Genomic DNA, 72089 nt, shown 5'->3' with positions numbered 1-72089 from the left:
GAGTAATAAAACAACTACACGAGTCTGAAACCTATTGACTGGCTCAAAGATCATTGATTAATGAAAGAGGGAGTGTCAAGCTGGAGAAGGAGGTTTGTAGTAGAGCTCTGGCAGGGATATGACTTTGTCCTATTTCTTCGCCCCAGCCCCCAACATTGTTATCAATGTCTTAGATGAAATCTGAATATTTTCAAGTGACAGGCAGTTGAGAGGGATAATTAATATCTTAGATGATATAACTGGAATCCAAAGGAAGCCTGATAGGTTAGAAGGATGGGCTTGAGGCTAAGATGAAAATTAATAGAGATAAATGTAAAAACAAACCCAACTATAGAAGTACAAAATGAAGAAGTGACTAGATAGCAGTTAATGTAAAAAAATGGTAAAGTCATAGGCGTTTTGTGGATGGAAAGATGAATTCCAATTAATGGTATGATGCAGCAAACAAAAAATCTAATGTTAATAAATAATAAATCATTTAAAAAGCTTACACTGAATTATTGGAGTTTGGAGCTAAGGAGATGATAGTCTTATTGTACTCAGCCCTTTGTCAGAGCCCACAGCAATAATGATAATAATAGCTGACCATTTATATAATATTGATTTTGTGCCAGACACAGTGCTAAACACTTTATAAATATTATCTCATTTGATTCTTGTAACAACACCGGGTGGCAGGTACTATTATAATTTTCCTTTTACAGGCAAGAAAACTGAGACAAACAGAAAGTTAGGTGACTTGGATAATATACTAAATGTGTTTATGTATGTATGTATATATATATATATATATATATATATATATATATATATATATATATATATATGTGTGTGTGTGTGTGTGTGTGTGTGTGTGTGTGTGTGTGCATTTAAAATAACGGGATGACTGGGCTATTATTTAGAAGACCATTTCCTTTCCACTTATACAAAAAGTTGCTCAAAAGACTCAAAACCATGGGTTTTTACCCTTTGAAAAAATTTGTTATTGATTCCTTTGATTTGTATATCACTATGATTTCCCAATATATATTTCCTCCTTCCTATCCTTCCCTTGTGACAAAGAAAATCAATAAAGGAAAATCAATCAAAAGTGAGCTTATGTGACCAATATGGTATAGAATATTGCATATATTTTCCTCTGCTCCAGTGAAAGGAGAGAGGTGCATTTTCTCATCTCTTCTCCAAGGTCAACACTGGTGATTACGATTATATAAAATTTAACTTCATTTTAGTGTTCATTTATATTACTATAGTCATTGTATGTATTATTTCCATGATTTTGTTTACTCTGTATCGGTCCGTCCAAGTATCTGTGAATTTTTCATGTGCATTATTTATGCTACAACAATAAACTGCTATATTCATGTACCATAGGTTGTTCAGCCATTTCTCCATCAGTATACCTGCTTTGTTTGTAGTTCTTATCTACCACGAAAAAAGTGCTGCCATGAATATTTTGGTTTACATGAGACTTTTAGTTTAAATCATAATAGCTAACATTTATATAGCTCTTTGAGGTTTGCAAAGTGCTTGATATATGTTAATTCATTTTATCCACACAGCTCTGAGAAGTAGATGCTATTATTATCCTTGTTTTACATGTAAAGTAATTGAGTCAGGTTAAGTGACTTGTCTAGGGTCACACAGCAAGTAAATGTCTGAAGCCATTTTTGAACTCAGGTCTTCCTGATTTCAAATTTAACACTCTATCTGCTGTGCCACCTAGCTTTCTTCTGTCTTTTGCATCCATGGAGTACCTACCTAGAAATGGAATCTCTGGGTCAAAGGATACAAAAACTTTAGTCACTTTCTTGAAAAATTCCAAATGGTTTTTTTCCAAAATGGGCAGACCACACATCCACAAACAGCAAATTAGTGTGCCCCTTTCCCCAAACCCCATCCTGTACTGTTTCCATATTTTATCAACTATGCCAATTTCCTGGGCATGAAGTAAAATCTAAGAATGATTTTAATTTTACTTAAATGTATTATTATTGATTTGGAGCATGTTTTCCATATCAAGATCATTTGAAGGAACTTTGGGTCATTTAGGCTGTTGAAGAAAATACTTATGGAACATTTTTTATGTTTTTTTTTGGGGGGGGGCCATGGTTAAGTGACTTGCCCAGGGTCACACAACCTAGTAAGTGTCAAGTATCTGAAGGCAGATTTGAACTCAGGTCCTCCTGAATCCAGGGCCAGTGCTTTATCCACTGCACCACTGAGCTGCCCCAACATTTTTCAGTGGTTTGGACCTGTGATTTCATCAATATGGGGAATTCCTAGTATGGAAGCTTACTGGGCTTGAATGTTATCTCCAACACTTAATAGCTATGTGATCATAAGCTAGTCATTTAACCTGAGTCTCAGTTTCCTAATCTTAAAATGGAGATAAAATCTGTAGTCTCTACCTCATAGGGTTATGAGGTTAATGTTGAGTCATGTATGTAAAATATTTTGCAAGTCTAAAAGGGCTGTACTGAATTTCAACCATTATTATTATTGTTGTTAATTAATCTTTGATGTTCTGTTCACCAGCCAATCAGCTAGCATTGATTAAGCCCTCATAATGTGCTGGGCACTGTTCTAGATGTTTTGATACAAAGGAAGACAAATACATGGAAAAGCTACTGCTTTTGTAACTGAGTAAAAGTGTTGGATTGTAAGCTCAGATCCTTAAGACGATTCTAGTATCAGGCAGTATATGATTTTGATTTCTTCTGCTAGATGTCTATATTTAGAAAGTTTTTTTATTTGGAGATTATGAATACCTGGTACGCCAATATGTATTGAAATGTTATTATTAATTTTTTATGGTTCAATGTTATATTGCAACAATTGTGGTAACAATTTTATCTATGAAAATGGTTTATCTAGCTAGGTATTCAGTAGATACTAAATCTTTGCAGCCTGCAGATGTTTTACAATTTCTACCATTTCCTTGAAGAATCTGCATTGAATATTAAATCCGGGCTCATTAAGGACAGAATCTATAATTTCTGGTGGTCCTCACATGGCATCATAAATTCTTCCATTTCTGTAAACAAATCTGCGTGACTCAGTCATTTGTTAGATGCTTCTTTGTCAACATATTATTGGTTGGCTTCACCCATAAAGAGCCTTTTGATCCCACTCTTAGATTCTATCTTTTTCATGGCTTTTCAGATAAAACAATTTTGGTTACATGTGACAAATCCAATGGCATATACATCTTGTCAGCGCTTTGACATGTACTCTGAGAAAGTCTATCGATTCTCTTCCTTCCTTTTAATGAAAAAGTATTAGTCTATTTATAAGCTGTCTTAGGGCTATGGGCCCTGAATTTCATTAGTAATGTGCAAGTTGTTGTTAAGGTACTTTGTTGATCTGTCACAGTCCATTTTATAGTCAACAGTGGAATTACATAGTTAGCATTTACATGGTATTTTAAAATTTGCAAAGCACTTACAAACATCTATTTTATACTCACAATAATGCTGGGATGTAGGTGCTATTAGTATAATTCTCATTTTACAGATAAGAAAACTGAGGGAGGCAGAAATTGGGTGACTTGCCCAGAGACACACAACTAGTGTCTGATGCTGGATTCCTGACTCCATATCTAGTACTCTATCCATTGCTTTGAATATGTTCTTCCTATTGACCTTTCATTTCAGGATGGAGACCAATGAAGGTATTTATAAAGTGTTGCTTTCATTCATTGGTTCAATTTGACTTCCAGATTTAAGTTTAAATCTTTAGTCTCTACCTTTTCTTGACATTAAGAACTTTATTATTTTTAACTTCAATAATAAACAATTTTATTTAAAATTTGGAATTCCAAATTTTATCCCTCCTTTTCTCCCTCCTCTCCACCCTCCTGAGGCAGTAAGCAATGAGATATAGGTGATACATGTACAATTATGTAAATCATTACCATTTTAGTAATTTTGTATAAGAAAACTTGAATAAAAGAAAAAAATGAAAGAAAGTGAAAATAGCATGCTTCAGTCTGTTCAGTCAATATCAGTTGGATAGTATGTTTCATCATTAGTCCTTTGGGATTGTCTTGGATCATTGTGTTTTTGAGGATAGTTAAGTCATCATTAAGAACTTTATACTAATAGAATTCAAATGATATTTTGATATCATTAAAGGAATTCATGAGACAGAAAAGCTGTTTAGTGTTTTCATTTGACCATATAACCTGTCATCCATACATAATAAAGGATGTACAACATGCCTTGATAAAATTAACTTTTAAAATTGGAAGCCACACCCTGTTCAATTTAGGAGACATGATTAATGAGTTTAAGACTAGGCAAAGCCATAAGGTGCTTACATGGTCTTCCTGAAAAATGTCATGTTTTTTATCACTTATTCTTGATATGATTGTGTTGGTGGTAGGTCAAATAGAGAAGAGTTTTCTATGAGGCCAACATGTCCTCTAACATTTTCATTATGTACAATCTATTTTATATGTTTGCAGTATGTGAACAATTGGAGAATAGAAATTAGTCAAAAGTTTTGCAATAACCAATAAAGTCAGTATAAATATTATGGCATTTTCAGTTGACTTGTTCAATAATTACTTAATAAAAAATAATTGGCTCCTTATATCCCTGGAACTTTTTTTGGGACAAACCCCACATCTTAATTTTTCTAAGCTAAGATACTGTTTTCTTTTTGATACTTTTAAATATTTTACCAATACAAGCTATGAATTATTTGTATAAATCATATAAACACTGGGCCTGTGTTTGGAGGGATCACTAGTATTCTCATCTTCTAGATGCCTTCTTGTGTCTGAGAGGAGGTAGATAAAGTACTTTGCTAGTAACTCATGTGCCAATGGAAGGGTTTAAACTCAGAATGATGGGTCTTATCCAGACCTGCTACTTGCCAGTTGTGAAGACAAACTTGAGTTTTCCATATCTCTTAATATAGCTGTTCTGTTGTTCATAATATTATTTACAAAGGCTATCTTGCATTTGATTCAACTTACTTTTTTTTTCATTGTGTTTAACTCCTTGCCACCATTTAGATCTTAAATCCCTGGGACCTTTTTTGGGGGGAAAAAACCACCACATATTTATTTTGCTAAGCTAACATATTGTTTTCTTTTTGATACTTTTAGATATTTTACTAAGACAAGCTATGAATTATTTTTATAAAACATATAAACATTCCTTGCTCTTCAAGGGCTTACCATTGGAAAAAGATGGAAATTGACATATAGGATATATAGTTAGTGGGATAAAGACTTTAGATAACTACATAAATGGATATCAAGTATTTACATCCTAAACTTGATCCTATATATAAGAGGAAAATGCATTTGAGAGTTGAAAGGGCAGGATAAGCACATACTGAAAAATATATAAAAGTAGGATTTTTTAGAATTAGAACAGACCTAAAGATCAGCAAGTCCAATCTCCTTATTGTGGAACTAAGAAAACTGAGACTCTGAGTTGTGAAGTGACTTTCCTAAAATAAGATAGCCAATGAATGACAGAAGAACTTGACCTCTCAGGTGCTCTTGTCAGAGTGCTGCTACATTGAGCTACTAACACTAGATAAAGTGATTTTTAAGCAATAAAGCACCAAGTGGTCAATACAGATGTACTCAGTAAGAACAGAGTGGACAAACAGTTATAGGCACTACCAGGAAAAAAATGAGCTGGAGTTATTGTTAATGGTCCTCTCAACTCCAGGACACACAATCACATGGTGCAGACCAATGCAAGGTAATCATAAGAAATAAGAACCAAGAGAACATTGTGCACAGAGACAGCAATATCGTTTGATGAAGAACTGTGAATGACTTGACTATTCTCAACAATCCAATAATCCAAGACAATCCCAAAGGACTATTGATGAAACATACTCTCCACCTCCAAAGAAAGGACTGATACTGATGGAACAGACTGAAGCATGCTATTTTCTACTTTCTTTCATTTTTTTCTTTTAATCAAGTTTTCTTGTACAAAATAACAAATATGGTAATGTTTTACATAATCATACATGTATAACCCATATCTGATTGTTTACCACCTTAGGGAGGGGACAGGGGAGGGAGTGAAAGAGGGATAAAAATTGGAACCCAAAACTATAAATAAAAATGTTCATTACCAATAAAAAAGAAATAATTTCATCCATTAGCCCAGATTAGTTGAAATAACAGCTGAAACTGAGGAGCAACTAAAATTGAAAGATAGAAAAATTAGTGGAAAGGATGTCAGATGAGAGGATCTGAATTTAAATCCTGCTTTTACTACTTACTAGCTATGTGAATTTGGATAAATAACTCATGTTCCTCAGGATTCAGTTTCTTTGATTGTAAAACAAGGGATTTGGGCTATGTCTCTAAGGTCCCTTAAAGGGCTATGGTTTTATGCATCTTCCACCTAATTTTGTAGTAACCATGTGGCATTTTAATCTTATTTTAGTTTTTTCAATTAACAAAAGTTTACTTTTTGCTACCTTCTACATTTCCTCCAATTGAAGAAGAAAAAAAATCCTTGTAACAAATATGCATAATAATTAAGCAAAACAAATTCTGGCACTGTTAAAATGTCTCATCCTGAATCTTGGGCCCAAAGTTTATATAATGTTTCATTATTTCTTGTAGGTCTTAAGTAGCTTTTGTTACTTCTGTCATGGTGGTATATGATGCCCATCCCTAACAAAGTTCCACTTTTTCTCCCATGATTCTTATTGTGGCAGAGGTCATCCCATTATACTGTTATGAGAAGGTCCTAAAACAGTTTTTTTTTAAAACATTCTTGTCAAATGTTGTGAGAAAATGCATGCATTTATGATGGTTATAATAGCTAGTAGCATTTCTACAGCATTTTACATGCGTTATTTCATTTGATTCTCATTACAGCCCCTGTGAGTTGGTTTCTAATCTAGCAAATGTCAGTTTTTCATAATTACCCTTTTCTGTATAATTGGTCTGCCAGTTGGATCTGTGCCCTCAAATTCAAAAAGAGTGCTTCAAAAATTCGGTGTAAAGTATGACCGTGTCCTCTTCAAAAAATCATTTGAGACACTGGTATAATTTTTAGCATACATTTCATTATCATATAGCATTTCATAATCAGGTAGAATAAACAATATGCATCAGTTGCCTTCTTACCCTGAAACTTCTATCAGTGCCTGTGGTCTTCTCTCCTTGGAACATCTTTCTTCCATTCTCTCATTGGTAAATTCTTCTGGGGGCCTCCAATTTGGGGAGGGGTCCAGGCTAGCCATCCTTCAGTCCTCTCCTAGCTTTGCTTCTGATACTCCATATTTCACCAACATGCTTCGGCATTCTTACCCTGGAATTTCCTTCATCCCCTGTGGCCTTCTCACCCTCGAAGACCTATCCTCTGAATGGAACACCATGGCCCTGCATAGTAACTTCCTTATCCCTCTTCACTTTCAGCTCCTTTTTATGTGTTGTCTTTCCCATTACAATGTAACCTCCTTGAGGACAAGCACACGTGCGCTCTCTCTAGCCTCATATTTGTATCTTCAGGACTTAGCACACTTCCTGACATAGTAAGCATTTAATAAATGTTTTCCCCCAAGTTTCTGGTGCTTTTGTTAAGTGAAGATTTTCAATGACCTGAGGTTCTTTAATTTTTGCATCTTCAGATTTTAGCAGCTCCTCAGTTTTAGCTGTCATTTCATATAATCTGGGCTAAGTCAGGAAAGTATTTAGTATGATTTCCCTGTATTGGTCTGCAATATGTTGTTATGTGATTTAGAGTCAAGAGTACTGTTAGCAAAAAACAAACAAACCCAAAAAACAGTATGAAGCCTTTGTCTATAACTGGTAAGATGTTTCCAGTTTTGTGATGATGTAGGACTGGTACAAAAGGAAGGTATTCATATCTTCAACCTATTTTTTTTTTTTAGTGAAGCAATTGGGGTTAAGTGACTTGCCCAGGGTCATACAGCTAGTAAGTGTTAAGTGTCTGAGGCTGGATTTGAACTCAGGAACTCCTGCTCTATCCACTGTGCCATCTAGCTGCCTCCTCTTCAGCCTATTTTATGAGAACTTGTGGCTTGCTCATTTTTATGGTCAGCACCATTTCGACTAAAGCATTTCCAGTGGGTAGGGTATGGTTATTTCTGATTTAGTCCAGGTTATTTTGCCTTCTTGTAGCACCAGAATATGAAAGAGCATCACTTACTCCACTGTCTTCCTGTTTAACAGGATAGTTTTGAGTTGGTTGGTTGTTGTCCTTCATTCTCGAAGAGGACTATAATGACATCACTACATTAGAGACAAGTTACGGTGTGTCTGACTGTGCTTGACCAGACTGATACGAGCTCAGAATGCTCTAATATGGGTTAGGCACAAATAGTCCATGTGAAAATGTGGGATGGAGTCTCTAAATTTGCGCATTTCATATTTTTTTTGAACTACATCAATTCTGCTTTGCTCATAGAGCACAGCGCCTTCCCTGATGAGGGCACGCCATGCTGGGTGATCCTGTACCAGTGTCTCCCATGTCATATAATCTATTCCAAGTTCTTAAGAGAGACATTGAGAATGTCCTTGTATTGCTTTTTCTGACCACCAAGTGAGTATTTGCCTTCTGTGAGTTATCCATAAAATAGTCTTTTAGGCAAGCATAAATTTGGCATTTGAACAATGTGGCCAGCTCATCAGAGTTGTGTGCTCTGCAATAGAGTTTGAATGCTTGGCAATTTAGTCAGAGAAAGGACCTCAGTGTTCAGTACCTCATCCTGTCAGTTAATCTTCCTAATTTTCCCAAGACAATTCTAATGGAAGTGATTCAGTTTCCTGGCATGTTGCTAGTATACTGTCCAGGTTTCACAACATTCACCAATGAAGTCAGCACAATGGCTCTGTAGACCTTCAGTTTGGTAGTCCAATACCTCTTCTCTTCCACACTTTCCTTCAGAGCCTCCCAAACACTGAGATATCTCTGGCAATGTGTGTATCAACCACATTATCAATGTTTACATCCCTGGGAAGTATACTACCAGGGTAAATTAACTTATCCCCAGTATTCAAAACTTCTCCATTTGCTGTAGCCTAACTTTCTACAGATGGATGGTATGGTGGTAGCTAGCTAGTGGAGCACCTGAGTTTCCTTGGTGCTAGTTATTAGGCCAAAATTAGCACAAGAAGCAGAGAATTGATCCATCTCAGCTTCAGAGTTTGCACTGAGTGTATAATCATCTGTAAACAAAAAATCACCCACCAACACTCCCTCCACTTTAGTCTTAGTATAGTATAGGATAGTTTTGAGTTGGGTAAGCTTGAAACCATGTGTTCTGTGTCTCTTTCTTTGATTTCAAAAGTTAAAAAAAAACACCATTATTTATTTATTTAAAAACATACTTTTCTTTTTAAATTTTGAGTTCCAAATTCTTTCTTCCTCCCTCCCACTCTCCCCCAACCACTGAGAAGGCAAGCAAAATGTTATCAATTATTCATGTGAAATCATGCAAAATCTATTTCCTTGTTAGCCAGTCATATTTCCAAAAAAAAAAGGCAAGAAAAATAAAGTGAGAAAAGTTTACTTCAATTTGCATTCAGGGTTCATCACTTCTATCTCTGGAGGTAGACAACATTTTTTCATCATGAGTCCTTTGGGAATTGTCTTGGATCATTGTATTGATCAGAGTAGCCAAGTGTAAGGGCCTAAAATTCTAGCTATGATGTCTAAAATCTAATGAGTGGACGCCTTAAATTATAAGCTTTAGCAAGAGTTTAGACTTTTAAATATTTATTAAAGTGCATAGGAAGTTAGTGGAGAGAGAGAGAGAGGTAAAAAGAAAACTTCATCTAACTATCTAAGAGAGCCCCAAATCTGTCCTTCTGCCAAGCCGAGGTCCCAAAGTGAACAGCTTTGCTCCTCCCAGAAGCCTCCTGTGAAACAGGAAACAGGGCTGTCCACACACACACAGCTCCAAGTTAATTGGTTGGTAGCTCTGTGTCTTTATTGGCGACCACTCATTAGATATTTTACACAGTTTAGCTAGAATTTTAGCCCTTAACACTAGAATGGTTGAACCAGTTCCCTACTTGATCAGTAGTTCATTAATGTACCTATTTTTCCTTCATTTCCTCCAGAATTTATCATTTCTGATAGGCATGAGCTGGTACCTGTGGTAAAAAAAAATTAGACTCTCCATAGGCAGTTTTTGAAGGACCACCCCTTTTGGGGAAGGAAAGATTGAATGCTCCCTGAAGGGGGGGGGCTTCTTCCGGAATGTGAGCTCGCTCTCAGGTCTCTCTGTCTGGCGACTCCCCTTGAGGTGGCGAGTGTTTGTTCTGTCTCGATGTGGTGTGAGCAACTATAGACTGTCCGGGTTGGTGAGTTAATTACAGAAAACCCTAAATTCCTTTGAACTAACTTAATTGGAAATGGTCTGGGGTTGCATAGGTTAAGTTTAGAGTTAAGAGCATTTATCTGTATTTCTATTTTCCTATTTCCTTATCTTTGATTTTTATTAGTTTCACCATTGTTGTTTAATTAATTCCCAAGTAATAAAATCTGACCCTTTTGTGAACTAAAGCTTAGAGGCTCCTTTCTTATTGGCCTGGGAGAAATATCTAAAAGGGCAGTTCAGAGGGGAGGGTAAACCTAAAAGGTCCCTCATATTTCCAGGACTCCAATATTAAGATGAGTCACCCAAATAACGCTCCGTATATTAAATTTTGGCCCTCACATACCTCAGAGTTATTTTAATTTGCCTTTCCTTAATAAATTGTGATTTAGAGCATTTTTTTTTCATATGACTGTAGATAGTTTTGATTTCTTCTTCTCAAAACTGCCTGTTTTTATCTTTTGACTATTTATAAATTGGGGACTGGCTCTTGTCTTTATAAATGTGACAGTTCTATACTCAGTAAGTATTTGAGAAATGAGGCCTTCACTGCTAGGTTTATATCCCAAAGACAACCCCAAAAAGAGAAAAAGACCTATTTGTACAAAAATATTTATAGCAGCTCTTTTTGAGGTGGCTAAGAATTGGAAATTAAAGGAATGCCCATTAATTGGGGAATGGCTAAACAAACTGTGGTATATGATGGTAATGGAATATTATTGTGCTATAAGAAATGACAAGAAAGATGACTTCAGAAAGGTCTGAAAAGACATGTATGAAATGATGTATAATGAAGTGAGCAGAGCCAAGAGAACATTGTGCACAGAGACAGCAATATTGTCTGATGAAGAACTGTGAATGACTTGACTATTCTCAAAAATACAATGATCCAAGATAATCCCAAAGGATTATTGATGAAACATACTATACACCTCCAAAGAAAGAACTGATATTGATGGAACAGACTGAAGCATGCTATTTTTCACTTTCTTTCATTTTTTTCTTTTATTCAAGTTTTCTTATACAAAATGACAAATATGGTAATGTTTTGCATACTCATACATGTATAATCCATATTTGATTGTTTGCTGCCTCAGGGAGGGGACGGGGGAGGGAGTGAAAGAGGGATAAAAAGTGGAACCCCAAACTATGAATAAAAATGTTTATTTAAAAAAATAAAGAAATGAGGCCTTTATAAGAGAAACTTGCTGTAAAAAATGTTTTATATCACTTCATTGTCTATGGTACATTTTAGCAAAATGTAGTCTTCCTGATTATTTCTTTTAATTAGGTCTATTTTTGCTTTTGCTTTGTCTGACATAATGATTTTAACCCCCCCCCCCCTTTCTCCAAGTGCATCCCTCTTTCTCACTTCATTTTTTTTGGAGATGATTCCAACATAATTAACGCACATATGCCCACTGTCTATGTAAACTCCTTTTAACTGCTCTAAAAATTATAAAATTCTTAGGAGTTATAAGTATTTACAAGTATCATCTTCCCATGTAGAAAAGTAAACAGTTCAACCTTATTGAATCCCTTGTGATTTCTCTTTCCATTCCCCTTTTTATACTTCTCTTGAGTCTTGTATTTGAAAACCAAATTTTCTATTCAGCTCTTGTCTTTTCATTTCATCAGGAATTCTTTAAAATCCTCTATTTCATGAAATATCCATTTTGCCCCTAAAGGATTATACTCAATTTTGCTGGATAAGTGATCCTTGGTTGTAATTATAGCTCCTTTGCCTTCCAGAGCATTATGTAACAAGCTTTTCACTTATCTGATGTGGAAGCTGCTAAATCTTGTGTTATCCTGACTCCTTGATATTTTAATTGTTTCTTTCTGGCTGCTTGAAATATTTTCTCTTTGACCTGGGAGTTCTGGAATTTGGCTATAATATTCCTGGAGTTTCATTTTAGTATCTCTTTCAGGAGGTGATCAGTGTACACCTTCAGGATTTCTGTTTTACCCTCTGGATCTAAGGTATCTGGGCAATTTTCCTCGATAATTTCTTTCTTTTTTTTTGTGGGGCAATGGGGGTGAAGTGACTTGCCCAGAGTCACACAGCTAGTAAGTGTCAAGTGTCTGAGGCTGGATTTGAACTCAGGTTCTCCTGAATCTATGGCTTGTGCTTTATCCACTGCACCATCTAGCTGCCCCCTGATAATTTCTTGAAATATGATATCTAGTCTCTTTCCAGGTCAACTTTTTTTTTCAAAGAGATATTTCATATTTTCTTCTATTTTTCATTCTTTTGACTTTGTTTTATTGTTTCTTGATGTCTTATGGAAGTATTAGCTTCCACTTGCCCAATTCAAATCTTTAAGGAATTATTTTCTTTAGTGAGCTTTTGTATCTCTTTTTCCCATTTGGCCAATTCTGCTTTTTAAGGAGTTCTTTTCTTTTGTCAATTTTTTACCTCCTTTTCCAATTGGCCAATTCTGCTTTTTAAGGAATTGTTTTCTTCTGTCTTAATCAGTCTCATTTCTTTACCCCATCTTTCCTCTACCACTTTTATCTCTTTCTTTCAGGAATTCTTGTTGAGCTTGGGTCTGATTAGCATTTTTATTTGAGGCTTTTTTGGGTAGCTGTTTTCACATTGTTGTCTTCTTCCCTCTTTATGTCTTGGTTTTTCCTGCTATCAGTAGCTTTTTATGATTAATTTTTTTGTTTTTGTCTACTCATTTTTTTCAGCATATTTCTTGACTCTGAACTTTGTTAAAGTTGGGCTCTGCTCACCTGGGGTGGGGGAGGGGGAAGCCCTGTGTTAAGCTTCAGACTTTTTTGTACTGCTGTTTTTCAGAACTAGTTCTGAAGGTCTGCAAGTTTGGGTATTTCCAATATGGCATGATCCTGGGAGAGGTTTGGTCACTACTCTTCTGGTCTGCTCTCTGGTCTTTGCCAAGAAAGAGCTCCTGGAGCTCTTGTATAGCTGGACATGTTAATACTCCTCTTTCCCTTGGAATTGTAATCACAGCCCCTGCTCCCTTGGGACTAACCACCAATACTCCTCTCCAACATAAAACTGCCCTGGAACTGTGACCCAGAACTACATTGGGGCAATAGAGTTGCCAATCAGTGCCAGCTGCACTTAGAGCCAGCAAAGGGTCCCCTGTAATCTCTTTCTGAACAGTTGTCTGACCCCCTTACTGTCTCTGGGCTGAAAGATTCTGAAACTGCTTTTGCCCCTGTTGTTGCCACCAAGTTCTATGTGGGCTCAGGATAAATCCTGCTCTGGTATTGCAGAATTCTCCTTCCAAACTCTTAAGTTTCCTTATGCCAAAAAAAATGTCTCACTTCAACTTTTTATTGGCTCTGCCACTCCAAAATTTGACTTGAGATATTATTTTAAAATTGCTTGGAGGGGGGCAGCTAGGTGGCACAGTGGATAAAGCACCAGCCCTGGATTCAGGAGGACCTGAGTTCAAATCTGGCCCCAGATACTTGATACTCACTAGCTGTGTGACCTTGGGCAAGTCACTTAACCCCTATTGCCCTGCCAAAATTTTTTTAAAAATTGCTTAGAGGAGAATGTTGGGAGAGTTCAACTGTGTTGCTGCCCCTAATCTTGGCTCTGTCTCTCTTTGACTCTTTTTTTTTTTTTTTAGTGAGGCAATTGGGGTTAAGTGACTTGCACAGGGTCACACAGCTAGTAAGTGTTAAGTGAGGCCGGATTTGAACTCAGGTACCCCTGACTCCAGGACCAGTGCTCTATCCACTGTGCCACCTAGCTGCCCCTCTCTTTGACTCTTAATAGCAATTAAATCACATTGTCCAGGGTGCAAATCCAATCAATGGTATTTCCAGAGCCTAATTTACCAGCATTATAAGGTTTATGCAATGTCTTCATAGCTACTCTTTCCGCCTCAAGACACTTCAATACCTGTCTGGTATTCCCTTACTTTGTAATTGCTCACTCCTTACTGCATGGTTGGTGGGTTGGTCCCTGAAGGGTTTATTGTTGTTATTATCTTCTTATCTTTCTTTAAAATCAAGTTTAGTTAGAAATGGTTCAGAGACAAGTCTTTATTCTACTATTATTCTTTTATGTTTAATGGTCTGTAGACTATTATATAGATGGATAAAACAACTACTTTGTAATTGAATAAAATTCTTGGATATAAACTTATTTTGTGCAGATTAACTGAAAGTATACCTAGGACAACTCTAGTAGCAGTCAAGACAACAACTAGTCAATAAATAAACATTTATTAAGTGATCATTATATGCCAGGCACTGTACTAAGTACTGGGGATACAAAAAGAGGTAAAAAAGACAGTCCCTGCCCTCAAGGAACTTACAGTCTAATGAGGGAAACATCATGCAAATAAACAAGTACAAAACAAGCTATAGTTTTTTTACAGGATAAATAGGAAATAATTAAAAGGTGGAAAGCATTGGAATTTAGAAGTGTTAGAGAAAGCCTCCTATAAAAGGTAGGATTTTAGTTGGGACTTAGAGGAAATCAGGGAGGTCAGTAGTCTGAACAGAAAAGGGAGAATATTCCAGGCATGGGGGACAGCCAGAGAAAATGCCTGGAGCCAAGAGTTGGATTGTCTTGTTTGTAGAACAGCCAGGAGGCCAGTGTCACTGGACAAAAGAGTATGTGGTAGGAAACGATGTGTGAGAAGACTTGAATGACATATACTTTGTTTTATTTCCACTTAGTTTTAATATCTCCTTCTAGGCTTCTACATTTTGAAAGCTTTTCACTCCATGTAGTTTGGGGTTATGGGTATTTAGTATAGCAACATCTATTTAGAATATTGTTCTAAAATTATTATAGATGACTGCTGAGCAGATGATTGTGGGTAGCAGTCAGTTCTGTCTGTAATGATGCTCCCGTCCCAGTACAGTCTGTTGAATTCTCAAGGATATTTTGGGATTTGTATTTGTAGTATGAATATCTGTTACCTAAAGCAGAGTAAGGTTCTGGTGTATAATTCTAACTGTCTGAAGTGTTGTGCTGTATTTTTGCAACTTGCAAAAATGAGTTATTGAGGATTGAGTTATTGGAGATGTCACCTAAGGAGGGTTTTGATTCTACTCTGAGATCTTAGCCATTTCATAGGCTCTATCTGGAGTTAAATTACATTCAGTTTTATTCAACAAATCCAATGGTAAATACCTGTTGTCAGCCTTTATGAAGTAAGATTTGTTCCCAAGGTATTTCTATAAATTTTTAACTGGTATATTGTGTATCCTGGGGTTATCTATTAATTCTCTTTTTCCTTCTCGACAAGGAAGTATTCCTCTTTCTTTAGATGCCTATGTTTCTTTAACATTGTATGATTTTTGTCTGAATACCTTCTTAATCTGTTATATTTTACCAAGCCAAGAGTACACATTAACAGGCATTACATAGGTGTCAATTTCCCTAAAAGTGTTCAGGTGTTAAGGTTTGACTTCAGGATGCCAATCAGTCCTTTCAAATGCACAGCCCCAGCTTTCTCCTTGAGTTTTGCCTAGAGAAAATAATGGTATTTGTTCATATTACCTTTATCTATTGACTACTTTGACCTACAGTTTCTAGCTCAACATTCAATTCTATTCTTCCTTGGCTCACATGAAAGATTTTACATTTGTGAAGTGTAAATATAATGTCACTTTTACTGAGTAACAAGTCCACTAAAATACCCAGATTTTAAAGAACAAAACCTGGTGGGGGTGGGGGGTTGAGGGGTATCAGAGGGTGTGGCACTCTACTATCAACCTCCCTGAATGTCCATTGACACAATTCTTTAGATCCAGTTACTAGAACCAAAGCCACCAAACCATATTATTTTTCTCCATTTTTATCACAAAGATAGAATGAGAGACTTTGTCAGATGCCATGCTGAAATCTGGGTATAGATTTGCCTGTAACATTTTCCTTATCTACCAGTTTATTTCTTTGGTTTGGTTCTATAAAGAAATTAGGTTAGTCTGACATAACCAGATTCTGATTAAGCCAAACTCTTATTGACCACCACATCCCTTCCCTAAATGCCCACAAACCATCCCTTTATTAATATATTCTAGGACTTTGCCTGGAATTGAAATTAAAAATCAGTAGCTTATAGCTTCAAGACAACAGTCTCTTCCATTTTTTTGAATATGTTGATTGCGCTCATTTATATGGTGCTTTAAGATTTGTAAATCATTTTACATAAATTCACATTTGAACATCCTAACAACCTTGTGAATAAGTAGCAAAATACTCAAATGGATCTGAGTCCGCTGATGTGAATCTTACTTCTAATGATTCAGATAGCAATCTACCCCTATCTACCTACCTACCTAATCCTATAAAACTTTTGTCTATGTGGCCCAAATAATTTCACTCATAGTGGGCACACCCAACATCCTTGATTCCTCTTGAATTATGAGGTTACCATATAAGGCATGTGGGCTATCCACTGGTTTTCTCTTGATCTTGCCACATGACCAGCCATGATCTTTTGATCCTATCTTTCTTTGACATCTTTTACTCTGATTCCTTCTCCCTAGCTCCTAATTGTCCACTGATAATTGCTCCTATGCACCATGTGCCTTTCCACTGCCCTGAGGGATAGTGATACCAAGTCTTAATTCCATAGAGACTGCAGTATTCCATAATTGGGTCATAAACATCATCTGTAAAATATTGTTACTAAGACAGATAGGGCTTGATTTCAGGGAGAAGTTCAGGGTCACTGAAATAGCTCCTTCCCTCTGGTGCTCATGCTCATTCTCTTCCTCTTGTTCAATTCTGTACTCAATTAATGGTCCATTCATGATGTCTCTCCAGGGTTTATATACTGATGTGTGAATTATATGTCATTTAGCTAACTGTAGGTCATAGCATGGACAATAGGCATTTTTCATCCACTTATTTTTTTTCCTGTGAGAAGAGTTAAGCCAAACTCTTTTGAATGATATTACAGGTACCAGAAATGAGTAAGGGAGGGGGAGGAAAGGGAATGAGCACTTATATATCACTTACTATGTGCCAGGCATTTTACAGATATTATCTCATTTGATCAACATAATAGCCCTGAGAAGAAGGTATTATATTATCCCCATTTTACAGTTGAGGAAACTGAGACAGGTGAAATGACTTACCCAGGGTCACAACGCTAGTAAGTGTCTGAGGTCAGATTTGAACTCAGGTCTTCTTGACTCCAGGCCCAGAAATTTACTACTGTATCACCCAGCAGCCTCAGATAATAAATAATACAGGTAGTATTTTAAAAATTTTTTTTGAATAGAATTTTATTTTCTAAAATATATGTAAAAACAAATTTTAACATCAATTTTTAAAAAAAATTGTTCCAACTTCTCTTCCTCCTCCATTCCCACCCCCCACCCACTAGAACTCAAGCATTTCAAAATAAGTTATACATGAGTAGTCATGGAAAACATTCCCACATTAGCTAGGTTGTGAGAGAAAACAGTCAAAAAACTTATTCTCATTTTATAGACAAAGATAACATTTTATAGATAAAGAAAGAGAAGTTTAGGGAGGTTTGATGATTTGCTCATGGTCCTACACCTAATTAATCAGAAAAAGAATTTGAGCCTTTATCTTTTTCAATTTAAAATCCAGCACTTTCCACTACAGCTGCTACTTCAGTACACTTGGCCATCATTATTCCTTGTGGTGACATCTCCCTTATCCATTTTTTGTTCTCCCCCTTCCCCCCCACCATGGTTTTTCAAAGATAATTGACATAGCTAAGAAATTATATATGTATATGTATATGTGTATGTATATATATACACATATACATATATAAAATATTCTTTTTTATTTTGTTTTTTTCTTCTATTAGGATTTGTAAATTAATGTTTTCAATGAACAAGAATCAATTTTCCCATCTTCTTTCTTCCCCATCACACTGGGAAAAAGGGAAAAAATCCTTATAACAAATATGTATTTTCAAGCAAAACTACATTATTTTAGTACCCTGACATGTAGGTCTGGTGACCTGAACTAGCTGAGGGAAGTTTGGTGCTTTCTTACTTTCTAACTTATGATGGATTTCAACTCCCTGATAACTATTTATTTTATCCTCCCAAAGCTATAGATCTTTCTCTTTGGCAAAGAAAGCAGAAGTGAAATAAGAATTCAGTAGTCCTCCCTTCTCCCCATCATTGACTACAATCAATTTAGTGATCTACTCTCAAACAGTATATCTGTCACTTTAAAAAAAAGTTAAAATCTTAAGATAAAAAATCAAACTTGCTCTGAAACAATTTACATTTAAATAAAATGTTTTTAATTGTTATGTTACTATATTTTTATAACATTTTATTTCTTAGTATAAATTATAGGTTCATAGTCTTAGAACTGGAGTCTGGTTCATAGATCTTGGCAATCAATTGTTGTCTTTTTTTACTCTATTTCTTCAATGGCTCTCACATCTATCCATCCATCCATCCATCCATCCATCCATCCATCCATCCATCCATCCATCCATCCATCCATCCATCCATCCATCCATCCATCTATCCCTCCCTCCTTCCCTCCATCCATACATCCCTGTCTCTCAACCACCAACCTATTTCAGGTCCTCTTTTCTTCTCACAAGGACTACTAAAATATAGCCCTTGGCCCAGGTAAGTACAATTCCATTGCATGGATATTGACTGAGACTGAACCAGTTTTCTCAAATGGCAAGTTTGAAAGGAAACTTTCAATAAACTCCCAATTTTGTTTGTTTTAGAAAGGGCACACTTGGGGTTAAGTGACTTGCCTTGGGTCTCACAGGTAGTAAGTTTCTGAGGTCACATTTGAACTCAGAGCCTTCTGACTTCAGGGGTGGTGCTCTGTTCACTGTGCCCCCTAACCGCCCCTGAAATTTTTAGAAAGGGAAGAGTGAAGATGGTCCTTTTAAGACAATGCCAAGGCAAGCTTGGTTTTGAGAGATGAGTTTTATACCTACAGGGCCTCATTTCTCAGGATAAGGAGTTTGCCCTGAAATACTTTGGATAAGTAGGTGTTCAAAGTGCTTCATACTCAAGGGCTGAGGGATAGTCTCAGAATGCTGTCCTATTGGTTTGTAGAAAACATTGTCCTGGGCATCAGAGCCACCAGAAATGATAGGGTGGTAATGAATCAGAGACCAGATAAGCAATAGACTTCTAAAATACATAAAAAGCAGACATGGAAGCCAGACGATGTGTACAAATCAAAGCAAACAATTCGGAACTTTGCGACCAGGGTGGGGCTGGTAATCATATGCAAAAAAAAAAAAATCATAGGCAAAAGGTCAGCAACCAAAGGAACTGAGGGAGCATGATCAGGGCACAAAAAAATATAGCTCTAGTGGGGCGGCTAGGTGGTGCAGTGGATAAAGCACCCACCCTGGATTCAGGAGTACCTGAGTTCAAATACGGCCTCAGACACTTGACACTTACTAGCTGTGTGACCCTGGGCAAGTCACTTAACGCCCCCCCCCCCCACTAATATACATATACACACATATATGCATATATACACACACATATATATACATACACACACATATATATGTAACCACAGTAGCAAAGAGAAGACTTTGAGACTGAGTTAACTTGTTATCTAAGCACCTCACCAAGGCAAAGGATGAGCCTGAAAGGACTGTGCAAGTGATGATGACTATATAATACTTGGCTGGCTGAGGTAGTGGAAAATTGAGCAGACCAATCACAAATGAAACACCATTTTCTGAAAGTTATTTTTTGTTCTTCAAAATGCATTTTGTACAGATTTCTTTGAATTATGAAAAGAATTTCTGGTTTCTGTTCACTTTTCAAAATGCAAGGTACAATCTAGGCAAGCACTTCTTTCATTTTTTTAAAAGTTTCTTTATCTAAATGTAATGCCAACCATCATGCTCACAGTTAAGCATCAATTTGAATGACAGTTTAAATATTTCCTTTGGTCCTGGTGGGTGATCACACAATTATCTTCCCTACTTCCACCAAGAAGCTATTTGTGCCCATCCACCCCCCTGCTCTTAAAATCGCTTCTTCTTTCCCACAAGCTTTTAATCTGCCTCATCTTGAAGATTTAGCTCCCATAAAATGTGAAACTATTACTTTGCTCTAAATACCGTCTGCTCTTTTCTAAGGTGGAACTCCTGAAACAAGCACTTCTGTTCCCTAGAGCCACTGGCACAAGAGTGACCGACCAGATTGGGAAGCCGGAACCTTTTGCAAGATCGGTGATTTCTCAAGCCGGGTAAGAAAAGCAGCCTCATCAGTCGATGTTCTATAAATCTTCCCCTGCGTGCTGCCTGATATTTTTCTCCTCGGGATTGTAGGACAGGAAAGTGATTAAGACCACAATCAAGTGCCCTTGACAGTGAGTTGTCAACACAGACACGTGGTCATGAGTTCCCGATTCAACTGGACTAAACCTGGAAGGAACTATTAACTAAGATTCAGTCTGGCATGAGTGACATGCCCAAGGTCATAGGGCTAGTTAAGTGGACAGGTCTTGCTTTTGGTCTCTGTCCAGTTTTCTTACAAACAAAACTAATTGATCTCCTGCATTGCTTTATTCACAGAGTTTGTTTCTTTGGTCAGCTCCCACGCAGTGGGAAAGAGCTCCTAGCGAATGAAGCGGGGTCTCCAAAGACCCCAGCGCCGTTCCCTCTAGACTGGCTCTGCAGCAGAGCGTGCAATTCTTAAGAAAGGGAAGGTACACTTTGCACTAAGTAGGCGAGGATCTGGCGCCCGCGCTCTCCACTTTCACTCCCCGCCCCGCCCCCGAGTCCCTCCAGCTTCTCAGCTCCCCGCGCCTGCGCGCCGCGAGAGCTTCTCGCCCCCAGACACCGCCCTTCCCCGCCCCTCTCGCTGTCTACCTAGCGCGGCCCTCACTGCGCGTGCTCCCAGGACTGAAGTCCCGGAGAAAAGGCGGGGAGGAGAGGAAGCCGATGGGAAGAGAGCCCCCGGCAGCAAAGAAGGGGAGGGAGGCAGGGTGCATTGTGGGAAGGAGGCGGCAGCGTCTCGGGCGGACGGGCGGGCTAGAGCCGTCGGCGGCGGCGGTAAATCCTCCCGGCCGCTCACAGCACTGTGGAGCTGCGTCCCCAGCCCGGCCTCGGCCCACGGTGCCCCTCCTCCTCCTCCACCTCCTCTCGTCCTCCCTTCCTTCCTCTCTTCCCCTCCCCTCCTCCTCCTTCCCCCTGAGCCCAGCCGGGCCGGCCTCCCCGGGGGCCGGGGGGCGGCCGGCGGGGGGCAGGGGGAGGAGGCCCGGCCGGCTAGACGGGAGACGATGCCGAACTTCTGCGCGGCCCCGAACTGCACGCGGAAGAGCACGCAATCGGACCTGGCCTTCTTCAGGTTCCCGCGGGACCCGGCCCGGTGAGTGCCCCCGGCGCGGCCGCTCTGCGCCCCTCGCTCCGGGCTCCGGAGCCGGCGGGCGGACGCACCTTCCAGCCGCGAGCCCGGGCCCCCTCCTGGCGCGAGCCGTCCCCCGCCCCGAGAATGAGCAAGGAGGGGAAATGCGCAGGCGCCGACCCTGGACGGTCCGAACAAGCCCGGGAGGAAAGAAGTGGGAAAGGCGGTATTCCCCGTAGGCGTCCCAGGATGGGCACGTGCGGCCCGGGGGAGGCACTGCGAGTCCCCAGCCCCACTCTTGTCTAGCCTTTGGGGAGGGCCCAGGCGCCCGAGGCCGGCCAGGCTGCGTCCCTCGGGTAGAGCCCCGAGAGACAGGCTTCATTCAGTGGCCATTCATCGCGCCCCCGCTCCGTGCCGGCCGCGGAGAACATTAGGCGCCTACTGTGTGCCAGGCCCTGGGCTTGTCAAGCGCCGGGGGATTTTTAAAAAAGAAAGAATAGAATTCAAAAAAGAAACAGCCTCTGCTCCCCGGGAGCTCGAGGTCCGATGGGGGAGACCACGTGCCAACAGCCGGGGCCAGGCGAGAGCTAGGCGGGATCGGGCAGCCCTGTCCTCGAGGAGCTCTTATTCTATGGGACACAAGCACCGGAGACACAGTGCAGCTCGGGGAGATGGAAAGTGCACATAAGATGGGCTCCCTGCATAATAGAGCATGCTAATTGTACGAGGGGCCAGAAGTGCAGTACTAAGGACTTGCAGGGGTCACCGATCCAAATGAAACACCGCCTCAAGGGTTATGGGGGAAGCAGGCACAATAGAGGGCCTGGGCTGGAATCGACGATTTATTCCCCCGTTAAGCTTCTCTACTTCTCTTGAGAGGGTTGGACGAGATAATTTCCCAGGCTGCTAGGTGTCGCAGTGGATTGAGCCCTGGGCCTGGAGTCAGAAAGAGTGAATTCAAATTCCGGGTTTTTTTTGGGGGGGGGGGGGCGGCGTCGGGGCAATGAGGGTTAAGTGACTTGCCCAGGGTCACACAGCTAGTAAATGTCAAGTGTCTGAGGCCCGATTTGAACCCAGGTCCTCCTGAATCCAGGGCTGGTGCTTTATCCACTTCGCCACCTAGCCAACCCTTCGAGTTCAAGTTCTACCGTAGGCACTTAGTAGCTTCGTGACCCTGAGCAAGTTCCTTCACCTCGGATTACTTCAGTTTCCTCTAATGTAAAATGAGGATAACAGGTGTCTCTTAGAATTATTGTGAGGATTAAATGAGATAATTCTTGTCCAACCTATCTACCCTGTTCTTTGTGGTAATCTGTATGTATATACACACATATGTAATATATAGTACATATAAGGACTTATTTATTATCCTATTTATTTATTTGTTTTATTTTTCTATTCACCCCCTCCTTCAAATGTGAGCTTCTTAAATACAGGAACTGTCATTGGAAAAAATTTTGTATTCTCCATTGCCTAGCACAGTGCTTTGCTCATTGTAGGCACTTAATAGATGGTTATTCAATGAATAGATTTGTCCAACTCCTCCAGGAATTCTTCTCTGATCTCTTTTCCCCTCTACACAAACCTTTGCACCTTCCAATTCATGCAAGGCTTTGCAATGGACCTCTCTAACACATTTATAGTAGTATACCATTTATAGTTAATAGCTACTTCTCTCTGTGTTTTTTAACCTTTTAGACCATATTCTTTGAGGTCTTATACCAAATCTTGCTTTGTATCTTCCCCAGTATCTGGACCTGGACTCTGCAAATGATAGGCTCTTAATGTATTTACTGAATGAAATTAATTAAAAAACTAGGCTACAAGAACTTGAAAGGGAATAGAGTTGAACCCATCATTTTACAGAGGAGACTGAAGCTTGGAACAGGCAGGCTATTTGTCATATGTCTGAGATTACACAGAGTAGGGTTTAAAAGGCAAGTCTTCCGGGAAGCTAGGTGGCGCAGTGGATAGAGCACCGGCCCTGGAGTCAGGAGTACCTGGGTTCAAATCCGGCCTCAGACACTTAACACTTACTAGCTATGTGACCCTGGGCAAGTCACTTAACCCCAATTGCCTCACTTAAAAAAAAAAAAAGGCAAGTCTTCTGCCTCCTAATTTAGTCCCCTTTCTACTTCCCCACATTGTGAAGGATACCATTACCCTGTTTTCTTACTTCCCAGCTTTTCATTGCCTATGGGATGAAAGATACCAGAGTTGGTCTGCTAGTCATGCTCTTCTGCAGTCTGGCTCCAGTCAGTCAAGAAGCACTTACTAGGGGTAGTATGCCAAGTAATGATGATGCATAGAAAGGCAAAAATAGTCTCTGTCTTCAAGGCATGTACACTCTAATGGGTGGGACAAAATGTAAATAGGTGTACAGAGTAAATGGAAGGCACTGGCAGTTGGGGGGACCAGGAAAGATCTACAGGAGGTGGGATTTGAGCTGAGTCTTGAAGGAAGCCAGGGAAGCTAAGGGAGAAGGGAGAAGGGAGAACATTTAACCTAGGACTCTTTATTTCAGTCAGTAAACATCCATTAAGTTCCCGCTGTGTCAGGCACTGTGCTAAGCACTAAGGTTACAAAAAGAGGCAAAAGACAGCCCCTGCCCTCAAGGAGCTCACAATCTAACGGGGCCAACCAATATGTACAAACAAGCTGTATACAGGATAGATGGTAATTAAGAGAGAGAAGGAGCTAGAATTACGAGGGTTGGGAAAGACTCCCTATACAAGTTGGAATTTTAGTTGGAACTTGAAGGAGGCTGGGAAGCTGAGATGAGGAGGGAGAATGTTCCAGGCCAGAGAAAGTACTTGGAGTGAGAGATGGGGTGTCTCAGCAAGGAGGCCAGTGTCACTGCATTGAAGAGTTTGTGGCAGGGAGTGAAGTGTAAGAAGACTGTAAGGCTGGAGGGTGTTAGTTGATGAAGGATCCTGAAAGTCATAGGGAGCCGCTGGAATTGGAGTAGGGGAGTGGCAGTCACGAGCTTTAGGAAAACGACTTGGGCAGTTGAATGTGGATGGATTGAACTGGGGCATTAAGAACAATTAGAAAGCTGTTGCCGTAGGCTGGGAGGATGTGATGAAGGCCTGGAATACCCTGGTGGAGGTGGGAGTGGAGAGACTTGGACAGAAACAATTTCCCAGGCTTCCTTCAAATCTCAGCTAAAGACCCAAAGAGCCTGTCCAGTCCTCAGTCTTGTGGTCTTCTCACTGAGATTTCCCCTGGTTTATCCTGTCTCTTGTTTGGACATAGTTCTTTTCAAGTTGTCTGCTCTGTTAGACTGTAAGCTCCTTGAGAGCAGGGGCTGTTTTTGGTCTTTCTTCATATCCCTAGAGCTTAGTACCATAATTGGCTTTTCCAGACCTTTTTATCCCTCCTCAACCTCTCATGGCTCCCATCTCCCTACTCTCTCAACCATTCATTAAGAAGGCTCTCTTCTCCCCTCCTCATCTCACATCTCACATCATTCACCTTCTTCCATTATCGCCTTCACCCACCTCAAACAAGGAAGTGACCTCTTCTCATGACCAGGGCACACCCCTCTAACATGCCTGAGGTCCCACTCCATCTCTTCTCCCCTAGATTGTCCCTTCTCTCATCACTACTTTCTTACTGATTTCAGTTTCTCCCTACTATTGGCTTCCTTACTGCCAATAAAGACACTCAGGTGTCCCCCCCTCCTTAAAGAACCCTCTCTTGACCCATCTATCTCTGGTCCTTCTCATCCTGTATCTCTTCTCATTCTATATCTCTCCTCCCATTTGTCGCTAAATTTGAAAAGATTGGCTGTAGTCAGTGCTTCTACTCCCCTTTCTCTCAATGTCTTCCTCATTGGCTGTCGTCTCATTTTCAGTCTCATCATTTAACATGAAACTGCTCTTGCCAAAGTTACTAATGATCTTTTAATTGCTCTCTTTCCAACTTTAGACATGGTCAGTCACTCTTTTCCCTTTCACTGTATTCTCTCTAGGTTTCCAAGGCACTGCTCTTGTTAACTACTCCTCAGTGTCCTTTGCTAGGTCTTCATGCAGGCCATTCCCACTATTCTTGGGTCTTCCTTAAGGCTGTGTCTGGAGCCCTTTCTCTTTTCCCTCTGTGTTATTTTGCTTGGTGATTTTCCTTATTTTGAATGGTCTTATCTTTCCCTACTAGATTATAAACTTCTTGTGGGCAGTCAGTTGTACCCCCAGTTCTTTGCACAGTTAGTACATAATACAATTGTTGAATTTAATCAAACTGAATTATCTCCCTACTTATCTCTTTCCACTTCCCATCTGTGCTCCCAGTGGGGTAAGATATACTTGTATACCGTTCTTTATTGTTTGCTTCTCCCTAACTGAGGATGTGATGCGCTGTTTCTTTATTTGAGAAGCTGGGTTCAAATTCTGCTTTTGCCACTTCTTCCCTGTGTGAACTTGGACAACTTAATCTCCCTGGGCTTTAGTTCTTTATCTGTTTAAAAAACAAAACAAAACAGGTGGGGTTGGATTACAGGCCACTCACTCTGAGGCACTTACCAGCTCTACATCTATGGCCTATGATAAACTTGCCTGATCTTCTGTGAGTGATTGAAAGGCTATTGTTGTCATTGTCATTGTTGTTGTTGTGCCTTCTTCTTTTTTTTTTAGTGAGGCAGTTGGGGTTAAGTGACTTGCCCAGGGTCACACAGCTAGTAAGTGTTAAGTGTCTGAGGCTGTGTTTGAACCCAGGTCCTCCTGACTCCAGGGCTGGTGCTTTATCCACTGCGCCACCTAGCTGCCTCTGCCTTCTTTTTTCCTGGCTCTTTGTGACCTAATTTGGGGTTTTCTTGGCAAAGATACTGAAGTGGTTTCCCATTTCCTTCTTCTCCAGCTCATTTTGCAGATGAAGAAACTAAGGCAAACAGGGTTTAGTGACTGGCTCAGAGTCCCACAGCTAGTAAGTGTCTAAGGTAGAATTTGAACTGTGGTCTTTCTGACGCCAGGCTTCTTGCTCAATCTACTCCGTCACCTAGCTTCCAGTGGCTTCCAAACTGTTTTGCATCCTCATTGATTAAAAAAATATTTTGAGTATAAACATATACATATATATGCATATGTATGTATGTATGTATATTTTTAAAGTAAGTTTTATTAATGTCTTGTTTTTTACATCACTGAACATTACTCTAGTATCCCTCCCCCTCCCAGAGAACCATCCCATATAACATGTAATACTTTTTTAAGACAAAAGAAAAGGAAGAGAAAAAAAATCAACATAACCGATCAGTATATTGAAAAAAATCTGACAATATGTGCAGTGTGCAACATTTATAGACCTTTCAACTCTGCACAGAGGTAGGTTGGAAGTGTCTTCTCATGTTTCTTATTTTTTTAATCATAAAAGTATTTTATTATTTTCCAGTTAAATGTAAAAATAGTTTTCAACATTTGTTTTCATAAGATTTTTAGTTCCAAATTTTTCCCCTTTCTCCCCCCCCTTCCCCAAGACAGAAAGTAATCTGATATAGGTTATATATGTACAATCACATTAAAAATATTTCTGCATTAGTCATGTTGTGAAAGAATAATCAGAACAAAAGGGGGAAAAAATCTCAAAAAAGAAAAAAACAACAAAAAACTAGAAACACTGTGGTTCAATCTGCATTCTGAATCCACAGTTCTTTTTTTCTGGATGTGGACAACATTTTCCATCATGAGTTCTTTGGAATTATCTTGGATCATTGCACTGCTGAGAAGAGCCAAATCTATCACATTTGATCATCACAGTGTTGATGTTACTATGTACAATCTCCTGGTTCTGCTCATTTCACTCAGCATCAGTCCACTTAAGTCTTTTCAGGATTATCTGAACTCTTCCTGCTCATCTTTTTTTACAGCATAATAGTATTCTATTCCATTCATATACCACAACTTGTTCAGCCATTCCCCAATTGATGGGCTTTACCTTGATTTCCAATTCTTTGCCATCACAAAGAGAGCTGCTATAAATATTTTTGTATGTGGGGGTCCTTTTCCCTTTTCTATGATCTCTTTGGGATATAGACCTAGTAGTGGTATTACTGGGTCAGAGGGTATGCACCGTCCCATAGCCCTTTGGGCATAGTTCCAAATTGTTCTCCATAATGGTTGGATCAGTTCATGACTCCTACCATCATGTTTCTTCTTTTGAGCCATGTTTGTTCTTCATACTTTTATTGCATTCACTTTTGGGGGCGGGGGGGGGGGTTTGAGGCAATTGGGGTTAAGTGACTTGCCCAGGGTCACACAGCTAGTAAGTGTCAAGTTTCTGAGATCAGATTTGAACTCAGGTCCTTCTGAATCCAGGGCTGGTGCTCTATCCACTGCGCCACCTAGCTGCCCTCCGCATTCACTTTTGATATGCATGTGGTTGTTTTTCCATTTTCATTATTATAGTCATTGTGTATAGTGTTTCCTTGAATCTACTGACTTCACTCTTCATCAGTTCATGTCGATCTTTCCATGCTTCTCTGTATTTACCTATGTTTATATTTATCAATTATTTAAATATACTGTATTAAATATGCACATTAAAAACATCTCAAGGGGGCAGCTAGGTGGCGCAGTGGATAGAGCACTGGCCTTGGACTCAGGAGGACCTGAGTTCAAATTGGGCCTCAGACACTTCACACTTAGCTTAGTGACCCTCGGCAAGTCACTTAACCCCAATTGCCTCACCCCCCCCCCAAATCTCAAAACTGAAATTTAAAAGGCTGAGTTAAAGATGAAATAAACAGCATTTTAAAACATTTTTAATCATTGAAAAAAAATTTTCACTTCCACTAAAATATTTGTAATATTTTAAGTAAGAGCAAGCAATAGGAGTGAGTATGTTTTACGTTTGAAAATCTTGCCTCCCTACTTTGATAGTGATTTGAAGGTCTGGTTCTAGGTTCAGTTTATTTTGACTTGATTTTACTGGCTATCTTAACCAAAACCTTACCAAAAGATCCATAGATTGAAATGGAAGAAGTACATTATTGGTTGTGCTTTCTAGGTTTTTAAATAGATTAGAAAATTACATTTCTCCTTTATTTTTGTCAACAAAAGCATTTTGAATGCCTTCCTAATTATGAGGTCTTCATACTGTTGTTAGCTAAATTCTTGTAACACAAAATATACATTTAGGGCAGGATCCATCTTTCAAAAAAATAATAAACAATTTTATTTAAAGTTTTGAGTTCCAAATTTTATCCCTCCTTCCCTTCCTTCTCTTCCCTCTCCCTGAGGCAGCAAGCAATAGGTTATACATGTGCAGTTATGTAAAACATTACCATATTAGTCATTTTGTATAGGAAAACTTGAATAAAAGAAAAAAAGTGAAAGAAAGTGAAAAATAGCATGCTGAATTCAGTGTTCAATCAATATCAGTTCTTTCTTTAGAGATTGATAGTATGCTTCATCGTTAGCCTTATGGGATTGTCTCGGATCATTGTATTGCTGAGAAAACTTAAGTCATTCACAGTTCTTCATCAAATAATGTTGCTGTCACTGTGCACAACATTTCCTTGGTTCTGCTCCCTTCATCATACATCATTTCATACATGTCTTTTCAGACCTTTCTGAAGTCATCTTTCTTGTCATTTCTTATAGCACAACAATATTCCATCACCATCACATACCACATCTTGTTTAGCCATTCCCCAGTTGATGGGTATTCCTTTGATTTCCAATTCTTCGCCACCACAAAAAGAGCTGCTATAAATATTTTTATACAAACAGGTCTTTTTCTCTTTTTGGGGATATCTTTGAGATATAAACCTAGCAGTGGTTTTGCTGGAACAAAGGGTATTCACAGTTCTATAGTGCTGTGGGCATAGTTTCAAATTACTCTCCAGAATGGTTAGATCAGTTCACAACTCCACCAACATTGGATTAGCATCCTAGCTTTCCCACATCTCTTCCAACATTCAATATTTTCCTTTTTTGTTATATTTGCCATTCTGATAGGTGTGAGATAATACCTCAGAGTTTTTAATTTGCATTTTTCTGATCAGTAGTGATTTAGAGCATTTTTTCATTCGACTATAGATACCTCTGATTTCTTTGTCTGAAACTGCCTGTTTATATCCTTTGGAGAACGACTTGTATTTTTAGAAATTTGACTCGGTTCTCTACGTATTTGAGAATTGAGGCCTTTATCAGAGATAATTGTTTCAAAAATTCCCAGTTTTCTCCTTCCCTTATAATCTTGATTATATTCATTTTGTTTGTGCAAAATCTTTTTAATTTCATATAATCAAAATTATCTATTTTATATTTTGCATTGCTCTCTATATCTTCTTTGATCCTAAATCCTTCCTCTGTCCATAAATCTGATAGATAAATTATTCCATGTTCTCTTAATTTGCTTTTGGTAGCATTCTTTATGTGTAAATCATATACCAGTTTTAACCTTATTTTAGTATACATGTGAGATAACTGTTTATACCTAGTTTCTGCCATACTGTTTTCCAGTTTTCCCAGAAGTTTTTGTCAAATAATTAGTTTTTGTTCCAAAAGTTTGGATCAGCTGAGGTCCATTCTTAGCAGTAGTAGATATCAAAATTATTTAAAATGTGGATTTTTAACTTTAAATGTTTTGGCTGACTTTTTGTCAGATCTGATTAGTTTAACATTGTTTTTTTTACATTGTACTCAAGAGCTTGTGCCAGATGTAGGATGTCAGCTCTGCCATTATTTTCTTGTCTACTTGCGATCCTGTTATTAGAGTCATCTTTAATCTGATTTCTTTGCAGGAATCTCTTTAAGCCATTTTTCCACTTTGTGAGGGTCAGTTTAGTTTAAACTAGATTACATGATCCATAAATCTATTTAACCAGTTGCACTTGCTGGTAGTGAATGATGGAAACACTGCTGTTGGTTTCTCACCATTGTGGAACTCCTACTCCTCTTCCCTCAGCCTTTCTCCTGTGACATGTGACTGAGCCAAAGTCAGCAGCCTCACTCTCTCTTCTCACACTCTCCTTTTGGGCAAATCACTTAACCTTTCCAAGATTTAGTTTACTCATCATCAGAATGGGGATTATAGCATCTACCTCACAGGATTATTATGAAGATTACATGAGATTGTATATGTAAATCTTACCTTTCACTCCATTTAGAGGAATAGCATTAGTATTCTGAAACCCCTTAAGAGGCTTTCTTAGTCAGTAAACTTTTATTAAGCACTTACTGTGTGTGAGGCACCATGCTGAGCACTAGGAATAAAAATTCTTTTTAGGGCTGGACATCTTCCTTCTCTTTGCTAAACCTAAGATTGATTCATGCCTGGAAGCTGTTTCTACAAATATTTTCGGAATGGGCAATTGCCTTTTTCAGGGCCATTACCACCACCTTTTTGATTAAGTGGAATATAGGGAAGCTTTTAATGTATATTGACAGGTATAGATATGAGTTGTATATAGTTGGGGTTTTTTTCCCCAACCAACTTTTATGTTCTTTATTGGATTGTCTTCCTTCCTTGGACTGTCTGGTATTTTATTCACCTCTTCTATCCCACTTGGATATTATATTACCTTATTTTATCGTTGTGTTTATATCTCTTTTCCCTCCTAGAGGGTGAGTTGCAGGAGGTTGATGACTCCCAAGCACTAAATAGTTTGATGAATGAGTGAATGATGTAGCATTTATTATCTTTTTAAATAAGATTTTGACCAAGTAGAAGGAGAGCTATCTAACAGAGCTATCTAAAAGTGGGATGAGCCACTTTGTGAAGTGTTGAGCCCTCAGGTTTCAGGCCACGGCACTTTAGACATCCCTCTAATTGATTCTAGAATCTGTTCTATAAATGCCCTGTGAATTAATAAAAGGGTAGCATGGGGTATTGATAACATTCTGTTGTTCACAGCTATAATTCTATTAAGGTTTAGATGACATTTGTGATAATGGATTAGCTGATAAAAAGATTTGTTGATTAATAAACAGATTACTGGGCAGCTAGGTGGCACAGTGGATAGAATGCTAGGCCTGGAGTCAGGAAGACCTGAGTTCAAATATGGCCTCAGACACTTAGTAGCTATATGACCCTGGGTAATTTAGTAAACCCTATTTGCCTCAATGTCCACATCTGTAAGTGATATGGAGAAGGAAATGTCAAACCACTCCAGTATCTTTGCCAAGAAAACCTTAAATGGAGTCACAGAGAGTCAGATACAACTTAAATGACAAAACAACAACAGAGCAGATTACTACATAATATAGAAACAAATGGGGTAGAGAATATCAAAGTGCTATGTTTAGTCTAAGAGGAAAAAGGTTGTTTATGGGGATCAGGAAAAGCTTCCTTTGTGAGGGTAGTATTTGACTTGAGATGAAAGATGGATAGGAATTTACCAGGTGAAGAGGGGGAGAGAAGACATGGGGCATAGGAACAGTTTATCCAAAGGCATGAAATGTAGGAAGTGTGAAATAGTGGATAGTGCACTGTCCTTAGAGTCAGGACGTTGTTCAGTCATTTCAGTCACGTCCAACTCTTCATGACTCTATTTGTGGTTTTCTTGGCAGAGATACTGGATTGGTTTGCCATGTTCTTCTCCAACTGCAGGCAAATGGGGTGAAGTGACTTGCCCAAGGTCACACAGCTAGTAAGTGCCAAATCCTGTTTCATTTACTAGCTGTGTGACCCTAGGAAAGTCATTCAACTTAGGCTTTCATGGCACTGCTCTCTCCAGGTTCTCTTATCTGTCTGATGCCTTCTCAGTCTCCTTTGCTGTTTCTTCATGTCACCCCCTCTAACTGTGGGTGGACCCTAAGCCTTTGTCCTTAGCCCTATCTTCCTTTCCCTAAGTGCTATCTTGGTTGGTGATTTCATCTGCTCCCATGATTTCAATGATTTCTGTGCTAATGATTTCCAGATATGTTATCTAATTCTAGTTTCTCTTCTGTACTTTGATCACCCATTGCCAGTTGTCTCTTGAATTTCTCCAACTCAGTGTGTCTAAACAGAATTGAATATCTTTTCCCCCAAATTCTCCTTCATTCTGAACTTCTCTATTACAGTCAAGTGCATTACCATCCTCCCAGTCACTCAGACTCACAACCTTAACATCATTCTTGGCTCCTTTTACTCACTCTGCATATCCAGACTGTTGTCAGATCTTGTTTCTGCCTGCACAATATTTCTCTGTGTTTTCCCTTCTCTCCACTGCTACCATGCTCATAAGGTCTTTCCGTATCACTTCTTGCCTGGACTATTGCAATAGACTTCTGATTGGTCTCTCTACCTAACACTTTCCCAACTCCAATCTAGTCTCCACTTAGCTGTCAAGGTGATTTTTTTTTTCAAGAACCTGTCTGTCCTGTCTGTCCATGTCACAGCCTCTACCCCCCCCCCTTCCAGTCCCCAGTCACCTCCAGGAGCAATATAAAGTCCATCTATTTGGCATTTAAAGCTCTTCATAACCTGGCTCCTTCTTACCTTTCTAGCTGTTTTGTACTCCCCTCTCCTCCAAATCTCTGCAAACCAGCTACAGTGACCTGCTTGGTACACTCCACCTCCCTTCACCTGTGCCATTTGTACAGACTGCTGCCTACATCTAGAATGACCTGCTCCCTCACCTCCCCCTCTGGGTTTGCTTGGCGTCTTTCAAGATTCAGGCTAAATCCTACCTTCTGCAGGAGGCCTTTCCTGGTCCCTCCAACTGCTGATACCTTCATCTGCTTATTATATAATGTGAATCTACTTTGTTGTTTACACGTTGTGTACCCCATTTAAATGCATACTCCTTGAGGGTAGGGATCATTTTTCACTTTTCTTTGTACCCTCAGTTCTTAGTACAGTGCCTAGCATATGTTAAGCTTTAATACATGTCTATTGTCTGACTTATCCTATATGTGCCTCAGTTTTCCTCATTTTTAAAATGTGGTGGCTGGGCTTAATGGCTTTTAAGGTCCCTTTTATCCCTAATTCATTCTCATTCTCATTCTCTCTCTCTCTCTCTCTCTCTCTCTCTCTCTCTCTCTCTCTCTCTCTCTCTCTCTCTCTCTCTCTCTCTGGTGAGGCACTTGGGGTTAAGTGACTTGCCCAGGGTCACACAGCTAGTAAGTGTTAAGTGTCTGAGGCCAAATTTGAACTCAGCTTCTCCTGACTTCAGAGCCTGTGCTTTATCTACTGCGCCACCTAGCTGCCCCACTTTTATCTCTAATTCTGAGGCTTGTAGGGCACATTCACGAAGTAGAGTCTTGTGTGTGAGGGGATGGGATAAAAGGCCAGAGAGATTGACACTCCCATCCCCTGCATTTTAGAGGTCCAGAAAGTGAGTTGGCTGGTCACTGCCGCTGTTGCTTCTTAGCTTGGCTGGAATGATTAGAAAGGGTTTGTATTGCCTAATGAAGCCAGATTTAATCTTCTGGCGAGACTTTATGTTTCCTTTCGCTGGCCATACATCTTATTTACATATGAATGAACTTAGAATTTACTTGGAAATTTCTCTGGTAAAGTTAAAGCACCTGTTGTTACCTTGGAGTTAATTATGGGATCACTTACTTTCCCTTTGATTGCTCTTAGACACCTCACAGCTTTTTAAAAAGCTATTCAGATTCAAGATGTTATGTAAATCTTTCTTCCCTTTCTCCCTCCCAGCTAGTGATTGAGAATCTAAAGACCTTGGGCAAATCATTTAACTTCTGAGTTTTCAGACTACCTAATCCTGCCCAGTCGTCCCTTTTTTTCTGCCCTCTCTCTGCCTTTACTTGTTGACCAAGGTCCAGAGGCAGGGTTTTAGTTTTTCAAAGGTTTTCACTAGTAGTCATTAAGAGAAAGAAGGAAGAAGTAACATGAAGTATAGAATTGTGAATTTATGGAAAATGGAAATTGTTTTATCCTAAGATACTTGTCAAGCTGGCCTAGAAAGCCACTGAACTAGGATCTAGTTCTGGACCTTTCATGTAATTGACAGATCATGCTCTTACCTTGAGAGAAAGACTCACATATCCTCCTTAGCTAACAACTTCCTTCCAGTTCCTCTTTCCCATGCCTTCTTATCAACTTTTGGGGGCAGGGGGGAGGGTCTTTGCTTTCACTCCCATTAGTTAGGCACATTTGAAAGCTCCTAGTACTTCTTACCTTACCAACTCAGAAAGTTCTTACTAGTTTACAATATTCTTTTCTTTTTTTTTGTGGGGGGTGGTGGGGGGGGAATGAGGGTTAAGTGACTTGCTCAGGGTCACACAGCTAGTAAGTGTTAAGTGTCTGAGGCCAGATTTGAACTCAGGTCCTCCTGATTCCAGGGCTTGTGCTTTATCCACTGCTCCACCTAGCTGCCCTAGTTTACAACATTCACTAAGAATTCTCATCAACTAAGAAAAAAGACATTTCCTCAACATTTTCTTTTATCATTTTAACAACTTTTCCAGGACTCTTCTTGTTTCATTCTATACTTTTTCCTTTAGTTATCTCATTAGCTTCAATTAGCTTTATGCAGACAGATTCCAGACTTTTAATATCCAATAATAATCTCTGTCCTATAGTTCAATTCTGCATCCTAATTGCTGACTTGATTTTTCTGCCAGGCTCTTTATTTTGCTCTGGGGATTCAGAGGCAGAAATGAAACAGCCTTTGTCCTCATGAAACCTAAATTTCACAGGACAGACAAATATACATACATACATACACATATAATATATAGGGAATTTGAGGGGGAACCACTTAGCAGTTGGGGAGATAGGGAAAGTCCTCTTTGTAAAAGGTGGTATTTGAGCTAAACAACTAAGGAAATGAGAGATTATAAGAAATGGATATGAGGGAGTGCATTGAAGGCATGCAGGCAATCTGGGCAAAAGCAGGGAGACAGGAGATGGAATGTTGTGTGTGAGGATCAGTGAGTAAGCCACTTTGGCTAGTATAAAAGCAAGCATGTAGAAAGGATGAAAAGATCCCAAAAATACGCAATTTTGAGAGTTGGAAGGACTCTGTGGCCATCTAATCCAATGTATATCAGAAAGAATCCCTACTGTAGGGGCAGCTAGATGGCTCAATGGATAAAGCACTGGCCCTGGATTCAGGAGGACCTGAGTTCAAATTCAGTCACAGACACTTAACACTTACTAGCTGTGTGAGCCTGGAAAAGTCACTTGACCCTCATTGCCCCCCCCCCCCCCCAAAAAAAAATCCTTACTGTAAGTGATTTTCCAGTCTCTGCTGAGAGACCTCCAAGGTGGGGATACCCCTCACCTCTTGAGATAGTCTTGTTAAGTTTTGAATATCTCTTTGATTGTTAGTAACTTTTCTCAGACATCAAGCCTAAATTTGCCTTTTTTGCAACCTCTTTACACATTGCTTCTGGCTCAGATCTCCTAAAACAAATTGTTATTGTTGTGGTTCAGTTGCATTTGACTTCTCATGACCCCATTGGGGTTTTCTTGGCAAAGGAAACCTAGGATCATACAGTTATTAAGTGTCTGAGGCCAGATTTGAACTCAGGAAGATGAGTCTTCCTGATTTCAGGCTCTAACCACACCTAGCTTCCCATTCAGGGACAAATGCAATAAGCTTAATCTCTCCTCCACATAATATTCCTTTAACTATATGACTGTTCTTAACCCTCTTCTCCAGGCTAAACATCTCCATTTTCTTCAGCTGGTAATCATATGATATCTATCCACATGGGGCCCTTCACCTTGGTTATTCTCTTCTGAACATTTTCTGTTTTATCAGTGTTCTTTTTCATATGGGTGGATGGTGTCCAGAACCAAAGGCAGTACTCCAGGTCTTCTTGGGGCAGAGTATAGTGGAATATCACTTCCTTATTCCTGAAAGTTATGCTTCTCTTACTAAAAAATAGTAAAGGCAAGATAACATTTGCTTTCTTAGCTGACAGATCACACTGCTGACTCATTGAACCCAGAAGTCCACATGAACCCCCAGATCTTTCTCAGGCAAACTACTGTCTAACCATTTCTCCCTCCTCTTGTATTAGTAAAGTTCATTTTTTTTTAACCCCAAGTGTAAGATGTTACATTGATCCCTCCTACATTTCATTAAATTCATTACATTAAATTCAGCACAATGCTGTAACGTCAGGATCTTTTTGGAGCCTAACTCTCATCTAGTTTGTTGGCTATCCCTCTGGCATTTAAAGCTCTCACAGCCTGTGCCTCTTCTACCTTTCCAGTCTTCTTATGCTTTGCTTTTCCCCCTTTGTACTCAATGATCAGCACTGAGCCATGCACAAGATCCCTTGGGTAATCACCTAGAGACCTCTTGCCACAAAGACATTGAACCATTAATAACTGTTCTTCGAGTCTGGTCATCTAACTAGCTCTGCACATGTCTAATTATATCATAGTTCTATCTTCTTCAAAAACAGTGTGAAATACTTGATCATAAGCTTTGCTAAAGTCTAGGTAAGCTATATTCTATAGCATTCCTCTTCTTTTTCTAGTTTTGTAATTTTGTCAAAAAAGAAAATGCTTATTCTGGTATAACTTGTTCTTGATGAAGCCTTGTTTCCCTTTTGAGATGTTCCTTAACCTTATGATCTATTCTAAGAATTTCCCAGGAATCCAAATCAAATTCCCTGCCCTATACAGACTATGTTCTCTTCCCTTTCTTGGATATTGGGATGACATTTGCCCTTCTAATCTTGTGGTATCTATAGTCCACTATCTCTCAAATGGTGCTGATGGTGGCTCATTAATGACAGCTGACATTTATTAGAGCACCCAAAGGTGGTTCATTTGGGCCTGGGGAATGAAGTTAATCAAGGGCCACTAGGGCCTTTCTGTTTGTTTGTTTTTTCACTAGGTCCTTTCTTACTGTTTATTTATCTTGTGTATCAACTGCCCGTCAGCCATTTTTGTTGTCCCTTCCAGTAAAAAGAGCCATTCTCTTTGGCTGAGAAGACAGAAGGAAAATAAAAATTGAGAAGCTCTGCCTTCTGTCAAAATTTCTAATGATTACATCCACCCTAAGCAAAGAATCTTTTTTTAATTTTCCTTTTTCACTAAAGCTTAAGAACAAAAACCTTTTATGTTGTCCTTAGTTTCCCTTGTCAGCTTCAGCTCATGCTGAGCTTTTGCACTTTTGTCACTCTTTTTATAGTACTGTGCCATGCTTGTGTATTCTTTTTATCTGGATTTGTTTTTATCTTCTGTATTTTTTAAAACATAAGTAATTAATATGAGTTTGCTGTCCATCCACATTGTCTCTTTTGACAAATCCCATTTCCCCCTTCTTCATCAGAAATTTTATTTTATGTTTTTAGAGGTGAGATACTGGAGGCAGGGGAACCAAACAGGCTAGTTCAGAGGCCCAATTAGGAGGCCTGGCTGAGAGATAATAAGGACTGGAACCAAGATGTTGGCTGTGTGAATAGAGAGAAGTTGAAGGAATACAAGAAATGTTATGGAATTAGAAACAATAAAATTTAGCAGCTGATTGCATATATGAAGGAGTGAGAAGAATTCAGAGGCAAAGGTGACTCCCTAAGGTTGCAAACAATAGTGACTGGAAGGATGGTAGTACCCCCAACAGAAATAAGAAAGCTTTGAAGAGGCATGAGTTTTGGGGAAAATGGTTTTGTTTTGGTTATGGTAAGTTTGAAATGCCCAGGGGTCATCCAGTTTAAAATGTTTAATAGATATTTGATGATATAGGACTAGAGCTCAGGGGAGAGACTAGAAGTAAATATTGATCTGGGAGTCTTATAAAGTAAATGGAACCTTGGGAGAACTGACTGGCATTGTGATGATGAGAGTGTAAAGAGAAAATACTTCCCAGGTGTACTCACAACAAATTCTATTCCACCCCACCCCCCAGGACAACCAATATCCCTCTGAACTTGCCTGTTTTTGTTGAGGGCATCACCATCCTTCCAGTCACTCAGGTTTGTAATCTTGGAGTCTTACTTGATTTTCTTCCTCTCCCTCAACCCCCTTATCTATTCAGTTGCTAAATATTGTCAATTTTATCTGCACGATATCCATGATATCTGTCTCCTCTCTTTACTCACACAGTATGGCCTCTGCCTAGTTTAGGCACTCACTTAGTGGTGGTATTATTCCAGTAGCCTCATAATTGGTCTCTTCTTCCAGTGTCCCTCTTTTCTTATCCATCCTACCTCCACACAGCTGTCAAATTGATATTCCTAAAGCCTAGATGACCATGCTACTCTTTTATGCACAAATATCCAGTGGTTTCCTTTTACCTTTGGGATGAAATAGGAAATAGTTGGCTTAGTATTTAAAATCTGCGGCAAGTGGTCCCAGCTACCTTCCTGTCTCATTCCATCTTATTCCCTTCAAAGGGTCATTTTCATCACACTGGCCCCCTTGCTGTTCCCACCTCCCAGATCCCAGCTCTCTCTCTGCCTTTGTCCTGGTGGTCTCTCCGGTCTAGAACTCATTCTTCCTCACTTCTATCTGGTAGCCCCCCTTGCTGCCTTCAGAGCACAGCTCAGATGGCACCTCCCACATGTAGTTTGCTCTCACTCGCCTATTTACTTGTATTCACTTTTTGTATACATGTTGTATTCCACTTGTAGAATATAAGACCCTTGAAGGCAGACACTTTTTTCCTTCTTTTTGTACTCATTGCTTGTTTAAGCTCTAAAATTCTGAGAAGGCATCAGGGAAGTGTAGATGGAAAATTGACCTCCTTTAGGAATACTTGGATTCTGATCCCCTAACTGACACAGTAACTGTGTGACAAGTCACTTGTCCTCTCCGTGCCCCAGTTACCTTTCTAGGACTCTAAATTGCAGAAAAGGTGCTGATCTGCATTAGGCTTGGAGCTCACTACATCAGCAAGAGAAGTCTAAGGAATAGAGAAATTCTCAGGTGCCTGGACACAGGAGTGCCTTCATTAATGTTGGTTGAATTGAATTACTTACTAGACACCTCTATTGTGGCAGTCCTCAGCCACAAAATGACTTGCTGTGGGGTCTCTGACTTGTGTGGCCTAACCTCAAACTGAGTTTATCCATTTTTTTAATTCCTAGGATCATAGGATTTAGAGTTGTAGGGGCTCTTCCTTCTTCTAGCCTGTATCCTGAGGGAGCAGCAAGTCTTATGGATGAGCTTACTTTCTTATAATTACCCTATAGATGGGTTATTGATTTTCCCCAATGTATTAGTAATAAGTACAATGGATAGCTGTTCGTTTGTTTTTTTTTCCCTTTGTGTCACATTTATAACTGCCAAATACTAAGCAAAGATTGAGTGCATATAATTTTAAAAGTTGAGGTATTTAGCTTGATACAAAGCTTTTTTTAAAACCTTCTAGAAATATATCAGTGTAACATAGTGTAACATGAAATTCTGTGAAGATTTTATTTTTCTTTCCCCTTTAAAAGGGGTAAGGTACAGAGGAGCAAGGAGAAGATCCATTTGGCCAAAATAAAACTTTACAGCTGCTTTGACTCTAATGTTCTATATAAGAAAAAAAAAATGGAAGTTTGTATCATATTAGTGCTCAGAAAACCAGGCATGTCTTTCATTTATTGCTTATAGCATATGTGTATTTAGCTGGTGAATAAATGGCATGGTGAAAATCTGCCCTAGGGGGTTCTAGCTCATTAATCATTTTGTTTGGGAGAAAGGTGTTATGCCATTTTCATGAAGAAATATTATTTTTTTCTTAGACATTTGGATTGGGGGGGGGGGGACAAACAGGGTTAAGTGACTTGCCCAGGGTCATACAGCTAGTAAGTCAAGTGTCTGAGGTAGGATTTGAATTCAGGTTCTCTTGAATCCAGAGCTGGTGCTTTATCCATTGCGCCACCTAGCTGCCCCAACATTTGGATATTTTACCTTCACTTATGTCTGTATAGCCAAGCATAGAATCCTAAAATCTAATCAAAACATCTAGTTAAAGCAGCAAGTAAGCAAATAGTCCTTTATAGCTTTTACATACAAAATTATTCAGTCAAGTTGTATTTTATCACTAGCTAATTTGGCTCTTACTTATGCGTAGCTCTTTGGTTGAATACAATTGCTATTTAATATTCTTTAACAAACAAAACATTTCATCAGTGATAAGTCCATGTTTTCTGGGTTTAATGCTTATTTGCTTGAAGATTTTTGAACCTTCTTTAAGTTGAAGAGCATTGTCCTGGGTTCTGGCCTCAACTCTGACCAACTTGCTGCATAATTGGGATAAAAATGTATGCTGCCTAAGGGCAAAGACTTGCTTAGCTTGTCTTTGTATCCCTAGTGCCAATTTAGGACCTTCTGTGCAATAAACTCTTTGTTAATATTTGTTGCATTTATTTTTAGATGCCAAAAGTGGGTGGAGAATTGTAGAAGAGCCGACTTAGAAGATAAAACACCTGATCAACTCAATAAGCATTATCGGCTTTGTGCAAAACACTTTGAGACATCTATGATCTGTAAAAGTGTAAGTTGCAAAACTTGGTTTTCTCACTTTTTTCTTCTTATTTGAAATGTAATCCTCCCCCCCATTTTTATTTTATTTTTAATTTATGGAATAACACAGGCATTTCCATAACATAGTACAATAAAAAAGATTGCACATAAAACTGCAAAACTGTTATGCAAAACTTGCTACTCCTTTCAAATATACAACAAAACTATCATGTAAATATATTTCTTATCTTTTTTGGAAATATAATCCTTTTTTTTTTTTTTTAAGTGAGGCAATTGGGGTTAAGTGACTTGCCCAGGGTCACACAGCTAGTAAGTGTTAAGTGTCTGAGGCTGGATTTGAACTCAGGTCCTCCTGACTCCAGGGCCGGTGCTCTATCCACTGCACCACCTAGCTGCCCCTTATAATCCTTTTCTTAAACTACAAAGGAATATAGGTGTGTATAAGGGAAAGGGTGTAAGTGCAAATAGCCAAATGAAAATTTTGTCGTAGTTAAATAATATCCTCAAAAATCTTGCTTTTCTGAAACTGTTTCTTGGGTTTACTAATTGAAGAAAGAAGTTCATTAGCCTTAATTCACCTATTACAAACTTAATCTTGGAATTTAATATGTTTGTATGTACTTGGTGGTTAGCCTACTGTTAATTTTTCCCCCTCATATTTAATGGTCATCTGGTGAAAGCAAGGAATCATGGATAGACAGCCTAAAGGTCCATTCATGTAAAGTCAAGGAGGTGGATCCCCTGTAGAGTTATTTCAGGAGGACTTGGACAAGAATTGTACATGATGAAAGATTCTAATTTGCATCATTTGAAGAACACAATTGATAATCCATGTGGATGAGATCACAAATCCATGTTGAGTTATCTGAGTATTTTAATAGAAACCTAGAGAATAGCAGCAGTAACTTAAATATGCAATCTAAAAGTACTTTAGCTAGTAGTTTTAATTTTTTATATCCCTTTTAGTAAGAAGTAGCAAATTGACTTGTTTGAATTAATTTGCTCTCCTTTTTCCTGCCAACCCTTCTGAAGTTCCTAATTACTAGTGATGTGACTGGAAAGCATAGTGAAGTAATGAAAGAGATGAATATTTAGGGTAGACTTTATTTTGAATTCAGTCTAAGTAAAGACTCAGCTTGGCTTTTCCTAGAAAAAGGTATAATATTCTTCTTTGATAAAATCCTCCAGAGCTCAGAAATGTGTGGAGTCTTGATTTTATTTTTCAGGTGGTTTTATTTAATAATGTTAATTTAAGCAGGTATGTAGTAGGCTGTAAGGAATGATGACAAGAATCCTGGGCCTTGAGTTAGGAGACCTGATTGAGGCTTGTCTTTGCCAATTCCTAGCTGTGCCTTCTTGGGCAAATTGCTTTACCTGCCTGAGTTTTTTCATCTGTAACTTGGGGGCAGTAATGCACACTATCTACATGAGAGGGTGTTGTAAGCAAAACATTTTGTACACTTTAAAGCATTGTGTAAATATGTGATTTGGCCTGTTTCCTCATGGAACTTTTTTTGGGGGTGGGGTGGGGGACAAGACCTCTGCATAGGTACTTACACATGAAGTGAGGTCTGTAAGCATTTTTTAAGTGCCAGACTATTGGAATTATATTCAAGGTGCAAAGTCCTGTGAGGAGATCAAAGGGGATGGTTGTGACCTATGGGGGATTAAGTAAAATTTACAGGAAAAGGTAGGGTTTTGATTTAGTTTTCAAAATATATGTAGGAATGCTGGCAGCAAGAAGTTAGGGAGCTTGTTTCATTCATAGGCATCCTAATGAGCAAAACACAGGGTATGTTCTGGGGACAGAGTAGTCCATTTCACCAATACTGGTAGTGTTAGACTGCATTAGATTTTGAAGTGTTTTGATTGCCAGCCTTAAGGAGGGAGTTTTAACTGGACTTACTCTGGGCAGAGGAGAAGCATGATCAGATCTATGTATGAGGATTGTTCTGGCAGCCATATAAAGGAAGACTTGGTGGAGGAAAGAGGTGAAGTAGGAAGATATGTTCACAGTAGATTAGGCAGGTGATAAAAAGGGTGGTGGGGGGCAGCTAGGTGGCTCAGTGGATAAAGCAATGGCCTTGGATTCAGGAGGACCTGAGTTCAAATCTGGCCTCAGACACTTGACACTTACTAGCTGTGTGACCTTGGGCGAGTCACTTAACCCCAATTGCCTCACCAAAAAAAAAAAAGGGTGTCAGCAGTGGGTTTAGAGAGTCAGAAATATGTGGAAAAGGCAGAATCCACAGGACCGATAGCTGGTGGGGTATGAGGTTAGGGAAGAAGAATCAAACAACATATAGGTTCCAAACTTGAGAGACCGGGTGTATGATGACATCATTGTCAAATACTGAAGTCAGGACTGAGCAGAGATCTTAGGAGGAAGGGAGTGAACTCAGATTTGGGTAAGTTGAGTTTGAGATGCTGCTGGGAAATCCAGGGGTATATTTTAGTCACTTGGCCCTTTGAAGAGATGTCACATGGGTTGTAGGCCACTAGGAGGTATGGTAGATAGAGGGCCTGACACAGAATGAGGGAGCCCCGATTTTGAATCTTGCCTCTGACACTACTGGCCTCATGACCCCTATCAGTTCTCATGATTCCCCCCCCCCCCCCCCCCCCGCCCCGTTCTCTGAGACTACAAGTTGCAGAGCAAATTCTAATTTATCACAGAGGAAATTTCCCTGCAGAAAGTTCCCCATCCAGTCTCTTCCCTGCCTGATTCTAAACCCCCCTCCCCCCAATCAAAGCAACTTGGAAGCTGAAGTAATTGTTGACAAATCATTAAAGGGGCAGGTAGTAGGGCAGAGAGAGAAGTTTGCCTGAGAGAGCAGATTAAGGTTGAGGGGTCAGAGATTTAAAGATAATATGTGTGTGAGAGCAGGACGATTTTTGTTGAAGAGTGGAATTTCAAAGTTTAGGTCTTGGAGGTGCTATGGAAGCAATGCAGTTTCTTGAGACAGTGAGGTCTGATATATGATGTGTGGCTTAAGTGAGTTGGCGAATGAGTTTGTAGGAGTTGAAGAAGTTGAGAAATGATATAGTCAAAATGTTAGCGTCATCGTCAGCATGTGTATTGAGCATTCCAAAGACTTCATATTGCTTTTTGGAAAAAGTCCTTCTTAGAGAGGCTTCACTGTATCATGCCTAGAACACTAGCCTCAGAGCCAGGAAGATGACCCAGTTCCAAGAGGAACTGGGTTCAAGTCCTGCCTCTCTGGCACATTCAGATGCCATCTCAGGTGGCTTCTTTTTAACTCTTAGATTTCTGAGACAGCGAATACAGCTTTACTGAACATTGAGGGTAGGAGTTAGTAGTTGTCTAAATCAACATTGTTAGATTGTTCCAAACTCCTTTAAATAGTTGGAAGGATGCTGAGGGATTGGTTAACAGGTTGCATTTCATTTAATTGTGTCTTATTCTCATGGCCTGGATCTAAAATATTAATAGATTTTTTTTTCCTTTTCTTTTCAGAGTCCTTATAGAACAGTTCTCCGAGATAATGCTGTACCGACAATATTTGATCTTACAAGTCACCTGAACAATCCACATAGTAGGCATAGAAAACGAATAAAGGAGTTGGTATGTTGAAATTTCTCTTTTCTGTACTACAGGATTGTATCAGTTGAGGGTACTGGTGGTTTCAATGGTGGGGTAACAAGGAAGGAATTGAACAATTTGGATTGTAGTAACCTGCATATGAGGTGTTTATTTTTTATTTTTTTATTTTTTAACGTTTTTACCCTGGGACAATTGTCTTTTCCTTAATTTAATTTAGTTATTTACTTAGCCCTTTTTGGTATTTTTGCCCAAGGATGGTACCAATCCATTCTTGCAGGTGCTTGGCATTAAGAAGGAAGGAGATGTCTGTGTGTGTGTGTGTGTGTGTGTGTGTGTGTGTGTGTGTGTGTGTGTGTGTGTTTTAACCTAGGGATAAGGAAATTGTAAAGAGGGTATCTATATCTATACCTATCCCTATTAACCATGAGTAGGCTTTCAGAAAATATAGAATAATTATTAAGGGGTGAACCCATAGGTTTTTCTAAATTGCTGTAAACATATATTTATTCTTCTATGAATTACATGTTTCTTATGTCTACCCTACTAGTGTATGCACTCTGGGTGCTATTATTTCTTTTACACCATACCCTAAGTAGCTCTTTACTTCAGTGGACTTGTTGACTAGTTCTATGCCAGGTACAGTACAGAGTGATGTTCTGGTGCTTGCCCTCCCCTCTGGGATTCCTATAATATGATTTTGCTAACTCATTTTTATCAAATTGATTTAGATTTATTTGAGGTCTTGTACTGCTTGAATATATATTTCATACATGTATTTGTGATCTTGAGAGAATGGTTAAGCAAAAAAGAAGTTATTCTGAGATAATATGCTTCAAATTGTTTATTAAGTTTTCTCATGTCTTTAGAGTGAAGATGAAATCAAGTCACTGAAAGAGAGAAAAAGTAAGTGGTTAATATTATATGTTAATAACATAATATAAAACAGTCTGACACTGGCAGTATTTCTTTTGTCTAAGGCTCAACTTTAGAATGGGAACTGTGTGGCATATTCTGTCCTGTGGTTTTATGATTACTTTATATTAAAATGCCCAGCCATATTCATTTTTCCTCTGAGAAGTTTAGATGATTTGGTTATACCTCCCACTCTGAGCCACGGGTGTAAATTCTTATCAAAATATTGATGACTAAAAATTTGCCTGCTACTTGGTGTAGTGGAAAGGGCCCTGGGCAAGATTTTAGGAGACCTTTGGGTTTGGTCCAGTGCTGCTGCTGACTTCAAGATCAGCAAACATTAATTAAAAACGCTGAAGAACTTTCTATATGTGAGGCATTGTGCTAGGTCCCAATATGGGCTGTGTGATCTCAGGCAAAGTGTGTAAACTCTACCTCATTTCTCTTATATTTTAAGTGAGGGAGTTCTACTGTATGAACTCAAAGGCACTGTCCTTCCCATCTTAACATTATATGATTCCATGCTTGGGCTAATTGCCTGCACTGATTTCTTTTTCATAGCTATCTTCTAAGTTTAGTTAGTAAGGATAGTGTAGAAAGCATTTGGTTATAAGTTTTGAATCTTTTTATAAAATTAATCTTAATGTTTTGTCTTCTAGTTGATGAAACTTCTGAACAGGAACAAACCAATCAAGAAACAAATAATAGTAATAGTGCTCAAAATGCAGTTACAGAAGGAGGAGGAGAACAGGATGAAGAAGTCTTACCCTTAACACTAGAAGAGAAGGAAAACAAAGATTACCTTAAATCTTTGTTCGAAATTTTGATTCTTATGGGGAAACAAAACATTCCCTTAGATGGCCATGAAACTGATGAAATTCCAGAAGGCATCTTTATGCCAGATAACTTTCAAGCTTTGCTTGAGTGTAGAATTAATGCTGGTGATGAGGTTCTGCGGAAACGCTTTGAGACAACAGCAGTCAACATGTTGTTCTGCTCAAAAACTCAGCAAAAACAGATGCTAGAGATCTGTGAGAGTTGCATCCGAGAAGAGACATTGAGGGAAGTCCGGGACTCTCATTTCTTTTCTATCGTTACAGATGATGTAGTGGACATAGCCGGGGAGGAGCACTTACCAGTGTTAGTCAGGTTTGTGGACGACTCTCATAACTTGAGAGAAGAATTTATAGGTTTTCTTCCTTATGAAGCTGATGCTGAAATTTTGGCTGTTAAGTTTCACACCACTATTACAGAAAAATGGGGCCTGAATATGGAGTACTGTCGCGGCCAGGCCTATATTGTTTCCAGTGGGTTTTCTTCAAAGATGAAAGTTGTGGCCATGAGACTTTTGGAGAAATACCCCCAAGCCGTCTACACCCTCTGCTCCTCCTGTGCCTTAAACACATGGTTGGCAAAATCCATTCCTGTGGTGGGAGTGTCTGTTGCTTTGGGAATAATTGAAGAAGTTTGCTCTTTTTTTCATCGGTCACCACAGTTGTTAGTGGAACTTGATAGTGTTATCTCTGTTCTCTTTCAGAATAGTGAGGAGAAGGGTAATGAGTTAAAGGAGATTTGCCGTTCTCAATGGACAGGCAGGCATGATGCCTTTGAGATTTTAGTGGACCTTTTACAAGCACTTGTTTTATGTTTAGATAATATAAACAGTGACACAGCTGTTAGGTGGGATAACTTTATTGCTGGCCAAGCATTTGTACTTGGTAGTGCATTAGTAGATTTTGATTTCATTGTTACTGTTGTGGTTCTAAAAAACATACTCTCTTTTACAAGAGCCTTTGGGAAGAATCTCCAGGGTCAGACCTCTGATGTTTTCTTTGCAGCCAGCAGTTTGACAGCAGTATTACATTCTTTAAATGAAGTGATGGAAAATATTGAAGTTTATCATGAATTTTGGTTTGAGGAAGCCACAAATTTGGCTACTAAGCTAGATATAGAAATTAAACTCCCTGGAAAATTCCGTAGGTCTCAGCAAGCTAACCTAGAACCTGAAGTGACGTCTGAAAGCTACTACAAAGAGGTCCTTAGTGTCCCAACTGTGGAGCACATCATTCAGGAGCTGAAGGATATCTTCTCTGAACAGCACCTCAAAGCACTGAAATGTTTGTCCTTAGTGCCCTCTGTCATGGGACAGCTGAAATTTAATACGTCGGAGGAACACCATGCTGATATGTACAAAAGTGACCTCCCGAATCCAGATACTCTTTCTGCAGAACTCCATTGTTGGAGAATCAAATGGAAACACAGAGGAAAAGATATTGAGCTTCCAGCAACAATTTATGAAGCTCTGCATTTACCAGACATCAAATTTTTTCCTAATGTTTATGCATTGCTTAAAGTCCTCTGTATACTCCCAGTGATGAAGGTTGAGAATGAGAGATACGAAAATGGTCGAAAACGTCTTAAGGCATATCTGAGGGATACTTTGACAGCTCACCGGTCAAGTAACTTGGCTTTGCTTAACATAAACTTTGATATAAAACATGACTTAGATTTAATGGTGGATACTTACATCAAACTCTACACAAGTAAATTGGACCTCCAAGAAGAAGTTCTTCCCACAAGTAATTCAGAGATAACTGAAAATACATAAGGAAATTGACCAAAACAGGTTTTCTCCCTGAATTTACAGATTGGGGGTTGGGAGAGAAGTCCTGAGATTTGATAGGCCACTTAATCATTGAAGATAAGTTTGCCTTTAGGTCTCCATTTGGATAAGTTAGCTACTGATAATCTGTATGTTAAACTGTTATTTTACAAACCGAAATTCTTTGAAAATTGACCTTCCAAAATAGAGAAATGCTATATTTAATTTCTTTGTGATTTCTGCTGGTAGCTACTGCTCTGGAGATGTTTTAGTAACCTTCATTCTGGACATATAATTTGTGATACCAGAGATCCAACTATCAGGTTTTGGGTTTCTTAGTTATTGTGAAAAAATAAATATTCGGAGAAGTGGACAAAAATTTAGTTTAAATGAAGCTCACTACTGACCACTGACTCCTATCTGTTTGTTTTTTTAAATGTTGTACCATTGACAGTAAAAAGATATATTGGAGAAGTTTATCCCAAACCATGACCTCATATACATTTCCATGTCAACTCTGACTTCATCAAGTGAATGTAAAGTAAATGAATGAATTCACTTAAAATTTAAGTGATAGAGCCAATGTTGTTCCTCATAAGTAAGTGATTGTTGTGGTTTATGTTCCTCTGTTGGGGCTCCACAGTAACTGTTTCATGAACTTTTCACAGGTATACATCAAAAGTTCTGTTCTATGATCTTGAAACCAATCTCACAAACATAAAAAAAAAAAGCAAAACAAAATGATTTTGTTTGTGTTTATTCTGCCTTTCTCCATGCATCATCTTAACTTGTAAACCTAACCTGGAAAACTTGCAAATTAGGATTTTGTGGTTTATCTAGGTGTAATGAGGAAAATATTACTGTTATTTTTGGTGAGGAAAAACAATTTTTGTATAGTTTATTTCATTCTAAATAAAATGTGAATTTTCTTTAATGCTCAAGTAACTTCCATTATTTTTGGTGTAATAAGACACTATGAGAAGCAGTATGGCATAATGAATAGAAAATTTGCTTTGGAATCAGGAGTTCAGATCTCACCTCCTACATATTCTGGCTGTGTGACTATTAGCAAATCACTTCTCAGTGTCTAAGCAGGTCTTCAAGGTTTTGAAATATTTTACTTAATTTTTCAGTCAACAAGTACTTATTTTCTCTCTCTACCCCCATTGAACCCCAATAGTAAGCCAGTTGAAAATAAAATGAACATAAAACCCTTGTAACAAATACAATTAGGCAGACAGAACAAATTCCCACATTTTCCATGTCTAAAAAATATATTTCTCATTCTGAGTCCTATCCCCTTTCTATCTGGACGTGGGCAGCATAGTTTACCATTTGTCGTTTGGAATCATATGTTCAGTCATTGCATTGATCAAAGTTCTTAATTCTTCCAAACCTGTCTTTATAGTGCCATAGTTATTATATAACTCATTCCCCTGAATTTGCTCACTTCAGTCCACATCAGTGCATTCGAGTCCTCCCAGTTTTCTCTGACATTGTGCTTGTACTTCTCATGGCACAATATACCATAATTTTTTCAGCCTTTCCCCACTTGATGGACACTTCTTTAGTGCCCAACTCTTTGCCCTTACAAAAAGAACTGTGTAAATGTGTTTGTACATAGGGATCCATTTCTTTTTCCTTTCATCTTTTTTGATGGGGTATAGGCCTGGTAATAGCACAATTTTGTGATTTGGGGGGCATAGTTACAAATTGCTTTCCAAAATGACTAGACCAATTCACAGAACCAAGAGTGCATTAATGTATTTGTTTTCTTGAAGCCCCTCTAACATTTGTCATTTTCCTTTTTTGTCATTAACATAGTAACTGGCACATAAGTGCTTAATAAATGTTGATCAATCAATTGATTGATCCTGGCCTGTCTAATGGGTTATGAGGCAGAACCTCATAGTTGTCTAAGACTAGGATGCATAGTGAGAGCTAGTCTGCCTTGGTAGAAGGATTTTCCTTGCTGGGAATTCCTTATACCAATGAAATCACAGATCTGATCCAAAAAAGAGCTCACAAGATATAATTTTTGATGTTCATTTGGTTCAGATGAGATGTTAGAGCTGGGCATTTTTTGTTTTTGTGAATTTTATATCAAAATTTTAATCACTGAATTTGGAGTCAGGATACACCTTTTATGCTAACTCTTACTTCCTATGTGACCTTGGGCAAGCCACTTAACCCCTCAAAGCCTCAGTTTCCTGACCTGTAAAATGGGAAAGTTGGCCTAATTAGCCTCTAAAGTCTTTTCCCCAATTATTTAACCTTTTATAATATAATATGATTTTGGAATTTTCAGAAAGCAACTTTTGTATTGACATATTAGGGTTGGATATAAAGACTGGAAAAAGAACTATGTTAGCAGGAAATCCAAATATTGGACACATCTAGTTCAAGTCCTCATTTACGCTAAGGTAAAGATCAGGCAAATTTTAAGCCCACCCTTGTCTTACCGAAAACTACTTTATTAGGTTTAGATGGCCCTAATAAGTCAGAATTTTTTAAAAATCATATTTTTCTAAAAGAATTAGGTACTACTTTATAAGTCTGTAAAATATCCAAACTCAGGGTATTTTTCAAATTTTACTTAAAGTGGATTAAGGTGTATCCTTTATCAACAATAAAAATGTTATTCTGTCAAAACAGCAGAAGTCTTCACTGTTTTTGAAGTACGTTGCCTTGTCCACTAAAGCCTTTCCTGGATTGATTACTCTTTATGACATGGTAGTAACCCATGGCCCTTGGGGATCATGCCAGCATAGTAGATTCTGGCAAGGTTCATTAAGCACATGGTGGCCTAATGATTGTGTATGTCACTTAAGGACTGACTTAGTTGTCTGAGTATTCTGACATTTTCCAAACAGTGCAATTTAATGAAAACAATGATCAGCAATTACGCTTGTTTTCAGTTTAACAAACATTTGTCTAATTTCCTACCATGTTCAAGACCATACTAGAGGTGCGGATGTTTGTGGTAGGTAATTGTCTATAAATTTATAGCTTAATGATTTTGCTAATATCTTTGTTTAGGGATAGATTAAAGGCAGGAAGACTGGTCATTGTCATGATGTAAATTTAACAAAAGGGTAAACTGAGGCAATTATAGGAGCAAGATGCAGTATTTTAGCAGGGAAACTCAGCCTGATAATAGATGGATTAATGCTTTGTACCCATTTAGGCCAAAAACTTGAAGTGAGGGCTAATTTGTAAATCTAGGTGTGTCTTCCTTCTGATTGGCCTGACAGTACATCCTTTGGACTGCCCCAACAAAGGCAAGGTAATTCTGATTGGTAGACATTTAAATGAGAAGGTAGGTTGAATTCTCTGCTTCCTATTCATCTTGGGGGGGGGGGGCGCGGGGTAGGACTAGTCCTCAAGTGATGGGATTATCTGCAGCTGGGGAAAGTAGCCTGGCCTTCACATGTGGCAGATTATGTCCCTCTCTGCGAGTTGCTTTATGAGACCCAGCTACCTCTAGCAAGCCTGGCTAGAAAAAAAAAATCTCAATCATTTTTATCAGGTTCTTCTCCGCACCCGCCCCGCCCTGCCCCTTCCTCACCCTCTCCTTTCCTGTTTTAGTTTCCTTTTTGTAGATCAACTTGCCTCTGTGATGCAGGAAAATGGAGAACAAGAAACTTGTTCCTTGGGGAGGACCTAGCTCAAGTTGGTTAACAAGCTTTGGGGGTTGGGAGTAATCACATCATTCAATCATGCCCTTTAGAAACTGCCTGCCGGGGCAGCTAGGTGGCGCAGTGGATAAAGCACCGGCCCTGGATTCAGGAGTACCTGAGTTCAAATCCGGCCTCAGACACTTAACACTTACTAGCTGTGTGACCCTGGGCAAGTCACTTAACCCCAATTGCCTCACTAAAAAAAAAAAAAGAAACTGCCTGCCCTGGGGCAGCTAGGTGGCTCTGTGGATAAAGCACTGGCCCTGGATTCAGGAGGACCTGAGTTAAATCCAGCCTCAGACACTTGACACTAGCTGTGTGACCCTGGGCAAGTCACTTAACCCTCATTGCCCTGCCCCCCCCCTTCCAAACTGCCCTTTCAGAAGGGGGGGGTGTCAGAATGAGGAAAAGGGTGGATCACAGTAATATTAGTTAAACAATACAGTACAATATTAATTTTCCTCATTATGAAACATAGTGAAGTCCACAAGACACTTACAACCTAAGTAAATGTGTATTTTATAAAAATTCATGTTACACTAAAATTTTGGGTATACATCTGGATAGCTATTGATCTTAAATCTTCAAAAGTCTTAGTTCATATCCTGTCTCAGACATTTACAAGTTGTGATCCTGAGCAAATCACTTAACCTCTGCCTCAATTTCCTCATCTGTAAAGTTAGGATGATAATAGCACATCTGAATTGTGAGAATAAAATGTGATAGGTGATACTTGTAAAGTGTTTTGTAAACACTTAAGGTATTATATAGATGCATTATTGTTATTGCTTCAATCTTTAAACACAAGTCACTACAATTGTGCAAGGAAGAACAATTTACTGAGACCTAAAGCAGGACTTGAACTTTTTCAGAAAGGGCTATAGTAACTTTTATTAAATTAACTATTAGCAGAATTGAGACACAATTTTCCTATTGGGATCTTTAATCCTAAAAGCAAATAGGGATTTGCTATTGGGAATGAAATCTTCAGAATTGAATGAGGAACAGATGATAAAATAGGATACAATATCTATTCTCACTTGTGAGACCTAAACTAAAATTTTAGGATTGGGGGGCAGCTAGGAGGTACAGTGGATAAAACACTGGCCCTCAATTTAGAAGGACCTGAGTTCAAATCTGGCCTCAGACGTTTGACACAAGCTGGGCAAGTCACTTAACCCTCATTGCCCTGGCCCCCTCCCCAAAAAATTAATTTAGGACTGTCTTTTTTTTTTTTTTTTTTGCAGGCAGTGAGGGTTAAGTGACTTGCCCAGGGTCACACAGCTAGTAAGTGTCAAGTTTCTGAGGCCAGATTTGAACTCAGGTCCTCCTGACTCCAGGGCCAGTGCTCTTTCCACTGTGCCACTTAGCTGCCCTGCAATTTAGGACTGTCTTAGCCTCTCATCAGGGTTAAGTTCAAACTATTTTAAAAACTTGATTTGAAAATACTTGTTTTGGGACAGCTAGGTGACACAGTGGATAAAGCACCGGCCTTGGATTCAGGAGGACCTGAGTTCAAAGCCGGCCTCAGACACTTCACACACTAGCTGTACGACCCTGGGAAAGTCACTTAACCCTCATTGCCCCACCCCCCAAAAAGTTAGTTTTCCTTATCTATCAAAGGTTTCTGAGATAATCTGATTTTAGTATTAATGCTCTCTTTTAAGGTCTAATTTTTAAGGGGAGCGGAATATCTTTCACCTTACATTTCACTGCTTTGATTTATTCCTCTTATTTTGGTGATACAAGCAGGGGTCCCAGACCTTCTTCCTCCCCACCCCCCCACCCCCCCATAAAAAAACCAAAAACCTTTCACTTGTCTTCGATCCTTGAAATTCCTTCAATAGAGATAAATCTTACTCTCTGCAAGTAGAGGTAAAGCTTAAAATTCCATACCCCATTCCAGAAGCAATATGATTGTATTCACACTAATGTGTAAGTCACTGATAATATATCCTTTCCTGAGAGTAGGCTCAGGGAGGAATCTCTCTTTATCCTGAAAAATGTCCCTCCCTGGAGGTCTTCTTGAAGTATAGCCTGGATAAGGTTTTGTAGTAGAAATTATTGTTCAGGTATAGGCTGTAGTAGAGGCTCTCTGAGGACCCTTCTTCCTCTCAGATTCTAGATGTGCCCCTAAGGGAAGTTTTATGTCACTCAAATTTTTGTAAATCAAGTTCATAAAATAAACATTCATCATAGAATATTTCAAGGACTTTGCTTCCTTACTCATCTAACTGCCTCCAGCCTATCCTTTCTCCTGGCTATTTTTACTGATAGTTCAGTTGTGAATGTCTACTCAGGTAATATACCTGATTAGGTTGTGTCTCTTGAAAAACCTGGGATTTCCCATTATCAACCAGCAAGCTTTTTTATTTTTTATTTTTTTAAATTTTATTTTCTTATTTTCCAGTTACATATTACATATAAAGATAGTTTTCAACATTTGTTTACACTGGATTTTTAGTTCCAAATTTTTCTTTTCTCCCCCCCTCCCTTCCCACCCTCCTTCCCGAGACAGCAGTCTGATACAGGTTGTATATGTACAGTCACATCAAACATTTCTACATTAGTCATGTTGTGAAAGAAGAATCAGAGCACAAAGGAAACAAGAAGGAAAATCAACAGTCCAAAAGTAGAAACAGTATGATTCAATCTACATTCATAATTCACAGTGTTTTTTTCTGGATGTTGAGAATATTTTCTATCACAAGTTCTTTGAAACTGTTTTGTATTGTTGCACTGCTGAGAAGAGCCACGTCTGTCCCCATTATTCATCACACAATGTTGCTGTTACTGTGTACAATGTTCTCCCGGTTCTACTCCTCTCAGTCAGCATCAATTCATGTAAATCCTTCCAGGTTTTTCTGAAATCTGCCTGCTCATCGTTTCTTACAGCACAATAGGATTCCATTCCATTACATACATTACATTCATATACCACAATTTGTTTAGCCATTCCCCTATTGATGGGCATTCCCTTGATTTCCAGTTCTTTGCCACCACAAAGAGAGCTGCTATAAATATTTTTGTACATGTGGGTCCTTTTCCCTTTTCTATGGTCTCTTTGGGGTATAGACCTAGCAGTGGTACCACTGGGTCGAAGGGTATGAACAGTCCCATAGTCCTTTGGGCATAGTTCCAAATTGCTCTCCAGAATGGTTGGATCACTTCACAGCTCCACCAACAATGCATTAGTGTTCCAATTTTTCCAAAGCTTCTCCAACATTTCTTTTTTTTTTTTTTTTTTTGTCATATTAGCCAATCTGTTAGATGTGAGGTGGTACCTCAAAGTTGTTTTAATTTGCATTTCTCTGATCAATAGTGATTTTAGAGCATTTTTTCGTATGGCAATAGATAGTTTTGACTTCTTCATCAGAAAACTGCCTGTTCATATTCTTTGACCTTTTCTCAATTGGGAATGACTTGGATTCTTCTAAATTTGATTTAGTTCCCGATATATTTTAGAAATGAGGCCTTTATCAGAAATGCTGGCTATAAAAATTGTTTCCCAGTTTTCTGTCTCCCTTCTAATTTTGGCTGCATTGCTTCTGTTTGTACAAAAACTTTTTAATTGAATGTAATCAAAGTCTTCCATCTTGCTTTTCATAATATTCTCTATCTCTTGTTTGGACATAAATTGTTTTCGTCTCCATAGATATGAGAGGTAAACTATTCCTTCCTCTCACAATTTATCTATGGTATCACCCTTTATGTCTAAATCTTGAACCCATTTTGACTTTATTTTTGTATAAGGTGTAAAATGTTGGTCTCTTCCTAGTTTCTGCCATACTATCTTCCAGTTTTCCCAGGAGTTTTTGTCACATACTGAGTTCCTATCCAGAAGCTGGAGTCTTTGGGTTTATCAAACAGTAGATTACTATAGTCATTTACAACTGTGTCTCCTGTGCCTAACCAGCAAGCATTTATTAAACACTTACTGTTTGCTAGGCACTGTAATAAGCTCTGGGGATATAAAGCAAGAGCAAGAAACCAAAAAACCAAAACCTAACAACAGACCCTGCATTTAAATAGCATCTACTTAAATGAAGGTGGCAGCATATAAATAATTAGGTATATACATGATAATATAGAGGGTAGATAAAGGTCTTCTGAAAGGGACAGACATTAGCAGCTGGGGGCACTGAAGCCTACAGAAGAAGGTGGGGTTTGAACTGTCTTAAAAGAAACCCGGGGTGGGGGTGGGGGGACAGCTAGGTGGCTCAGTAGAAAAAGCACCAGCCCTGGATTCAGGAGGACCTGAGTTCAAATCCGACTGCAGACACAACACTTACTATCTGTGTGACCCTGGGCAAGTCACTTAACCCTCATTGCCCTGCAAAAAAGAAAAAGAAAGAAAGAAACCAGGGAAACAAAAAGTAAGGGGAGAGTAGGGGAGGGGAGCAGCCAGCAAAAAGACTGAAGGAAGATGGGCTGTCCTGTTACAAGAGTTGTAGTTAGGTCAGTGAGCTGAATTGTAGAGAGTAGGGAGGGATTTAAGGTCTAAGAAGAGGAAAGGTAGGAAGGGGCCAGATTATGAAGAGTTTTATATGTCAGAGGAGTATATTATAATTAATCTTGGAAGTAATGGAGCTCAGTGAACTCCAGGAAGGTGATATGGTCTCACGCTTTAGAAAGATCATTTTGGCATTGGGGGAGAGAGTTGAAGTAGAGCAACTAGTTAGAAGGCTTTTGTAGTAAATAGTCCAAAAAAACTTTTTTATTTTTGATCCTGGCATTCAAGACCTTCCATAGTCTTGTTCCAACCTACCTTTCTAACCTTATGTTGCTCCTTAAATTGGTCTGTTCTCACCCCCCTACCCTGCCTTCTCTTCTGAGGTGTTTAAGTAGCCAGGTGGTGCAGTGGATAGAGCACTGGCCTTGAAGTTAGGAGGATCTGAGTTCAAATTTCACCTGACACTAGCTGTGTGACCCTGGGCAAGTCAACCCCAATTGCCTTAAACATCTGGGACCATCTCCAGTTGTCCTGATATGTATATCTCCCCACTGGACTCAGTGGGTCTAGAGGAAGATGGGGTTGGTGACCTTGCACAACCCTCCCTCACTTAAATCCAATTCAGTGCAAGTCATGATGTCATCCCAATGTCATGAACTTCTTCAAGAACGAAGGACAAACTACACCTCATGATGTTCTCCATCCCTGTAATACCCCTACCACCATCCCCAGTACCATGAGCTCCTTTGACACGGCTCTGAGGAGTTTCCGTCTCCCAGGTAGCAGGTGACAGAACAGAGGGGTATAGCCTCTTTCACCAGTCATCTCTAAAATCACAGTGACGTAAATCGTCTCTTTGGCCAATTGGATCTTCCTAAGTGACAAGTGTCATGTATCGGGACAGAGAAAGGTAAAACCTTTCTTCCCCCAGGCTGAGGCCAGTTCTTGGGCCAGCCTTCCCACTACAAAGCAAGGTCCCTTCAGTGAGAGACCACCCTTCTAGTTCACAAGGATTAATCAGGTCCCCATTTTCTGCTGGCTAAGCAAGAACAGGGCATCCAGGTGGCACAATGGATTAAGTGCTGGACCTGGAGTCAGAAAGACTCGTCTTCCTGAGTTCAAATCTGGCCTCAGACACTTATTAGATGTGTGCCCCTGGGCAAGTCACTTTAACCCTGTTTGTCTCAGTTTCCTTATCTGTAAAATGACCTGGAGAAGGAAATGGCAAGCCACTCTAGTGTTTTTGCCAAGAAAATCCCAAATGGGGTCAAGAAGAGGCAGTCATGACTAAACAACAATAACAAACAATAACAAGGAAATGTACATTTATTTGTCCAGTAATCTCAAAACAATTCAGCTTTCAACTCCAAAGAGTTGGTCATATGCACATTACATTTTGGGAGACAACTCAGTGGCTGACTTTACCCCAAGTAAGTGGCTTGTTTTTGTAGGTTGCTTTTCTTCATTCTCTCACCAAATAGACAAGTCCCGTGTTTGTCTTTGCCTTTGCCTCTGCCTCATTGAATGAATAAAATAGTCAAAATCTGAAAAGGGGTTACACTTCTAGTTATTTTTCTGCATGTCTAACACCCTCTAATACAACATGTGTGCCTCCAAGGCTGAGCTAATCTTTGAATCTCCGGGTCTCCCACAGTGTCCTATAATGAGTAGGCTCTTAATGTTTATTGAATTGAATAGCTAGTATGGGTTCTCCTAAAACAAATGCTAGTCACCTTGTTTCCCTTTGTGACTATAAGACTGTAGACATAGTGTGCTTATATTTCAGCAAAGACTTTGAAAATATTTCATGATGTTATTGTAGACGAATTGGAAACATTTGGACTGAGTGACAGGTGGATTTTGTGACCTGGTTGAACTACTGTATGATAAAAGTGTTGATCAGCGTCTTTCCAAACTTGATGCATTGACATTCCACTTTTGTGCAAAAAAATCCTTGTCACTCTCCCCATTTTTCATGAAACAATCTATATAAATAATTTTTTAGTTTATATTTAATTCAACTAAAAATAAGAACTTATTTTTATAACAAATATGCTTTAAGCATACAATAAAAATAATGCATATAAGGCAAATAAGCATTGAGTTGCATTTTCTACCATAGAATCATAGACTTAGGGAAGGAAGAGCCCTTACAAGTCCTCTAGTCCAGAGATGTCAAATAAGCAAAGGGCTAAGCACAACTCACAACATTTTGGAGTATGCCTGAAATCAGATTAAAGTGTAACTGGGAAATATTTAACAAAATAAATAAAAATTCAATAAAATATTGATAATGTTACTATGTGATTTTCTAAGTCAATATTCAGCCTGCATATTTATCTTTATGGTTTAGTGGCCTTCCATTTCTTTTGAGTTTGATACCAGTGATCTACACTAATCCCTCATTTTGCAGTTAAAGGAACTGAGGCCCAGACAGGTTAAATGAACTAGTCCAAAGACACCAAGGTCGTAAATGGCAAAGCTGGGATTCAAACCCCAAATTTATGAGGCCAAATCCAACATCGTACTGTGTCATGCCACCTCTTGTGGTCCATGAGAGATCATCTAGTTCAACCCTTAAGAAATAATCCCATTGGTAGCTTTGCTTCAGAGTTGTGGAGAGATTGACTGTCAAGTCCATTCCTCATCTCGACAGCTCTACAGAATAAGTTCTTTTCCTGAGCTAAAATCTGTTTTTTTGTAACCACTCTCTGCCTTCTCTCTCTTGAATTAATTCTGCTGTTCAGTACCACCCAGAACAAATCAGTTCCCTATCTCCTCCGATAACTCTTCACATATTTGACCAGAAGGATAATGGCCTTGCTAAATCTTCTCTTCATCTGGTTAAGTGTTCCCAGTTCCTTCTAGGGTAACATCAATCAGTACTCTTTAGATTAAGTAAATTCAGGTTTTCTTGCTTTTGTCAGGATCCAGGACTTTGCTGTAGGAGTTCTTAACCTTTTTTGAGTTATGATCCCCTTTTGCAGTCTGGTGAAACCTATGGACCTTTTCCCAGAATAATATTTTTAAATGAAATATAAAAAATACTTGGGGCAGTTAGGTGGCACAGTGGATAAAGCACTGGCTCTGGATTCAGGAAGACCTGAGTTCAAATGTGACCTTAGACACTTGACACTTATTAGCTGTGTGACCCTGAGGAAGTCACTTAACCCTCATTGCCCTGGAAAAAAAAAAAGAAAAACAAAACAAAACAAAAAATACTTAGGATTACAAAGGAAACAAAGTATATTAAAACACATTTTTTTCTCCATTGAAGTTCATAGATCCTCTTCCAAAGGGCTATCCTATATAACATTTTTTTTTTTAAAGTGAGGCAGTTGGGGTTAAGTGACTTGCCCAGGGTCACACAGCTAGTAAGTGTTAAGTGTCTGAGGCTGGATTTGAACTCAGGTACTCCTGACTTCAGGGCCGGTGCTCTATCCACTGTGCCACATAGCTGCCCCCCATATAACATTTTTTAAAGAAACAAAGGAAAAGAGGAAGACTAAAGGGAGAAAAGCCAATGATCAAAACTGATCTCTCTCTGTCTCTCTCTGTCTCTGTCTCTGTCTCTGTCTCTCTCTTTCTCTCTCTCTCTCTATATATATATAATCTGAAAATCGATGAAATATTCAATACCTGCCCATGGCTCTTTTACAAAACTTTGTAAATGAGTAGAGGGAGGTATCTTCTTGTCTCTTCTTTGGTGCCAAACTTATTCCTTGTAATTTTGCAACACTTGCTTTTGATTGGTTTGTGGTGGTGGTTCTTTCTATTTTCATTGTTCAAGTCATTTTGTGTATTCTTTTCTTGGTTCTGCTTACTTCATTCTGTACCAGATCATGCAAGTCTTTCCATGCATCTCTATATTCATCACATTTGTCATTTCTTACAGCACAATAATATTCCATTATATTCACGTATCACAATTTGATTAGCCATTTCCAATCAATGAGCATCTACTTTGTTTCCAATTTTTGCCATCAGAAAAACTGCTGCTATAAATGTTTTGGGGTATATAAGTGACCCCCTTGGGGTAGTGGAATCTCTTAGTTAAGGGGTAAGGCTATTTTAGTTATTCCATTTTCATAATTCCAAATTACTTTCCAAAAATGGTTGTACTAATTCACAGCTCCACTAACAATGTATTACTGTGCCTATTTTCCCATAACCCTTCCAACATTGACTATTTTAATTTTTTTCATCTTTGTCAGTTTTTCTGAGAGTGTTTTGGAACTTTTTTATGTGCTTGTTAATAATTTTCAATTCTTGTGATAATTGTTTATTTTCTTTACTTATCTATTGGGAAATGGTTTGGGATTTTAGATATATCATCTATCTTTTTCACACCTACATTCTTTTTTTGGAGATCATCTCAACATAAGTGACTCCACCTGTGCCCTCTGTCTATTTAGACACCTTCTAACTACCCTAATAATGACAAAGTTCTTAGGAGTCACATGTATCATCTTCTGAAACAAGAAGCTTTAGCTTTATTGAGTCTCTTATGACTATTCATTCATATCTATCTTTTTATGTTTCTCTTGAGTCTTGTGTTTGTCAAATTTTCTTTTCTGGTTTGGTCTTTTTATCAGAAATGCTTGAAAGTCCTCTATTTCATTAAATAACAACTCTCCCCCTACAGGCTTGTACTCAGTTTTTTTGGGTAAGTGATTTTTGGATGCCTTTTAAAATAACATATTCTAAGCTTTCTCCTCCTTTAATGTGGAAGTTGTTTAGTCTTGTGTGGTCCTAACTGCAGATCTATGATATTTGAAATGTTTCTTTTTGGCTGCTTTCAATATTTTCTCCTTGAACTGGAAACTTTGGAATTTGGCTATAATGTTTCTGGACGTTTTCATTTTAGGATCTCTTTCGGAAGATGATCAGTGTATTCTTTCCATTTCTCTTTTACCTTATTCTAAGGTGTCTGGGCAGTTTTCCTTCATAATTTCTTAAAATTATGTCTAGGCTCTTTCTTTGATCATGGCTTTTAAGTAGCACAATAATTGTTAAATGATCTCTCTTTAATCTATTTTCCAGGTGTGTAATTTAAGATTCTAAATGTGGATTCTAATGTGTTCCCCCAGTTTGGGGGAAACTGACTAAAAATCACTGATAAAACGAGTTTAGGTTTTTAAGGGTTTATTAGAAAATAGAAAGAAAAAGATTGAGAACAGAATTCTAACAGCCTGGCATTCCTATCTTTCCTCAAATTTCCTGTGAAGTCCTCTGCCGCCACCACCATCAAGTCCGGAAGCCAAAAAGGCCAGCGCTCTCTGCGCAGGCTCCCTTTCCTCCTTCCTGTCTCCTCCCAGACCATAGGAGGCTCCTCCAGTTGATTAGCTGGTAGACTTGATAGACAGCACCCATGAGCAAACGTCATTTCCTGACGACAAGGAAAAGCCACAATGCCTCTGAGGCATTTTCCTCATGGTGGAGCTTTCCCACAGCAAGTCTCCAGTAGGTGGCGTCATTCCAATCATTACACAAGTCAGTTGTTTTTCTAATAAGATATTTCACATTTTCTTCTTCTTTTTTCATTCTTTTGATTTTGTTTTTTGTTTGTTTGTTTCTTGATGTCTCATGGAATCATAAGCTTCCACTTGCCCAATTAAAATTTCTAAGGAATTATTTTCTTCAGTGAATTTTTGTGCCTCTTTTATCATTAGGCCAAATTTTATTTCTTAAGGTGTTATTTTCTTCAGGAATTTTTGTGCCTCTTTTTACCAAGCTGTTAATTCTCTTTTCATGATTTTCTTGCATAATTCTCAATTATTTTCCCAGTTTTTACTCTGAATATTGAAGATCATACTCTAAAAAAAGAAGAGATTACCTACATTTCACAGTTATGTGAAAGATATGGGTAAGAAATGTATCTTTTTTTTTTTTTTTGCAAGGGCAATGAGGGTTAAGTGATTTGCCCAGGGTCACACAGCTAGTAAGTGTCAAGTGTCCAAGGTAGGATGTGAACTCAGGTCCTTCTGAATTCAGGGCTGGTGCTTTATCCACTTTGCCACCTAGCTGCTCCAGGAAATGCATCCTTGAACAAACAAGGATTAGAAGCAATTCCATAAGATAAAATAGGTAATTTTGATTACATGAAATTGAAGTTTTTTTACATGCAAAATTAATGCATCTAAAATAAAGAAGGGAAGTGGTAGAATGAAGAAAAAAATCTTTGTTATTAAATTTCTACCATGCTTATCTTTCTTTAACTCTTCTAGGAATTCTTGTTGGGCTTGGGTCCAATTAGCATTTTTTCTTTGAGGATTTTTTGGGTTGTGTTTTCACAAAGTTGTCTTATTCTGAGTTTGTCTTTGTCTTCTCTGCCACCATAGTAGCTTTTTAGGGTCAAATTCATTTTTGTTGTTGTTTGCTCATTTTTTCCAACATATTTATTGACTTTGAACTTTATGTTAACATTGGGCTTTGCTCACCTGGGGAGTGGGGAAGCACTGTGCCAAGCTTCAGGCTTTTTCGCAATGCTATTTTAAGAGCTAGTTCTGGGATTCTGCAAGTGTTTGTTACTTCCAAAGTGGTATGATCCTGGGAGAGGTGTGGTCACTGCTCTCCTGGTCTGCTCTCTGGCAGAGCCTTTCTTCCCTGCAGCCACAAGTGTGAGCATTCCTCTTGGCCCTGGAACTATGACCTGGTCCCCTGCTTTCCCAAATGGCAAGCACTAGCTCTCCTCTCTGTCTTGGAACTGCAACCCATACTGTGTATGGACAGTAGATTTGCCAGTCATTGTCAGCTGCACCTAAGGCCAGCAAAGACTCCCCTGTAATTTCTTTCTGACCAGTTGTCCAACTCTCTTACCATCTCTGAACTGAGAGTTCCTAAAGTTTGCTGCTGTTGCCACTGTTTTGGCTGCCTCCAATGCCTTACCCTAACCCTCTTCATTATTTCTTATAGCACAATAATATTCCTTCACATTTATACACAACCTTCATCCATTCTTCAGCTGATGGGCACTCCCTCAGATTCAATTCTTTGCTACCTCAAAAAGAACTACATCTATTTTTGTATAGCCTTAATTAAAATGTGTTTTGCTTAGTACTAATGCCTTTCTTCATCTCCCTATTCTCTAATTGCCCCTTCTCCACTTTTCCTATTATTTTCCTATTGAATGAAGTGTATTTCTGTACTTAACTCTGTGTGTATGTGTATTTCCCCCTCCTTCAACCAGTTCAGGTGGGAGTGAGGTGCAAGTGTCAGGAACCCCACCGTTCTCTCCTCCTTTTTTGTATAGGTATCGACTTTCATGCCCTGATTATGTGGGATAATTTTTCTATAACCTTCCTTTCTCTTTAGCTCATAATGTATTCCATTTCCTTTTTTCCATTCTTTTTTAAAAGATTTTTTAAGGCATAACAGAATCATTTCCTGTCTAATTAAACTTCTACTATGATCCCCGATGATGATAGGAATCAGAAGGGACACATGTATCATCTCCCCATATTAGAACATAAGTAGTTTATCTATGTTTAATCCCTTATGAGTGTTCATTTTTACCTTTTTATATTTCTCTTAATCCCTTTGTTTGTTTCCATATAGCTCTGGTCTCTAAGCATCAAGAATACTTAGAAGTCCTCTATTTCATTAAATATCAATTATCCCCCTGTGGGATTATATTTAGTTTTGCTGGGTAAATTATTCTTGGCTGGGCATATTGTATTCTAAGTTCTCTGCTCCTTTATAATGGTAGCTACTAAATCACATGTGATCTTAACTGTGACTCCTTGATATTTAAATTCTTACTTTTTTGGCTGCTTGCAGTAATTTTTCTTTGACATAGAAGCTATGGATTTTGACTGTGGTGTTCCCAGGAATTCTCATTTTGGGATTTCTTTCAAGAGGTGACTGGTAGATTCTTTCTATTTCTACTTTGTCCTCTGGTTCTAAGGGATCTAAGCAGTTTTCTTTTATGACTTTTTGAAATATGATTTTAGGCCCTTTTTTGGTCATGGTTTTCTGGTAGTCTAATGATTCTTCTTTTTTTCTTTCTATTTTTCAGGTCACTTGTTGTTGCTATAAGATCTTACATTTTCTTCTATTTTTAAGTCTTTTGAAGTTGTTTTAATATTTCTTATTATCTTATGGAGTTGACTTCTATTTGGTCCATTCTAATTTTCAAGGAGTTTGTTGCTTGGGCAAAGTTTTATACCTGTCATGTCAAACTGTAAATTCTGTCTTCAATTCATTCTTCCATGTTTCTCATTTCTTTTTTTAATTGTTCCTCTTGTGTTCTAATTTAATATATAAAAATATTTTAGACTTTTTTTAAAAAAAGAAAAACTCTTCATCTCATCCAAGAATTCTGGTTGAACTTGTACCCAAGTTGTTTTTCTTTGAGGCTTTACTTGTAGATATTTTGGACTAATTTTCTTCTGAGTTTCTTTATTGAGCATCCCTATTATCATGATAGTTTTTTATGGTGGGATTCTTTTTTATTTGCTTATTTTTCCTGACTAATTTCTTGACTGTGAACTTCGTGTTAGGGCCAGGCTCTGTATACTTCTGGAATAAATTTTGGGGGTGGTCCTGCTGCTGCTTTCTTGAGGTATTTAGTGCCAGGTTATTCCAGGCTCTCAGGGACAACTCAGGCTGGGGATGCTGCAAACTTTCAGTTCTATCAAAGTGGTCTGATGTAAGGCAAAGTTTAGTCACTGGCCCCACTCTGGTCTGAGCTCTGCAAATTCCTGACCTGCATTTGCGTCTGAGCAATAGTACACTGTTGCTGGACTCAGCTACTATCTGCCACCTAGAAAGTTCTGCTAGCTCAGATTGTCAGAATTGCTATCTTCCCTTTGGTCTGAGATTCCTGACCTGGTTATTCCTTTGCTGGCATCAGACTAAACTAAAAGCAGGCAGAGAGACACAATTCTATGCCTGGGGTCTGACCCATGCTTCTTTTGCTTGCTTCTGAACTTCTTCCTCTTTCAGTTCATAGGGCCATGATGTTTTCTTACCCTAGAACATTATATCCCTAGGTTTTGGTCACCCTTCTTCAATATGCCCTGGATCTGTGACCTGGAATTAGGGAGTAAATGACACAATTGCTCGTTGCCACCTGTTTCCCCACGGAGGTTTCCATGCCCCATATGGTTCTGGGACTTCTTCTTCCCTGGTATATATTTCTATAGTGTTCTTCACAGCTTGTTCCTTTCCAGACTGTTCCCTGTGTCCACAGGCCTACCTGGACTGGAAAAATGATTCCCTGTGATTTTTTCCCTTGGATTTCCCCATCAGGATTTGTTCCGGTATATTTTCTGGACCTATTTGGGGAAAGGGGAGCTTGGATATACTTTTTCCTTCTGTTCTACCATTTTGGCTCTGTCCCATCAATGAGCTCTTCTTTAAAATTAATATTTATTGGGGGGCGGCTAGGTGGCGCAGTGGATAAAGCACCAGCCCTGGATTCAGGAGTACCCGAGTTCAAATACGGCCTCAGACACTTGACACTTACTAGCTGTGTGACCCTGGGCAAGTCACTTAACCCCTATTGCCCTGCAAAAAAAAATTATTATTTATTTTTAACATTCTTTTCTTTTTAATTTTTAAGTTACAAATTCTCTCCCTCCCCCAGCTCAAAGGAATCTGGATTTGGACTTTGTAGTTCAAATGGCTCTTCTTATACTCTGAGAAGGCAAGCAAAATGATATCATTTATACATGTGAAATCTTGTAAAATATTTCCATATTAGTCATATCACAAAATAAAGCAAAAAAGAGAAAATTATACTTTAATTTGCACTCAGAGTTCAACAGTTCTCTCTCTGGAGGGGGATAGCATTTTCTCATCATGAGTATTTTGAAATTATCTTGGGTCATTGTATGGATCAGAGAAGCTAAGTGTTTCACAGTTGATCATCATTACAACATTGCTGTTACTGTACACAATGATCTGGTTATTTTCACTTTACTTTGTACCAGTTCTTATAGGTCTTGATATGTTTTTCTGAAACTACCCTTCTTGTAATTATAGTACAATAACATTCCATTACAACCATATACCAGTTTGTTCAGCCATTCCCCAACTGATGAGCATCCCCTCAATTTCCAATTCTTTGCCATCACAAAAAGAGGGACTACAACCATTTTGTATGAGTAAAAATACCTTTGATTTCTTCTGAAAATTGTCTGTTCATATCCTTTGATCATTTATCAACCAGGGGATGGCTCTTATTTTTATAAATTTGACTCAGTTCCTTATATATTTGAGAAATAAGGCCTTCATCAGAGAAACTTGCTGTAAAGATTTTTTGATATTTGGTGTTCTCATTGTTTATGATACAATTTATGTAAAATGTTTAAATATTTTATAATCAAAATGATCTATTTTACATTTTGCATTGCTCTCTCTATCTTCTTTAGTCCTAAAGTCTTCCTCTGTCCATAAATCTGACAGATAAACTATTCCATGCTCTCTTAATTTGCTTATGGTATCACCCTTTATGTGTAAATCATATACCCATTTTGACCTTATTTTAGTATATGGTGTGAGATGTTGGTCTATACCTAGTTTCTGCCATACTGTTTTCCAGTTTTCCCAGCAGTTTTTGTCAAGTAATGAGTTTTTGATCCAAAAACTCGGATCTTTGGGTTTATCATATAATAATAGATTACTATAGTCATTCACTATAGTGTAATTTGTACTTATTCTATTCCACTGATCCACTACAGTACATTTTAGCAAAATATGGTTTTCCTAATTATCTCTTTTAATTAGGTCTATTTTTTGCTTTTGCTTTGTCTGAGAACATGATTGCTGCCTCTACTTTTTTTTTTTTTACTCCAGCTGAAGCAAAATAGATTCTACTTCAGTCCTGTATTTAAAGTTTGTGTCTGTGTTTCTGTTTCCAGTGTGTCTCTTGCAAACAACGTATTTTTGGATTCTGGTTTCTAATCCATTTGGCTATCCTCTTCTGTTTTATGGATTACCTCATCCCATTCACATTCACAATTATGATTACTGACTATGCTCTTCCCACCAACCTTTTTTTTTTCTGTTCATCCTTTTCTTTCTTTTCTTATCATGTCCCTCCTCAAAAGTCTGTTTTGCTTTTGACTGCTGTCTCCCTTTAATCTGCCCTCCCTATTATCACACTGCTCCATCTCTTTTATCTTTCCTAAAATGGGAATGTCATTTGCACTTCTAGTGTTGTTGTGAAAAAAGTATTTTGTAAACTGTAAGACATTAGAAATATATGAAATTATGATTACTTTAAAAATTTTGTGTCTCCCTTTTGTCTCTTCAACCCCCTTTCTTTATTATATTGCTATAGAAGCAGCATTAATTAGCACTTGAGAGTGAGAATTATCAGAACTGTAATTTTCCCCTAAAATCAACCCTTAGGATACATGGGTCTGTACATTTGGTCACCAACCCTGAGCCTGGGGGAAAGTGTTATTTTGGAATGAACCTTGTTAATAATGCTTTCCTAAGAGATGTTTCTTGCATTTACAACTCAGGTTGGACTTATAGGACAAGTGGCTGCTAAGTCTGGCATCCATCCTTTTGAATTCTTAGTAAAAATTTAAATTCTTTTATTAAGGGGCAAATAGAGCACTTAAAGTTCTTTATTACACACTCTGCCTAACTGGGGTTTAGGATCTCTTGACAGTCTCAGAGTTGTAAAATATCTGAGAGCCCAATAGGTACCTGCCTAACAATCTTCTTTACAGTAAGACTTAAAAGTGATTATCCAGCCTAACAACAATTCTGTGAGGTAGGATTATTATCCCCATTTTATAGCTAAAGAGACCATCATCATGAAGGAACCTCCCCTGTGCTAGGTGCTGTTCATAGGATGCCCATTTGCACATCTGGTGGAATGAATCAGTTAGTGCCAGTGCCCAACGATTCAAACAAATAGTCCTTTTACTAAAAAACCATTCTGAAACCCTCTGGTAAAAGTAGTCCCCAAAGTTGTTAAAGGTAGTAAAGCTATATAAAAACAGATAAAAGCTGCTGATAAGGTTCAAAGCAGTAGGTAAGGAGTTTCGTTTGGGTCTTGGGAGTTCTCTGTCGGAATCCTAAAACCTACTTTAGTATTCTTGCCCAAAGGGCCCACAACTGGGTTCCAGATCAATCCACTGTGGTACAAAGTTAACCGAAACTGCCCAGGTTTGCACTATAAAACAATCCTGAATAGTGTTCAGGTGTATTTTGTGTGAGGATTAACTCATGCCTCTTCATTTCCACCAGTATCCTGGCTCACAACATAGATTTAAAACTGAAAAGGATCTTAGAGGTCACTGAATCCCCTCATTTTACAGATAAGGAAACTGAGGCACAAAGAGATTAAATTACTTGCCCAGGGTTGCTTGGCTAGTAAGTACCAAAAACATTATTTGAACCCAGATCTCTCTAACTCTGACCCCAGGGCTCTATCCATTAAACCATGCTTCTTCCACCCTGGGGTATGCCATGTAGGATGATGAATACATTCTAATGTGCCTTAAGTCCAAAAGGCTGTTAGTAGACCCAAAGTCATTTCATCTCATTTTTTTTGGTAGGGCAATGAGGGTTAAGTGACTTGCCCAGGGTCACACAGCTAGTGAGTGTCAAGTGTGTGAGGTCAGATTTGAACTCAGGTCCTCCTGAATCCAGGGCTGGTGCTTCATTCACTGCACCACCTAGCTGTCCCCATCACATTTTTTTCTTTCCCAAGAATGCATCACAGTATAGCTCCGAGGGTGTGCAATAGCACACTAATATGCACACCCTCCCTATAGCAAAGACTTCTACCTTTCCAATCCTTGTCCTGCTACCCCTGCAAGGTAGGAAGGAAGGAAAGAAGGAAGGAAGGAAGGAAGGAAGGAAGGAAGGAAGGAAGGGAAAGAGAAAGAAAGAGAGAAAAAGAAAGGAAGGAAGGAAGAATAAAGAAGAAGGTGAAAATGCATGAGAGAGAAAAGGGAAGCAGAGGAATCTCAATGCCCAGGAATCAAGGCTGGGGGCCTCGACTTTGTTGCCAACTTAAACATTTGACATGCCTCGGTTCATCATGACAGAGAATCTTCTGCCATAAGCCCCAAAGTTTGAGAACTATTGGTCTCAGGTGTCAGCTCTGCCATTTCCCAGATAGATGACCTTGGGAAAGTCGCTCAACCTCTTTCTGAACTTGTTTCTTCTTCTGTAAAATGAGGGGAGTGAATTAAATGGTCTCTAATGTCCCTTCCAACTTTAAATCCCCGTGAACGGATACAGAAGGGAGGCAGCCATTATTATCCTCATTTTTAAATCTTAAAGCCCTGTATAAATGTTAGTGGATATTTCTGCAAAGGGGATTGGCAAGGTTCGGCCCTTGTAATTGTGGACAGCGAGCTCATCTGATGCAATCCCCACACGCGCTTGGCAGCTTGTACATTATTGCTTCTGGTCTGGTTACCGCGTGAAGAGGAGCCTTTTGTCTTGAGCCAGAACTGGGAATGCTAACAAAAGCGCTAATTGATGATTTGGCCCCTTTTCTCCTCTCCGGTGGTGAGCAAGGAAAATGAGCTACCGTCGGCCTTCTCTGGGTTGGAGAGAACCTCTGGCCCTCGCTCACCCAAAGCTTCCACGGAGCTGTTAAAAGACGCAGCCTTGCAGATGCTAAGAGAGGAAGTGGCCGGAGCATCAACGGCTTCCTCTGCAAGCTACCTTTCCCCCCATCATGGCCATCTTGTGGCTCCAAGAACATGGTGCCTCTGCTTCTTGCCCCTTTGGCTGCTTTGTTGTTTCCGATATTTCTGGGTGAAGGAGCTGGGATTAGGCTGGGACCTTGTGAGATTCAAAGGGCTGGAATAGCGAGACCCACGGGTGTAGTTGCTGGAGGCCACGTCATGGTTTGCTGAAGACTGAGCGTAGGTGAGGAGGCAGCCGAGGTTCTGAAGAGGACTGTCTTGACCCAGCCCAGTGATCCTCTTCCCAGGGACTGAGGCAGTAGATGGGAAATACTTTGCTATATCTTCACAGTCAAGCCTTTTGTAAAAGTTAATTGATGTCGGGGCAGCTAGGTGGCGCAGTGGATAAAGCACCGGCCCTGGATTCCGGAGGACCCAAGATCAAATCTGGTCTCAGACACTCGACACTTACTAAGTGTGTGACCCTGGGCAAGTCGCTTAACGCCAACTGCCTCATCAAAAAAAAAGTTAATTGATGTTAATTGGTTAAATGAAACTAGAGAACCTAATCATTGGGAATAATAAAATATCAATGATATAAGGGAGAAACTAACTATAACTGGTAATTGATATTGGTGGGAACATACCACCCAATGGAATTTTTAAAAATCAGTTCAGCTCTTCAGGAAAATGCCTTAGAATCTTGGGGGAGAGATGTATCCTTGTTTTGAGGGACCAGACTTGTCAGTGTAAGTGTGAGTTTTGATGATCCTCAGGGTCTATAAAGACTATGGCATTATTGTTATTTTATAGTTTAGTAAACTGGAGCCCAGGGAAGTGATTTGTCCTGTGTAGCTAGTAAAGTGTCAGAACTATGTAACGATTGGAATGACTGGGACTAGAACTCAGGACTTCCTTTTTTCTGTGTTAGAACCACTGATTGGGCATATAGCCTGGTGGGGGCCATTGAACATCATGTACTGATAGGTAGTAGCTGCTTCCTTGCCACGCTTCCAGAGCCCAGGGGTAGATCTGCAAATTCACAATAGATATTGGACTGGTCCCCAAAGGAGGGAGATGATCCTTCTTCCACTACTCCTCTTCCTTCCTCTCTCTCTCTCTCTCTCTCTCTCTCTCTCTCTCTCTCTCACTCTCACTCTCACTCTCTCTCTCTCCTTTCTGGCTTCAGAATTTGTTGGGTTGTAGATTTAGAGCCGGGAAGGATTTCATAAACCATCTGGTCTAGTCTCCTCCTTTTATATATGAAGGAAGCAAAGTCAGTCAAGATCTGAACTCAGGCATTTATGACTCCAAATATAGCATTCTACCAAACACACAAAGGATTCTTAACTTTGAATAAATATTTGAACGGTATTTCGATGTAATTGGTTTCTTAATGCATTTTATTTTATGCATTTAAACTGTGCATAAAATGCTTTTGAGAAGATGTTCATAGGCTTTACCAGACCTCCAAAAGGGGTCCATGACAAAAAAATATTAGGAATCCCTGCACTTACCAGATTGCCTTTAGTTTCACTAGAATAAAATGGATTCTTCTACCTTCTCACCCCTTTCCCTACACTAAATGGGCTTATGGGGCTACATATATGTGTGTGTATGTATATATGTATTTATGTGTGTGTGTATACCTAGGAATCCATCAAAGGGTATGTTATGGTTGTGGTTGTTTGTCCTTTGTTCTTAAAGAGGATCATGACATCATGGTGATGTCAAGACTTGCATTGGGGGGCAGCTAGGTGGTGCAGTGGATAAAGCACCTGCTCTGGATTCAGGAGGACCTGAGTTCAAATCTGGCCTCAGACACTTGACACTTACTAGCTGTGTGACTCTGGGCAAGTCACTTAACCCTCATTACCCTGCCAAAAAAAAAAAAAAAAAAGACTTGCACTGAATTGGATTTAAGTGAGGGAGGGCTGTGCAAATTCACCAATCTCATTCTTTCCTCCAGAGCCATCTGGGTCCAGTGGCAAGATATATGTGAAGATGACTCGAGATGGCCCCAGATGTTTAAGGCAGTTGGGGTTAAGTGACTTGCCCAGGGTCACCTAGCTAGTAAGTGTCTGAGGTGAGATTTGAGCTCAGGTCCTCCTAGCTTCAGGGTCAGCACTCTACCCTTTGTCCAGTGTTATGTTATGGTATTGCTTTATGGAAGGGCATCTGGGTCTTTGACCACAGGAGAGGTGTTTACAATTGATTTCCCCTTTTACCATTTCTCGAGGTGAGCCTTTCTTTCCATAAAATGGGTAACATCATCACTGAACACAAAATGTCAGCGTTAGAAGAGACCTTGTTGTGT

The 72089-nt window shown here is 39.0% G+C and overlaps 1 protein-coding gene across 1 annotated transcript; it reads left to right on the top strand.

Annotated features, from left to right (window-relative positions):
* Positions 1-21282: 21282 nt before the first annotated feature.
* On the top strand, positions 21283-48773 carry THAP12 (THAP domain containing 12). The gene is made up of 5 exons (XM_043995348.1): positions 21283-21648; positions 40843-40963; positions 44432-44539; positions 45385-45421; positions 46090-48773. Exons 1-5 carry the CDS (start codon positions 21560-21562, stop codon positions 48036-48038), a joined length of 2304 nt encoding a protein of 767 aa, XP_043851283.1. The 5' UTR covers positions 21283-21559; the 3' UTR covers positions 48039-48773.
* Positions 48774-72089: the final 23316 nt, after the last annotated feature.

The sequence above is a fragment of the Dromiciops gliroides genome, chromosome 3 (genome assembly GCF_019393635.1).
Source record: "Dromiciops gliroides isolate mDroGli1 chromosome 3, mDroGli1.pri, whole genome shotgun sequence".
Lineage (NCBI taxonomy): Eukaryota > Metazoa > Chordata > Mammalia > Microbiotheria > Microbiotheriidae > Dromiciops > Dromiciops gliroides.
This window is presented reverse-complemented; position numbering and strand designations above follow the sequence as displayed.

What these genes read in the sequence shown, in the direction of transcription:
- THAP12 (XM_043995348.1), top strand. Translation starts at nt 21,560, where the DNA reads ATGCCGAACTTCTGCGCGGCCCCGAACTGCACGCGGAAGAGCACGCAA. An exon ending in TTCCCGCGGGACCCGGCCCG is followed by an intron (nt 21,649 to 40,842) that starts GTGAGTGCCCCC and finishes ATTTATTTTTAG; the next exon opens with ATGCCAAAAGTGGGTGGAGA. An exon ending in GAAAACGAATAAAGGAGTTG is followed by an intron (nt 44,540 to 45,384) that starts GTATGTTGAAAT and finishes TCATGTCTTTAG; the next exon opens with AGTGAAGATGAAATCAAGTC.